At 41.5% G+C, this 72089-nt stretch overlaps 1 protein-coding gene across 2 annotated transcripts; it reads left to right on the forward strand.

The window, feature by feature from the left end:
• The first annotated feature begins 9947 nt into the window (after positions 1-9947).
• On the forward strand, positions 9948-58192 carry hadh (hydroxyacyl-CoA dehydrogenase). Of its 2 annotated transcripts, XR_011353912.1 has the most exons (9): positions 9948-10122; positions 16853-16981; positions 20246-20403; positions 22227-22353; positions 26403-26492; positions 31299-31371; positions 33487-33603; positions 39628-40057; positions 55033-58192. XR_011353912.1 is itself a non-coding variant. In XM_069925769.1 (8 exons), exons 1-8 carry the CDS (start codon positions 10012-10014, stop codon positions 39744-39746), a joined length of 924 nt encoding a protein of 307 aa, XP_069781870.1. In that variant the 5' UTR covers positions 9948-10011; the 3' UTR covers positions 39747-46199. The 2 variants fall into 2 exon arrangements, 1 of the variants encoding a protein (XP_069781870.1); XM_069925769.1 differs by lacking the exon at positions 55033-58192 and having other exon boundaries at positions 39628-46199.
• The last annotated feature ends 13897 nt before the right edge of the window (positions 58193-72089 follow it).

Below are 72089 nucleotides of genomic sequence, written 5' to 3' on the forward strand. Positions count from 1 at the left end.
TGCTTCGTGAGGGATGGTGAACGTCATTGCGGCGAGGGTGGGTTGTACGTTCCCTGCTTGGCATCTGCCCTGTGACATCAGGCACTGCCACGTGGTGGAGCCCTCACTCTCGTTGGATGAAAGCTCTGAGGAAGAAGTGTTTGAATGGGAGGGTGGCGATTGGGCTTCACACGAGGCACTGTGTTTGACGGTGGCCATTTTGGAGCAACAGATTACAGCAAAGTGGCCGTTTTTAAGGCACTTCTGGCACCTGGCTTTTCTTGCCGGGTACTGGGACCTGCTGTGTTTGTTCCTCCCGCAGAAATAACACTTTGGAGTTGCATCGGGCAGCGTAGTGGCAGCCGACAGGCCGTCTGTGTGCCAGAGGGTAGTAGGGTAGAGGGAGGGCATCCTACTCACATCAGAGCGTGGGGTCCAGCCCCGAGAGTACATGTCCATACTTAAGACCACAGCCTCCATTGTCTCTGCGATCCGGATCACATTCTCTAGGTTTTCTCCCCCGTGCTCTAGCAGGCGCTGCCTCACCTCATTCGATCGAACCCCGACCACATAGGCATTCCATATGAGATCATCTGTGGTCTCCACAGCAGTTCTGTCTGTGCAGACATTGTCCCTGCCCATTGCCCTTAGTGCCTGAATATAAGCTTTACAGGACTCACCGGGCTGTTGCCTCCTTGTTACAAGTTTGTACCAAGCATAGACCCTGTTCACCAGTTGCTCGTAGAGACCTTTCAGCACCTTCATGGCTGCGGAGTAAGTAGTCACATCCTGGATGCTCTGGTAGACTTTTGGGGACACCATAGTCATCAATATTAGTAGTCGATGGCTGTCCTCTATCACGGCAGGGTCAGAGAGCTGTAAGTATGTTTCGAAGTATCTCACCCAGTGCTTAAAGTCATTCGAGGCTGTAGCTGATTGTGGGTCGATGTCGAGACTTTCCATCCCTTCAAAACTTTTCAGTTAATAAAATTGTAGAGTGCGTTGAAAGATCCAAACCAAGGCTTTTATTAACTAAAAGACTGGAGCATATCACATGTAGGTTGACCAGTCCAGAATGACCTGGTCTGGCTAGGAGCAATCCTTTAAGACCTGCCAGTAGGTGTGGCTACACTCTCAGCCAATCACAGTCATCCTACACTACAAGCTGTACATATACACATTGGTGATAGAATCTGTACTATCACAGCGTTCAACCATGAACTGTTGGTTCTGTACCTGACGATATGGTATATTCTAGTACTTGATGGAGGGAAGGGTTTTCACCTCGTAAACGGACCACAAACCGTTAACTTATGCACACAAGGTCTCAGACCAGTAATTGACGAGACAACAGTGGCACCTCTCCTACATCTCAGAGTATACCACGGACGTTCACCATGTTGCAGGCAAGTCCAATGTAGTGGCCGATGCACTGTCCAGACCCATGATCGCTGCAACCTCAGGAGGGCTCGACATCACCCAGCTCACCAAGGACCAGATGGAGGACACGAAGATCCAGGCCATCACCAGCCTGAAGGACAGCAATTTCTGCCCCTCACCAGGAGGTCTGTCCCTGCTGTTCGACATATCCACACATTTTCCCAGACCTATCCTACCTGTGACCTGGCAATGGTGGTTTTTCAACGATCCATGGCCTGTTCAACCCCTCCATAAGGTCCACAGTCCACCTGCTTTCCAACAAGTTCGTGTGGTATGGCCTCCACCGAGATGTGACCCTGTGGGCATGAACCTGCTTACAGTGCCATTACTCCAAGATACACCAGCACACGAAAGCCCCACTCCAGACCTTCAAGCCGGCGCAATGCCAGTTCAAGCATGTCCACATAGACATCATCGGCTCACTCCCCATGAGCAAGGAAATGCGGTATTTGTTCATAATGATTAACTGTTTTACCCGCTAGCCAGAGGCAATACCTATGCCTGTGTGCGACACGGAGATGTGTGCCAGGACTTTCCTATTCACCTGGGTTGCACACTTCAGAGTCCCAACCCACACCACCTCGGACTGAGGGGCAGTTCACCTCCTCGCTGTAGTCCAACCTGACTAAATTCTGCGGCAGTCAAGTACACCATACCACGGTCTACCACCCCCAAGCAAATGGCCTTTTCAATAATTTCCACTGCCACCTGAAGGTTGCCTTGAAAGCCCGGCTGCATGGCCTGAACAGGGTGGATGAGCTCCAGTGGGTACTCCTAAGCATTCGCACAGCATCAAAGGAGGACCTGCCAGGCTCTTCCATAGAGTTGGTGCACAGTTTCCCACTCACTATTCCCGGGGACATCCATTTCAACAGCCCCAGCCCACAGGCCAGTGCCTTAGACATCCTATTGAGGTTGAAGCGGGTGAATAGCCACCCCCTCGCCACTGTCTTGGCACAGCTCGCCATCCAGCCACGTCCCCGCAGACCTGCAGTCTACCCACTATGTTTTCATAAGGAGAGGTCAGCAAGGAACACCCCTATGAAGGCCCATTCGAGGCCACACTGGACATTGGTGGCCCACCGGACAGATTTACAGTCAACCACCTCAAAGCAGCGCACCTGGACTCCGATCTGCCGGCCCCAGGTCAGATGCAGAGGCAGGTTGCCCAGAAACTGTAATTTAAACCACTCAGGGGGCAGCGGCAATTCTGGGGGGTGGTGTTGGGGGGGGCCGAGCGACCGCACAAGTGGACGGGCCGAATCACCGCAACAGTCAGCCAATGGCGTAGGCCCTCCTTCGCTACCGAGAATCCCGTGGTTGACGTCACGAGTGAGCTAAGGGAACGCCCTGCTTTGCGTGGCGATCGCCGGCCAAGGAGTGAAGCAGCAACATGCTGATATCACGTCCGGAAATTGGCGCATACATTACCGAAAGTAATTGCCCCATGGGGCAATGCAGTGAATTCAAATAATAAAGTCAGTTTTTGGTTCACCCTCATGCTGTATGGATGTCTCTACATAGTTGCTACAATTGGATGATTTTTGAGGGATGAGAAATTCACATGCTACCCTGGCACAATGATTAACTTTATTTAATCACTGTCTTATACAGCAAATTTCCTGATTCACTGAATGCAGAAGGGATGTTTATAGTGGTAACCCCTGATTCCACTCAAAGCGTTCACTCCGCACACTCTCTCGATAGATGTAGCCTGGCCTGCTGAGTGATTTGTATATTTACATTCAGTATGTGCATTTTTGATTAAGTATAATTCAAAAATAGTTAGTACACAGAAATTAAAAAACCCTAAATTTTTGAATAAAAATAAATAAATTGATATATCTCCCCATTGGTGGATACTCTGCACCATTTTCTTTGTTCTTTATTTATTAATATGTTAGAAATTTCAAATGGATTCTCTATGCCCAAGATAGTTTGCCTGTATATACTTGTAATTTAGGCCAAAAATGGGGTTCGACTTTTGGCCTCATGAAGTACCTGCATTGTCCAAAGCGTCAGGAACTCGGAAGGCCGGGACCAAGTGGTAAAGCTGTAGTCAGGGCGTTGGTAGCTTAGATGGGCAAGCGGCTGGGTGACAGGTATTTGGATGGGTTGGCATGGTGGGGGAGGATCCAAGGTCAGGAGCTTGGATGGGAGAGTGGCTGGGGCGAGGATCCATAGTCGGTTGTGTGATAGTATGGGATCCTATCACCTCTGTATATATTTGTATATAGTATTAATGATTGGCTGAGAGGTGTAGCCACACCTACTGGCCAGGTCATAAAGTGCTGCACCTAACCAGACCCAGGTCAGTCTGGACTGGAAGTCCTCGATGTACTACGCTCCAGTCTTTTGGTAATAAAAGCTTTGGCATGAGTCGATGTCTTTGAGTCATTTGACACGCTACAATTTTATTACCAAAACTTTCAACGGATGGAGTGAATGCTGCGACCAGAATGCCTCAACATCAACCCGCAGTCAGCTACTGCTCAGAGTGATTTCAGGCACTGAATGAGATGTTTTGAGGCATACCTGCAGCACTCAGACCACATCATGGAGGAAGATGCCAATAAACTGTTGGTTCTGATGTCCATGGTGTCCACGAGGGTCTATGAAAACATCCAGGATGTGACCTCCTATACAGCACCCATGAATGTGTTAAAAGGACTCTATGAATGACCTGTGAATAAGATATATGCCAGATACATGCTGGCAACCAGGAGACAGCAGCTGGGTAAGTCCTAAGAGCCTACCTACAAGCACTAAAGTTACTGGCCAGAGCACATGCATGCACCGATAAAACTGCGGCCGGGATCACTGATGACCTCATATGAGATGCTTACGTGGCTGGGATTCGGTCTAACGAAGTGAGGAAACAACTGTTGGAGCATGGGGGAGACAGCCTCGTGGAGACAAAACAGATTGCAAAAACGATGGAGACACAGAGGGCTGGGCCCACCGTTACGATGTGAGTAGAACACCTGCTTTTAATTTGGCCTCCCCATGCCCCGTCAACAGCCTTGCCACTGCCACACTACTCAAAGTGGCCCTGAAGTGTTACTTCTGCGGGAAGGAGAAACACAGTCGATCCCTGTGCCCTGCAAGGAAGGCCCAGTGTCAAAGTGTAAAAAGAACAGTGCCTCTTGTGAAGCCCAACCGCCTTCCCCAGATTCAAACTGCTCGACCTTGAAACTCTCATCCAATGAGAGCGAGGAACCGATCACGCAGCAATGCTTGACGTCATGACTCAAGCACTGCACGCAGAAGGCGCCGGCCTCGCAATGCTGCACCCTCGCTGTTGTGACGCTGCTCTCTGACAGACCGCCTACACCACACACACCGCTGCCACCGACCTCTATGCCGGCCGTCCCGCAATGCGACTTCTGCGCCGGCAGGCCCCAATGGACTGTCTGCTCCACGCGTGCCGCCGCCTCCGCAGCTCGCAACTGACTTACCATCACCATGGTTCTCCACGTCGGCCCCCTCCAACCAGGTCTCTGCGTCGGCAGACCCGACGGCCCACCCACTCCAATGACATCACCGCGTAACTGTAGCGCGCAAAAGGCTGAGGTACCACGACACTCCGCCCCTGGTCCATCGGACGACCCAACCAGTGATGCATGACGTCATCACGCCAACCTCCAGAGACACCAACACTGGCAGCTCTGCTGGAGACACCAACACTGGCAGCTCTGCTGGAGACACCAACACTGGCAGCTCTGCTGGAGACACCAACACTGGCAGCTCTGCTGGAGACACCAACACTGGCAGCTCTGCTGGAGACACCAACACTGGCAGCTCTGCTGGAGACACCAACACTGGCAGCTCTGCTGGAGACACCAACACTGGCAGCTCTGCTGGAGACACCAACACTGGCAGCTCTGCTGGAGACACCAACACTGGCAGCTCTGCTGGAGACACCAACACTGGCAGCTCTGCTGGAGACACCAACACTGGCAGCTCTGCTGGAGACACCAACACTGGCAGCTCTGCTGGAGACACCAACACTGGCAGCTCTGCTGGAGACACCAACACTGGCAGCTCTGCTGGAGACACCAACACTGGCAGCTCTGCTGGAGACACCAACACTGGCAGCTCTGCTGGAGACACCAACACTGGCAGCTCTGCTGGAGACACCAACACTGGCAGCTCTGCTGGAGACACCAACACTGGCAGCTCTGCTGGAGACACCAACACTGGCAGCTCTGCTGGAGACACCAACACTGGCAGCTCTGCTGGAGACACCAACACTGGCAGCTCTGCTGGAGACACCAACACTGGCAGCTCTGCTGGAGACACCAACACTGGCAGCTCTGCTGGAGACACCAACACTGGCAGCTCTGCTGGAGACACCAACACTGGCAGCTCTGCTGGAGACACCAACACTGGCAGCTCTGCTGGAGACACCAACACTGGCAGCTCTGCTGGAGACACCAACACTGGCAGCTCTGCTGGAGACACCAACACTGGCAGCTCTGCTGGAGACACCAACACTGGCAGCTCTGCTGGAGACACCAACACTGGCAGCTCTGCTGGAGACACCAACACTGGCAGCTCTGCTGGAGACACCAACACTGGCAGCTCTGCTGGAGACACCAACACTGGCAGCTCTGCTGGAGACACCAACACTGGCAGCTCTGCTGGAGACACCAACACTGGCAGCTCTGCTGGAGACACCAACACTGGCAGCTCTGCTGGAGACACCAACACTGGCAGCTCTGCTGGAGACACCAACACTGGCAGCTCTGCTGGAGACACCAACACTGGCAGCTCTGCTGGAGACACCAACACTGGCAGCTCTGCTGGAGACACCAACACTGGCAGCTCTGCTGGAGACACCAACACTGGCAGCTCTATTGGAGACACCAACACTGGCAGCTCTGCTGGAGACACCAACACTGGCAGCTCTGCTCCCTGCATCTGTGACACTGAATCAAAGCCAACCACATCCTTTAGCTCGGGCCATGAAAACCATCAAGGTGAACAATCATTATGCTAACTGTCTTTTTGATTCAGGTTCGACGGAGAGCTTCATTCACCCAGACCTGGTCCAACAATGTGCGCTTGCTCATGGTGGTCGATGAGTTCTCCTGTTTCCTGTTTGCTATTCCCTGCCCAGACATGACCACCTCCACAGTCATAAACACACTGCGCATCTTCACCATTTTCGGGTACCCTAGTAATATCCACAGTGACCGGGGTTCCTCGTTTGAGTGGCGAGTTGAGGCAGTATCTCTGGAGCGCGGTATTGCTTCGAGCAGGACCACTAGCTACAACCCGCGTGGTAATGGGCAGGTCAAAAGGGAGAACGCAACTGTCTGGAAAGAGATCATGCTTTCCCTCCGGTCTAAAGGCCTCCCCACCACTCGCTGGCAGGACATACTCCCAAATGCCCTACACTCCATCAGGTCTCTGTTATGTACTGCCACCAATGCATGTTTTCGTTCCCATGGAAGTTGGAATTGGGGACGACCACACCAGCTTGGCTGATGGTCCCTGGACCTGTCCTGATGAGACATCATGTCCGATATTCAAAAAACAACCCTCTAGTGGGCCGGGTAATGCTGCTACACGCGAACCCGCACTATGCTTATATTGAGAACCCGGAGAGATGGGAGGACATGGTCTCGGTGATCTGGCCCAAGCCAGATCTAACATTGTAACGTTCGTTCCCCAACCTTCCTCCAACTCCAACATGCTGGTACAGCGGGACCAGCAGCAGTACGCAGATGACAACGGCAGTAGACGGGACCAGCAGCAGCACACAGATAATGACGACTGCGAACTAGGGGTACCAGCACCGACCCTCAGAGACTCCAATGGCGATCATACACCACCACCCCCCCCCCCCCAGCTACTCCAATTCCAGCACCACGGTGATCATGTCGGACGATCGGGCCACCCGACCGTTACAGCCCGTAACCCTTGCATGCTATCCTCCCCATGTTTTGGAGTCCAAAGAAAGGGTATACCATTGCCATTCCCCTCCATTCAGACTATGGACTATTAAGAATTCAGAAAAATTACCACTCTGTAACCATCCCTTTTTTTTAAGCCACCCCAGGGTCAGTTCTTAAAGAAGGGTTAAATATTATAGTATGGGAACCTATCACCTCTGTATATATTTGTATATAGTACTAATGATTGGCTGAGAGCTGTAGCCACACCTACTAGCCAGGTCATAAAGTGCTGCACCTAACCAGACCCAGGTCAGTCTGGACTGGTCGACCTTGATGTACTACATTTCAGACTTTTGGTAATAAAAGCCTTGGTATGAGTCAACAAGTCTTTGAGTCATTCAACACACTACAGGGAGTTCAGCTGAGTGCGTAGCCAAAGCATTGGGAGCTCCAGTGGGCAGGCAGCCGGGCAAGGGCCCATTGTTGGGGCATCAGGAGCTCGGATAGGCAGGCGACTGTGGCCAAAAATAGAGGAGAGGAGTCAACTTTTACATGGGTCATATAAAAACATGACTTTTGGTCCAAGAAAGGGGGGGGGGGTGCAATCAACAATTACCCAGTATCGACTATTACATGAATATATATGGTATATTTTTGGAAGTGTTGTGAATTATCAAAGCACTGATTATTGCAATTTCACGAAAATTTGAAATATATTTAAAAGAGGGTATGACACAGAGTCTAGGGAAAGTATGAGTCAGTGAGATTAGTTTTGGACTGCAAGTTCTCTAATAAGCTGGGGGGACTCAGCAGGTCAAGCAGTTTACATGGAGAGAAATGGTCAATCAACATTTCCCAACCTGAAACATTTACTGATGATTTCTCTCCATGGATGCTGTTGGATATTCTGTGCTTCTCTAGATTCACCTTGTTCACTTAAGGTTCTGATCCAGTTTTTCTACCTAGTATCTCCAATAATCCTTTGCTTTCTTGTTTCAGCAGACAAGACATGCAACCTGCATTTTGCAGCTTTGTCAGGTCTCTCTATTTTCATTAATCTATTCACCAGAATATTCCACAATCATTGAGTTCACTGGCAACCTTAGCCTCACCCTTTCAAAAATATTCCTTGACCTATCTATTGCCTCTTAGCAATTTCCAACCAATTTTTTTTTATTTCCATCAGTCTGATAAACAGTTTTTGACTTAAAGCATCTGTTTCCTCAGACTGTGCCTGAAGAGCTGAAAGTTTCCAGCATCTCCTATTCTTAATTTCAGGGCTTTAAGCATCTGGATTTTAAAATATTTTTTGCAGATAGGCTGATTTGTTAATTCCACCCCGTTTTCCCAAAATGACTGACAAGGGGAGTCACTCCACACTGTACAACGGTGCAGAATACATGTAGGTCATCCCTTTAATGAATGACAAGGTGAAATACTCCCCACAGTACAAAGGAATGAAGATCCATCCCTAAAATGGATCGAGAAGATGAAGCTACTCCATCTGGTACATGGAATGCATAAACCATTCTTAAGATGACTTACAAGGCACTCTCTGCAAGGGTGAAGCTAAAATGATTGACAAGGCAGCTGGCTCCACACTTAATGAGCCTCCATCTCTAACATGACAGACAAGGCGAGTCTCTCCACCTCCAGTGAAAGCACAGAAATGCTGGCGAACTCAGCAGCGTTCATAGGAGGTAAAGATATATACGGTACCTGATGTTTCGGGCCTGAACTTCAAGGTGTTTGTGAAAACCCCGCCCGCAGCCTGGTCCGCCCTATCTACATTATCAACTCAGTTTTGTCTCCTGGTCCAGTCCCTCCCCGCCGACAGTACCCGTTTACCTCGACTGTTTGTTTCCCAACCCCGTACTGCCTGGTTCTACCTCCTACCCAAGATCTATAAACCTAATCGTCCCAGTAGACCCATCGTTTCCGCGTGCTCCTGCCCCACTGAACTGCTATTCACTTCCCTCAACTCCGCGTCTCCCTCCAAGTCTAGTTCCTCTCCACTTATGTTATTTTTACTCACACCTTAGTTCAGGTCGGATACATTGGTTACATATTTTACCTCCTGTGAATGGTTGGTGCGAGACCAGGTGAGTTCCTCCAGCAGTTCTTGTTTTCACCACAATCAGAGTCAGCAGACCTTGAGTTGCGCTCTCTCCACGCCAGGAGAAGTGATTGACAAGGGGTCGCTCCACCCCTAAAGTGATTGACAATGAGTCACTCCACCCCTAAAGTGATTGACAAAGAGTCTCTCCACCCCTAAAGTGATTGACAAGGAGAGTCATTCCACCCCTAAAGTGATTGACAAAGGGTTACTCCACCCCTAAAGTGATTGACAAGGAGAGTCACTCCACCCCTAAAGTGATTGACAAGGAGAATCACTCCACCCCTAACGTGATTGACAAGGAGTGTCGTCCCACCTTTAGCATGATTGACAGGGAGTCACTCCACCCCTAACCTAAAGTGATTGACAAGGAAAGTCACTCCACCCCTAAAGTGATTGACAAGGAAAAGATAGCCCTCCTCGACTGACAAGTTATGGCTCCCTTGCACAAAAACCAATAGAGTTGGAGAGTCCGTCCTTTGCTCTGCCCCATGGGATGATTGGCACAGCTCTTGCCCAATTGCTGGGGGCCGTGTTCACCGCTAGGTTGGAGTGCAGTCGCGGCCGACCACCATGGCGTTTTTCACCCACCAGTTCCGACGATCCATCTCCTCGACCAACAGACTCGCCATTAAGCACGTGACGGTGATCGGCGGCGGGCTCATGGGCGCTGGCATCGCCCAGGTAATCGACCGATGGCATTCGGGTGCTGGCACCAGTAGCCCACCTCTTTTCGGCCCTGGCAGTTTTAACGAGCGAGTCGGTGCAGTCCCTTCCCCCAAAGATCCCGCCCCGTGGCCGGAGAACCGGCGGACGGCGCATGCGCATCCGGGGCGGCGGGAGGGGATTGAAATGAAAGACTTGGAGCCAAAGTTGGATGGCGAAAGAGTTGTTTCCTATCCCTTTCTCCACGACCTCTGTCCCACGGCCCCGGCAGGGTGCCTCTGTCTCCGTTGATCATCCCGCACTGGCTGTTTCGGCTGCAATCTGTCCGCAGACGCAGCAGCACGTTCAAGGTTCTTGAATTTCTTAAAATCGATTCATTAAGGATTCAACGGCGATTCAAACCAGTTTCGACCAAATGCTGAGCGATCTATTAACTCTGGACAGAGTATAGAACTCTACAACATGGTCCTTCAACCAATCTTGACCATGCTGATCAAACTCACCCTATTTTCCTTTTGTATGCGTGTCCAGACGTCTTTTGAACCTTAACTACTGTCCCCACTTCTGCCAGTTCCTCTGGCAGCTTGTTCCACAAGCTCTGTGTGAAGAAAGTGACCCTCAGGTAACCACCTCGCCCTCATCTTGTTCTGCAATTGCTTGAAGCCTCAGTGGCGACCAGATCTGGAGAATTGTGTGTAATTTTGTTTTTTTTGAGTCTTGCTGTCAAGATTTGCTCGACAGATTGCTAAAAGGAGAGATCGAGTAGAATCAGCTTGCAACTTTGCGAAAGAAGATCATATGGAAACTTACAAAATTCTTACTGAACTTGACATGTATACCCTTGACAAAAACTCTAGAACAAGGGATCAAAGTCTCAAAATAAAGGGCAGGCTCTTTAGGACTGTGATGGGGAAAAATATTATTTATTCTCCGGAGTTCTTTATTCCAGAAGCCAGTGAAAGCTGATTAATAGATGTCTAGATATTGAAGGATATGAAAAGAGTATAGCCGAACGCTACAAAGAAACACCCACACACTGTGGCAGGTTAAGCTCACTCTTTTATTAGGGCTGGAAAGGCTGCTTTTATACTGTTCCTGCCCTGCCCTTTTTTGCTGATTGACTGAGTCCTCCATATGAATAACAATAGCGGACTAGAACGTCAATGCATATGAATGCGCTTCTTCCACAGCCTGTTTCTGCTCAGTTAGTTGGGCAGCTTTCCCAAAGCCATTTTAGAGCTGTTGGACTGATGCTGCTCCAGCTTTTACCCCCGCCGGTTCGTTGTCCCGGGAGTCGCTTTAGCGATCTCTGTCACCGTCTGCTGCCGCGCGATGTGCCGGCCCGATCTCTGCAATTTTGGGCTACCACATGACACCCCCAGAACTGGCATTGCAGTCTATAGTGTCCGTAGGTATAGTCCCCAAAGTCTTTTGTGGTCTGCCTCTGCGTCAACATGTTGGTGTCTCCGTGGGTTCTGCTGAGTCTGTGTGGGCAGGCTTGAGTCGATCTGTAGTGAAGACCTTTCGTTTACCACCGATGTCCAGCTCAAAGGTGGCTCCATTGTTCCAGATGACTTGAAAGAGACCTTCATATGGCTTCTGCAGTGGTGAACGGTGGGGTCCTCTGCATGTAAACACATACTCACAGTCCTTGAACTCTTTGGGGATCTTGGACTTGGCTTGTCCATGTCTGGAGGGTGCGATCGGAGCCAGGTTACCGACCTTTTTGCGCAGTCTGTCCAGGAAGGTGGTTGTCTCCTGCTGCCCTATGGCCTGTGGAACAAAATCCCTGGGAACAGTGAGTGGGGCTCTGTAGACGAGTTCAGCCGAGGATGGATGGAGGTCTTCTTTCAGCGCTGTTTGGATGCCCAGTAGTGTCCATGCTAGCTCATCCACCCACTTGGGGCCCTTGAGTCTGGTCATGAGGGCAGTCTTGAGGTGCCTGTGGAAACACTCCACCATGCCGATGGCTTGCAGGTGGTATGCAGTCGTATGGTGTAGCTGAGCATCCCACAGGTTGGCAATGTCAGTCCATAAACTGGAGGTGAACTGTGTGCCTCGGTCAGAAGTGATGTGCTGTGGCAGTCTGAATCTTGCAATCCAGGATGAGAGGAGTGCTTTGGCACAGGACCTGGTGGATGTGTGGACCAGGGGGATTGCTTCTGGCAACTGGGTGAAGCAGTCGACCACTGTGAACAGATAGTGGAAACCCTGAGAGACTGGCAAGGGTCCCACTATGTCCAACGTGAATGTGGTCAAACTTGCATTCCGTTGGCTCGAAAGGCTGTGGGGGGACCTTGGTGTGTCACTGCACTTTGGCTGTTTGGCACTGCTCACACGCCTTGGCCCACCTCCAGACTTGTTTCTGCAATCCATGCCACACGTACTTGCTGGCCACCCTCCGAACCGTAGTCCTGATGGATGGGTGTGCCAGCCCGTGCCTGGAGTCAAAAACACATCGCCTCCATGCCGTTGGGACAATAGGTCAGGGCTTCTTTGGTTTCCACAAACACACGTGCTGATTCGTCGACCCAGGTCAGGTTCTTTCCTTGCTGTGTATCAGGATAAACAGAGGGCGCATTACTCAAGCAGCTGCTGGGATAAACCTGTGATAAAAGTTTATCATCCCCACAAACTCCTGAAGACCTTTGTTTGTACTGGGCTTCGGGAAACTGCGGATGGCCTCTATGGTGTGGCCCCTTCCTTTGTAATCCTGTGGCCCAGGAAGTCGATGGTGTTCAGGCCAAACTGGCATTTGGCAAGGTTGATGGTGAGGCAGAACTCCTTAGATTTTAGAGGTGCTAAAGGTGTTCCTATCGGGTTCAACTTACTACGAGGATATTGTTGAGGTAGACGAAAATGCTGTCTAGGTCTCGGCCCACTGCGTCCATCAATCGCTGGAATGTCTGCCGCATTTTTGAGCCCGAATGGCATCCTCAGGAACTTGAACAGCCCAAATGGAGTGATGATGGCCGTCTTAGGGATGTCATCAGGATGCACCTCGATCTGGTGATATCCTCTCACTAGGTCCACTTTTGAGAATGTTGTTGCCCCATGCAGGTTTGCCGCAAAATCCTGAATATGTGGCATGGGGTAACGGTCCGGGCTGGTGGCCTCATTGAGCCGGCGATAGTCGCCACATGATCTCCAGCCCCCAGTTGCTTTAGGCACCATGTGCAGGGGCGAGGCCCATGGGCTGTCTGACCGTCAAACAACACCCAAATCCTCAAGCTTGCGGAACTACTCCTTGGCCAGTTGGAGCTTCTCCAGAAGAAGTCGTCTCACCCTTGCCTGGACAGGTGGGCCCTTGGTGAGGATGTGATGTGTGACGCCGTGTCAAGACATCTCTGCTGTGCACTGAGGGGAAAGGATTGCCAGGAATCCCGCTTGCACCTTGGAGAACTCATCCGCCAAGCTCTGGACAGAGTCCAGGTGCATTGCCGGAAACCTAGCGCTCCTCAGTGCGATGGTCTGGTAGGTCTCAGTGTGGACAAGTCGCTTACCCTTAAGGTCCACTAGGAGGCTGCACAGGAAATCCACTCCAAGGAGTGGTTCCTCTGCGGCCAGCATGAACTCCCACGAGAAGTGACTGCCCCCGAACTGCAGCTCGGCCCTACGAGTGCCATAGATCCGTATAGTGCTGTTGTTGGAAGCCCTCAACGTGGATCCCGCTAGCCTGTGCCTAGTGTCCAACCCTGTCGGGGGTATCACACTGACCTCTGCTCCTGTATCCACCAGGAAGCGTCTACTGGACAGGCGGCCCCAGATGTACAGGAAGCTCTCTTGGTGGCCAGTCGTCGTGGCCATCAGTGATGGCTGGCCTTGTCTTTTCCCTGGAGCTCGCAGGGGGACTGGCATCAGCCGGCCTCGGTGCCCCATCTCCCGTGGTAGAAGCACCATTTGTCGCTGGACTCGCTCCTGCCTCTCGTCTGCTGTTCCTTGCTTGGACTGCTCTGGTTTGATTGCAAGACTTCTTTCCGAGCCCCACAGTAGCCGAGCACTTTTGTTTCTGTTTCCACAGAATATCTGCCCGTGCTGCAAATTTCCAGGGGTTGGTGAAATCCGCATCCACCAGGAGCAGTTGGATGTCTTCTGGCATCTATTCTAGGAATGCCTGCTCGAACATGATGACGGGCTGCTCATCTCCCAGGAGGACCAGCATCTTGTTGATGAGTGCTGACGGGGATCTGTCTCCAAGCCCATCCAGGTGGAGCAAATGTGCTCCTCGCTCTCGCCGCGAGAGTCCGAACGTCTTGGTTAATAGCTCTTTGAAGGCAGTGTAAGTGTCTTCCGATGGTGGCCTGTGGATAAAGTTGGCCACTCTGTCTGCAGTCTGCGGATCTAGGGCGCTGACCACATGGTAGTACTGAGTGGTCTCTGCTGTGATGCCCCAAATCTGGAACTGATCCTCTGGCTGGTCGAACCACACGCCGGGTTGAACTGTCCAGAAGGTCGGGAGCTTCAGGCCGACTGTGCTGACTGCTGCTTCGTTCCCCATCGCTAGGTTTAGATTCCTTCTAAACCGTCTGGATTATTAATTGTAGCTGACCACTACAAAGAAACACAGACACATAGGAGTATTGAAGCAGGCTGGAAGGACCTTGAAAATTCATTATCTTTGTCTCATATTGGAACCATTAGGCTTGCTGAGAATAAGCTATCAAGTGATTAAATAGTTCAGAAGGTTAAATAAATTGAGGCTGCCTCATTAAATAATGAAAGACACAGATATATTTTTTGCATTGTAGGAGAATTAAGGGTTACCAGGAACAGGCAGGGTTAGAATACTTTTTTCAGCCATGATCTTGTTGAAAGATGGAACAAATGACTTCTGCTCTGATTTCTTATGTTCATGAAGGCTACAACTTACCTGTTCTTCAAATAATGTCTTGGTTTCCTTTTTATCCCTCTGAATGGACCATGTTTAAAGGATGATCTGCAAGATCGTAGCTCTAATAATTCAACACCTTTTAATTGAAGTGTTGATTTGGATTATATGCTCAAGTTTTCAAGTATTCTGTTGGAACTGGGTTACTATTTGAGCAACTCCTGCACTTTTGAACTCCTCCTTCCTGAAAAATGAAGTGCCTTTCAAATAAAAAAATTCTCCGTCCAAATGTAAAATCTTGTCTTCACATGACAAACAAAATTTTAATTCCAGTGTTTAGTCTTATCCTAAAACTGCTGTATGGATTTACAACTATGCTGAAGTTGAAATAACCATTTTTTATTTTTACAAAATTGATATTTCACTGTTGTCACATTTAAACTGGGAGTTTATTTAACCTTTGGCTTAGGGTAGTTCCTGTTAGCGATGTCTGACTGTATACATATCAAGTGAAATTCAGGAGGGAACGCTATGCCATTAACATGAATGGATTAAGTACCAGCCAAAAGAAATGGATCGGCAATGTGATAGTCTGGGCAAAGGTAATAACAGGACATTATAGAGAAACACTTTGTGGAGCCAGGTCCTTTGGCCCACTGAGTCTCTACTAGAGTACGGACAATTGGAAAGTACAGAGTCACCCTCGTCCATGGGAGGAATGCACAGAGAGATGTTTTGATGTGAAACCTTTCAATAACTTAAGAAATCACTCCAGATAGGTAGATCATGAAATTATGCACCTGTACAAAAACAAAAACAAAAAAATAGCCTTCTGATGTAATATGCTTCAAAGCCAAAAAATTGAAGTGAAGCTGTTGTAATGTAAGGAAATGTGGAATTTTGTTTACGTGATATTGGATCGAAGAAATAGCAATAAGAGAGTCTCTCTCTTAGTTCTTTTGATTGAGAGATAATATTATCTGAGTAAATTCCAATAAATATCTGATGACAAGGTATAAAAGTTTTATTCTTCATTACTTACGTCATCTGTTCTCCCTGTCACTCCAACTCAGCCTCGTAAAAAGGATTGTTTCAAGATGACCAAATTCATCAAATTCTTATTTTTTAATTCATTACATAGAGGAATTTTATTGGGATTTTGAAATTTATAGATAGGTGGATGTTTTCTACATGCCCAACTTTTTGTTTGCACACTCTCCTACAATAATTTCCTTTCCAGTCTTATCAATTTGCCTTTCACCTACTTTACTTTTCCATTCACATTGTAAAACTAATGTCAAATGTTACCATACTGTTTTCTGTATCCAACATAAAAGCAGCGAATATACTTGAAAATATTTACCATGTAAGGGGTTGCTCTGAAACTGTGAAGAAAAATAGTAAAATTCTGTAACCATTGGCAACTCTTGCAAAGTCCTATAGTGCGGTGCTCCAAGATTATGTTTTTGTTTTCATTGTGCCATTTACATTTGGTAAATTAAGGGCAAGCATATAATATCTTCCTGTGTTTGATTATTAAGTTCTTAGTTCTGTTCTGGTTTGACAACTAGCTGACACTGAGTTACGGGATCTTGTATTCCACTGAATGATATTAGTTTTTGCTTGTTGACCAGATGGCCAGGTTTCACAATAGTCATTAAGTCTCTAGTCAGATGACTTTGCATGGAGAAAGGCCATTCAACTCAATGTTCATGCCGACCAAGTTGTCTTCTCAAATTAATCCCATTTGCTTATGTTTGCTGATAACCCTCTAAATCTTTCCTATCCAAGCATCTGTCTAAATGTCTTTTAAATGTTGTAATTGTACCTCTCTTTGCTTCCACTGGCAGCAGGTGCTTTTGAGGGTTATTAAGTAGGATCAAATTATTATTGATGGACTGGTGTTTCTGCTTTTACCAGGTAGCTGCCGCAACAGGACACTCTGTGATTCTGGTGGATCAGGCTGAAGATATCCTAAAGAAATCATTGAAGAGAATTGGAGACAGTGTTGGACGTATAAGCAAGAAGAAGTTTATCGATAAACCTGAGGTGATGCTTTAATTGTTAGGTGTTTTTTTTTTAATTGTTAGAGTTATGCGGACTGGAAGGGCCAAATTGGCCTGTTTCCATGCTGTAATGTTATATGGTTATGCTAATTAAAAACTTAAAAAAATTTTAAAAAAAAGAAAATCCCCCCCCACCACCAAAAAAAACTACCAAAAGGTAGTAATGCCCTAAACAAAAACTGGGTGTGGGTCACCCACCAGTGGCTGATGACTAGTAAAGAACTTAGTGTGAATCTCTCCCTCCCCTGCCATACGGTCAATAACATTAAAAAAAAATAATAGCACGGTAATAGGCTCTTCCAGCTCATGATCCCGTACCGTACAAATAGGCTCATGTGATCAAAACAGCTTGTTGTAAGTGTGTATACTATTCATTACTTTTCAATATCTCATGGCTGTGGCTATTTTCTATGCAAATTTGCATATTAAATCATATATATTCTTTAACATTAATTATCATGCAGATTATTTAATCTAATTCTATTCATTCCACCTTTTTTATTGAATGCTGATTATCAGAAGCCATTGATATAAAGTTTTTAATTTTAATTTTCTGTTGGGTGCCTTTTCTCTCAGAAACCCACAGGTGCACGATTGAAATTTCCCCTCGGTTTTAATTCTATTCTCCAAATTTCTTTAAGATTTACCATAACTTCAAAGTTACTTCCTATGTGCAGTTTGTGGTTGTGGTGTCATGGGTTGGTGTGTAATTGGCTGCTGTTACAGAATTTAAAACAAATTATTGTATTCCACCTCCATTCCAGGCAAAGGCTATCAATTCCACCTCTTTCGGGGGATGGACTCTGTCACTGTTATGGTTCTCAAGGCTGTGTAGTCAGGGTGGTATACCACAATAATTCATAAACAGTAAAGCTTATTTTTTCTGATTCTGAAGTATAATTTCTCTGTGTTCTCACCAACTAATATTAGGATTTTGTTTCCAGTGTTTTACACTGATTAGCAAATTTCTGAGCCTATTAATATGGCAAAATATTGGTCCAATATGTCAACATTGGAAAGTATTTTATACACCCACTGTACTAAATATGTATTGGCAGGCTCTCTCAATTCAACAATAGAAATCCAAAAAACAACCCTCAGAGTGCGTTTTATGGAATTGATCAGTGTCAAGAAAAGCTTGTATGTTTTATACCACCTCTTTTTTAGATAAGTGTTTCGAGCATTTCACAGATTTGAAAAAAGACTAATGCCAAGTCAAGAGTTCATAGGACTCATAGTTCATAAAGCTTAAATCAAAAATATTGTTTTACAGAGTGCTTTAGTGCAGGAGAACGAGGTGCTGAAATAAGGAGAATTCCAGGGAATTTGATCTAGGTTGCTGGAGGCTAAATGATTGTGTGGCGGGAGGGCATGGACAGGAGTGTCGGGAGAGAGGGATGGTTCAGAGTGGTATAGCTGTGGAACAAGTTTCAAAGGATTTGAAAGGGGGCTCATTTTAAATTTGTGGTGCAAGTTAGCAGAGATGAGAGTAACACATGATTGGGACTTTCAATCCAAAACCAGATATTTCATTATTTAGAGCCAGCAGATGATTTAGGGATATAGGGAAGGGAATGATAGAACAGGTTATTTTCAGCTTCTGAGTGAATGCTAATCCTTTCTCTGAAGGACAGCATGCAGAAATTTAAGGTGGAGGAGCTCAGGATTCCAAAAGTGACAGAAAAGAGTTGGACAGAGAAGGTGTTGGCAATCAGTTTACCAGTTTCATCAATGAGATGTCAATAAAGTGAAAAGCACCCTTGGATGATAATAGAGGTGAGGTGTGAAAAGTGCTTGTGAGAATCACACTAAGGACGGTGTAAAAGAGATGATTCATGCTGAATTTGTGAGAGGCAGTAACAGTGAAAAGGGAAAGATAAGTTCAAGACGTGGGTAGTAAATGAGCTCTTGCCCGCCTCCCTCGCAACACAGAAACAAATGGCTAAACAGCTTGATCTATTTCCTTTTGCTTATCTGCCCTTCAATGTAGGAGTAAAATTAGGATCTTGCTGTGTGGAAAATTATGGACGTGAATTTACGTCCAACTGTGGCACAATTTTGGGAATACAAATGTATTAAGCTAATCATAAATCAGATTCCATTTTATGAAGGTCTGTTTGGACTCCTTATTATAGTGCGCTCCATGTGTGGAATTGAGTGGTAATGGCTGTGACTGTCTCGCCTACATATTGGACCATATTTTTTTCTTTTGATCTAAAACTTCAAAGCTTGAAGTTTAGACAAATCAGGCCTTTTGGAGCAGACATAATTAAAGTTTAAATTTTTGCTGTAGATTGCAGTTTAACCCCAGGTTTTTAACAACAGCAGCTAAACTAGAACTGAAGCTATTTGCAGATATTCAGGTATATCCCTGTAGACAAACAAAGTACACTCTGTTCAATGTAATGTTTAACACTGTAAGTTTCTTTTTGTTTCTGTTAAAAGCTGTTACAGGAGAAGACAAAAGATTTTGATAAGAATTTTCAAAATTGACTTGGCTTGTCTCTATTTTTATTTAAATGGGAAAGCAGGCCTTGAGTCCCTAAACACAGTGCTTGCTTTTATGAATTGATTTTGCTAGTTAAACCCAACACTTTGCTGGCCTTAACTTTTATCTGAAGCTGCTCAGATAATGTGACTATGGGTATGATCAGGAATATATTTTTTTTTACTTTAAAATTCAAATCTTCTATCTTTAATTAAAATATAAATGTTTGCCTTCAGTGTTTCATGCTGCAACCTGGCCATGTAATGTAATCATGTGGCTGGAGAATTGGCACAGGGATAATACTATTGCAGAATTATTCAGGTGCTTCTGAACAGCTGCTTCAATGCTGATGAATTGCATTAATTCAGCTTGCGCTGCCCTACTAGCATGTGATTACAGTACCTTCTGATCAAATAACTAAATGAGAAAATGTTCACAAATTGAGAAATTATGCATTGAGTGTAAAATATCAAATTCTTCACAACTTCTTTGATTTTAGAAACATTTATGGCAATATGTGATTAAATATAAATAAACCATGGTATGGATGCAGGCATTTTATTTTAAAAGAATCATTGCATGTCAAGGTGCTTTTGCACACTGCTTATCAGAAAGTTGTAATGAGTAACCTACTTTATTACTCATTCATTTGCAGAACTCCATCACAGGCTTGCAGATTACTAAGCATGGGATCGGGAGGGGGGAGGGTGGGAGAAAAAATAGGTTTTGCTGTTCATTACTGCTATCTTTCAACAATAGGCAGGTGCAGAATTTGTTCAGCAGACTCTTCAGAAAATCAGTACAAGTACAGATCCTGCTTCTGCAGTCCAAAGCACAGACCTGGTTGTGGAAGCTATTGTGGAAAATGTTAATGTTAAACAAGAACTTTTCAAAAAACTGGATGAATGTGCTTCAGAGTAAGTATGTGAGCTATGTTTTGTTCTCTGAGAGAAATAAAGAATGAAACATTGACATTTAAATGGTGCATTTGGCAAATTAAATACTTATGTAAAACTCAGCAGTCATAGGCTCCTATAATAAAATAATTATCAGATAACCCTTTATTATCATGACTGGGAGATAAATATTTTCCAGGAACTGGGATAATTCTCCTTTACTTAGTAATGTAGAGTCTTTTACAGACAGCTGAGAGGCCTTGGTTTAAGATGACAGCTGAATGGAGTATCTCCATTGGATGTTTCCTACCAGATGACATTAATATTGACTTCTCTGGCTTTCATTAAACACACCCCCCACCCCGTCACCTTTCCCCAGCTTGGTCTCTCCCTGTCTCCTTTCTCACAGACTTGATAAATTCTCACCTCTCCCCTTATCCAATTAACAACTTTTGTTGGTCTGGATTCCTCCTCTAGCCAGCATTGTCTGAATGCTGAGATTTCCTGCTTCTAGCTCATTCTGGTTATTCCTTGAAGAAGGGCTCAGGCCCGAAAAGCCAGCAGTATATTGTACTGACAATAACCACACCAGCGGTGCGAGACAGCTTTAATAAACTAATATGTACACTAAGAGGTCTTGTCTCTCTGCAAGACGAACATAGACTGTAGCTCTGGACTGCTTTATATACAAGGTCACCGGGGTAACCCCTGATGACCTAATGGTGTAATTACATATCACCACAGTTTATCTTTGCTTTCTGTGGATGCTGAAAGACCGGCTGAGTTCCCCCAGCATTTCGTTATGTTTTTACTATCTCTATTGGTGTGTCAGTCACTTAGTACCGCACAGGGATATTGTTGAAGTCTTTAATTTAACAGTACAGTATTTATTGCATTTTTTATTTCCTGGTATACTTTCTGAAATGAGCACTAAATGAAACCATAGCAGATAATCAAAAATTATCATCTATGTCTGCCACTTTGTGGTTGTCAGTGAACTGATCATATCTTCATTCAGACAAGAAACACAACCTTAGTTTTTGTGTTGTAGTTTTCAAAATTGAATGATATTGAAGTTAATTAATATCAATGAAATCAAACTTCAGAAATGAAGTCCACATGTAGCCATTATTGTGTTGCATATTTAAAGCAAGTGATCTAGAGCACTTTATATTATTGACTTAATTTTTATGATGCTGTGGAAATAATAGCACACCTTTTAATATGAACCAACAAAAGCTAAACACAATCTGCTGGAGGTACTCAATAGGTCAAGCAGCATCAGTGGGGGGAAAATAATAGTCATTATGGCACCCTTCATTTGGACTCTGGCCCACAGCATTGACCATTCTTTTTCTCCCATTGATTCTGTTTGACTTACCGAGTTTCTCCAACAGTTTGTGTTCAGCTTCAGATTTCAGCATCTGCAGTGTCCTGTGTGAATTCAGGAACCAAGTGAAACTTGGAAAGATCCTGGAAATGATTAAATCTGCAATCATAATTGTGTTTACCCTTGTTTGTAACTAAGTTGCACTAAAATCTGATTTTAATAGAAAATACAATGTAGTAAGCTTTGTTGCAAGGATTTGGGAATTGTGAGATTCTGTGGGTTATTGGAAGCAGCAGGGGATCTCTGTTACAACATAATTGTAACCATATGCCCACTGGATTCACTGCTCTGTCACTGGAAATTTTTCCTCCATTTACGCTGCATTATTCACCTGAAACTCCCTGCTTAACAACATTGTATAAAAGGTGATATAGATTGGACAAGAAATTCTGTCCTCCTACAAATGGATAAAATAGTTGAATAACTAATTTTGTCTTCTTTGTTTTCCTTCTAGGACTACTATTTTTGCTAGCAACACTTCCTCACTGTCAATCACAGAAATAGCAAGAGCTACAACTCGACAGGACAGATTTGGTGGGCTCCATTTTTTCAACCCTGTACCCATGATGAAGCTGGTGGAGGTTTGTTGATATTGTTTGCAAAGTATTTGTGAGACAAATAGAGATAACTAAAACGAAGTAAATAAAGAACTTGTTAAGCTATTTCCAGATGTATTCTATTAAATTGAAATAGCCAGTGATTGGTCATATCTTTTCATATGAATATCATAGTTAATGATTTACTGTTGTCACATTCTACAGGGTAACAGTATAAAACAAGGTTCAGACCTAACAATGTCCTCTGTTCTTTCTCTCCCACTAATGCTGCTCGACTTGCTGAGTTGCTCCAGCAGATTGTGTTCATCCTCTTCATTTTTTTAACCAATGTTATCAGCCTAACTCTTCATTGGTTTCTCTGTTAAGAGGAAATGCTGCTCCCTTCATGCTGCCTCAACTTCTGCTTCTGGAAATATCTTCTAAATTCTAACCACATTCTGACTAAACTTCTAAATGTGCTGTAGAATTTATTAGTAATGATCTTGTGTTTAGGACTTTCCCCAGAAGTCGAAATTAACTCGCTATCTTTATTAAACCTACCCAACATTTTCGTAATTCTGAGGGCTTTGGCAGTTCCCTTCATCCTTTCCCGTTCAATCTTTTCCAAGTGAATAATTTATTAACCCTCTTTTTTTCTTGTGCTTTGATATCAATTGCCCTGCTCTCCTTAATTTGATGGTCTCTAATCCTTACATTCTGGGTTTTTTTTCTAATTAGCCTCCGGAAAGTTGGAATATTAATAGAATCCTACTTTGGAATAGGTATAGAGCCAAAATAGTAATACTAATTCAAGATAAGATTATTTTCTGTTTTTATTATTTTGATAAGTTAATTTAATTTTTTTACATTAAATAACCTCAAATTTAATTACTTTTGTTTACAAAAATTCTTTGCATCAATAGAATGGAGAAAAAAATTGATTGTACAAGTGCAACCCAATGTAACAGTGTTCTCCAGTCTTCGGTGCAAAACCATGCAGACACACAACCAGACACAACACACATACAGACAAGTAAATATATGCAGGACATATATACAAATAAATAAGTAAATATTGCTTTGTAAAAATGAGAGTCTCAGATGGTGAGTGTGAGCAGTTCCTTTGGTCGTTAAGTTACAAGATCAAACCAGCATCCACAAAGAAGGCATATCACACAGGGGTAAAGATGAACAATTAATTTATTAACAAAAATTCACCTTCAAACTTTAATTCAAAAATCCCCCCCTTTTATAACAATGCCCACTGGTTACTATGCAAATCTCTATAACAGTGTAAAACTAATAAATTCCCCAGCCTAAATATAACATATGTAATCAAAGTCTAAGCTACACTTCCAACCAGCCCACAGAAAAACTTAGACACAAAATAAACACAAAACACACAAGACTCACAAAACTTCGATCTCAACCGAAGCAAAGATCATAAACAAAATTCAGTTTGTTTGGTAAACTGAAGCCAAAAGATCTTTGAGAGAGAGAGAAAGCACAAAATTTAACATTGTCTTCTTGTGTTGCTTGCAGGGAGAGGAACAGTGGCTTGGTCCAGATCCTTCTGGCTGCCTTTGGAATGTTCATCCAGTTTTGAAATCCCAACATTCTAATCTGTCCTCCAGACCATGACTCATGCTCTGGGCCTTCTTCCACTCCACATCAGCCCCCAGTCATGGTTTGTCTTCCAAGACCAGAAATTTTTAGATCATTTTCTGCACATGCTCAGTCCGTCTCCCACTCTCTCAGCAGTCCATCTTCACCTTGGCTCTCTAAGGCAAACTGTCACTTTTTAACATAAAACCACACAACACATAGGCCAATACACAACACAGAACTCTGTAACAGTTAGAATTCTCACTGCCAATGTGAAGAAGCTGTTCCTCAGCCTGGTGGTGTTAGCTCTGATACTTGTCGGACTCTGGCTTTACCTTACCCTCAATTTAGTTTATGTGTCGTCTGAGTCCAGCGTGCTCATTGAATGAAGTGATAGGAGAAGGTATTCAGTTCAACAATCAGTTTATTAGACAGCACAAGAATAAAACTTAACAGAGCTCTGGGTCAGTCGTTAGTTCATAGGTCACCTGCACAGTGAGCTATTCCCCAAGACTGACCCCTATTGTCCAGTCTGCTCAGTTTATATAGCTACAATTTACCATACAGAACAAAAGTTGGCTTCCTTTGCTAGATTTTTACATAAAGTATATCACTAGCAATTTCCTTATTCTACAGTTTATCTCGGGTGTAGACCTCTTATCTTAAGTCTTCCAGATCAGACCATCCTATTGTTTTGACCAGAAATCAATTCCTGCCCTAGATATTTCCAATCATCGTTCTGTTCCTGTCTGGCCAATGTCTTCTGTTCTCCTTAACACCTCCTCATGCCTTAATCTTCTTCCTAGTCTGGCTTTCCATTCCCTTTGTTTCTTACAGGATATTCTTTGTTCTGGTCTGCCCTGTGTCTCCTGCGCTACTCAACACCTCCTTCAGTTGAACATTCCAGCTAAATCGTTTCATCCATTTCCTCTCCCTTGTTTTTTGGAAGCAGACAATTCTGCCCCTACTGTACTCAGCCAACTTTGTTCTATGGCTGTGATTGCGACTTAATTACCTTATACTTTTCCCTTAACCATGAAGTAAATATAAAAATTGTTATATAGTCCTCTATACCGTGATATTTTAGCCCCTAGATTCCAACATACTCCTGCATCTCTTCCCCTAGGGGAGCTGCTGAAATATGCTGTGTGCAGGGTGGAAGGAGTTCTCAATGATTTTGCGCACCCTCTTCAGACAACGGTCCCTGTAGATCATGTTGATGGGGAGGGAGGAAGACTTCTGTGATCCTCTCTGCCACTCATATGGTCCTGTGAATTGACCTCTGATCCATTCCAAGCTCTTAATAGAGCTTCTATAGAAGGTTGACTTAATGGTGGCCGGTAGCCTTGCCTGCTTCAATCCTCTCTGGAAGTGCAGTCGCTGTTCCACCTTCCTGACAAGTGAGGAGATGTTGAGTGTCCATGATAGGTCACTATACAAGTGAACTGCAAGTTCTACACTTGTTGATGTGTAGAGGAGGGTGGTCGTTTGTGGTCCTCCTGAAGTTCATGATCATCTCCTTTGTCTTGTCCACATTGAGACTCAGGTTGTTATTCTCGCACCATTTCATGAGATTTTCCACCTCTTCTCTGTAGTGGGACTCATCGTTGTTGCTGATGAGGCAAACGACTGTTGTGTCATCTGCAAACTTTTTATTTATTTTTATTTTTTTATTTTTCACACTATGAACCGTACTGACCAAAATACACACAAACATTTCCACAGTGTCATTTTTTCCCCTTTTCCCCTTCCCTTCCTTCCCTCCTTCATCCCCCCTCCCTACCCACTCACTCAACGTTCAGCATATATGATACATTAAACCCATTAAACAATGTCATCACACAATGAAAATAAACAAGAAATTTGTGTCTTCTATTACATACTGGGTCAGTTCATTTCGTTTTCTTCTCCTTCTGTCATTTTAGGCGGTGGAGGTCTGCGCTAGGACTTCTCTATTGTGTTCCATGTACGGTTCCCAAATTTGTTCAAATACTGTAATGTTATTTCTTAAATTATATGTTATTTTTTTCAATGGAATACATTTATTCATTTCTATGTACCATTGCTGTATTCTCAGGCTATCTTCTAATTTCCAGGTTGACATAATACATTTTTTTGCTACAGCTAAGGCTATCATAATAAATCTTCTTTGTGCTCCATCCAAATCGAGTCCAAGTTCTTTACTTCTTATATTACTTAGAAGAAAGATCTCTGGATTTTTTTGGTATGTTGCTTTTTGTGATTTTATTTAATATCTGATTTAGATCTTCCCAAAACTTTTCCACTTTCTCACATGCCCAAATTGCATGTACTGTTGTTCCCATTTCCTTCTTACAGCGAAAACATCTGTCTGATACTGTTGGAATCTGCAAACTTGATGACACTGTTGGAGCTGGATCTGGTGATGCAGTCGTGGGTCAGTAGCGAGAACAGGAGCAGGTTGAGTGCATTATTAACTGTGAGTCTTTTCTTATAATCCTTTTGATTAGGTGATTCGGACTCCAGTGACCAGCCAGCAGACATTTGAAGCACTAATGAATTTCAGTAAAGCATTGGCGAAAAAACCTGTGGCTTGTAAGGTAAGTTTGTGTCATATCCATTAACCTTTTATTCCACAATCAACGTTCTTGATAATGCAGTGGTAAAGAGATTAAGATTTGCACTTCTGAGATAAAAGCAGCTTCCCCTTTTCAGTATTTTGAAAGGACTGATTCCAATTTGACCTCCTTGTCTCCTCTTTCATCTCTACTAACCATTGCCCTCTTATGGCAGTTTCCCACAGAACCCCATGGGATCCAACTTGTCTCCTGCTACCTCTTTGCTTTCTGATTATTTAAGGATCTTTCTGGTGAAACAGTGATTCATTGACACTTCTTCTATTCCTGTGTACTGCATGTTGTGTTCAGTATGTGGTTTCCTCTTCATTAAGTAGATTGGCGATCTCTTTGTGGAGCTTCTGCCTTCAGTACACAGGAATGTTCCTGAATTTCCCACTGCCTGTCTCTATAATTCTCAATGCCACTCCAACATTGACCTATCTATTTGTGGCTTCATTGTTATCTTGAGAAATAACACCTCATCTTACATCTGTTATATCACAGCCTCTAGGCTCACTATTGAATCTTGCAACTTCATGTACCTTGTTTTCTATATAACAATTGGCCAGTGAAAAGTAGACACAAAAGACTGCGTCTGAAGGAACCTGGAGCAAAAAAAAACAAACTGCTGCAGAAATAGTGGATCAGGCAGCATCTGCGGATGCCTGAAACAGAATCTCAGCTTGAAACCCCAACTACTTTTTTAACTCCATAAATGCTACGTGACCTGCTGAGTTTCTCCAGCAGTTTGTTTTTTGCTCCAGTCTATGTGATGATTGGTTCAACTTTTCTCTCTCAATTAGCATAGATTGATCCCAGCATGACCTAAAGCTCCGTATTTTGCATCTTTTCCATTCCTTACTCTCTAACTGCCCTCATTTCTTGGGAGGCAATGCAGGTGACTGCAAATGCTGGAATGAGCAGCCTACAATTTTTGCAATTTCAGGTAATGAGCCCCTCTCTCTTCCTCCAAGTTATTTCTGTTCTTCCCCTTTCTCCCCCATTTTTGTCCCATTCCCATCCATACCCCCCCCCCACCCATTCTTATACCCTCCCTCTCTGGTTCAACCCTCTTCCACTTACATTTCCCCAACAATTGCTCCCCTCCACTTTTCTCCTCATCAAGGTCCATCTAGTCCTGTCAGTACTTTGCTAGCAATTCTTCCCTAAAATCTCTTGTTATACTTTGAGTAATACCTTCTCATCAAATTCCAGCACTTTGCTCCACCTATCATTCCATCCCATCCTTGTGACTTATCTTCCACACCTGAGCCATTTTTTTTCCTCTTGCCTCTCTCTCTTCCTTTGTCTGCCAACTACAAAACCATTGCCTCTATCAGTAATTCACCCCCCCCCCCCCCCAACAATGGCCCTGTCAAACCTTCCCACCCTGTCTACATTATTCTGGCTAACTTCCCTCTGAACTCTCAGTCTTGATCAAAAATTCTGGCCCAAAATGTTGACAATTGCTCTCCCATTGATGCTGCTCAACCCACTGAGTTCCTCCAGAACCTTGTTTGCTTCCCTCATTTCTTAGCTTTTATGTCCTGGGTTTGTATTCTTGTTCCTTAGCTGCCCTTGTTGACCATAATGCTTTGTTTAGAGCTTATCCTCATGACAATACTGACCCCACCCTTCCAGGAGATATTCTCTTTGTCCTAACCATTTCTCTCCAAGCCTCTCTGCAAATTAAATCCAAGTATTTCTTTCTTTTTCCAAGTTCTGACAAAAGATCCTTGACTTGAACATTTAACTGTTTTTCATTCCATGGGTGCTTTCAGCATTTTCTCTTCCTATTTCAAATTTTCATTATCAGCAGTTTTTTTTTAATTTTCTTTTTTTTATATATATATAGATGGGAGCTGGTTTTAAATCCAGGTCACTCGAATGATCTGATGGTTTCCAATGTTCATTGTGAGGCAGTAATATGCAAGATCAGTTAAATCCTAAGGCGCATGAATGCACAAAATAAAACTCCCTTTAATCCTGCCTCAAGGCCATCATTAATTAGTTTTTAGTACTGACAACCTGGAGAAAATGATAATACTGTGACAATTGTGCAGTTACATGAGTATAATGATTACAATTAAACTGGATATCTGTGTGCTGCTCTGACAATTAGAAATGAGGAGGGATTTATCTGGAAGAAATGTAGCTTTGTAAAATAGTGGTTTCTTTATAAAACTTGCTATGATCATAGGCTGAAGTGAATATTATTCTTTTAATCCCATGTAAATCAATCTTAAATAAGAAGAGAATTCCCTTTACACCATTGAGTAGAATGGAAATGATATGTTACCTGAGTTGGATCAGCAAAGTAAACGGCTATGTCAATGTAACCAACCCATAATGTTTTGGAATTAAATTAATATGTAGCAGTACCATTTAGAACATCTCCCAAGCTAACAGTACACCCTAACTCAACGGCATGATCTTTGAATTTCCCCTTTTCAGCAAACCTCTAAAAAAATATGCAAGGGGGTTGTTGGATGAGAAACCAATACTGAAGGTCATGAACATGAGATGGTCATTCATAAATTCAACAGGAAATTCAGAGTAGGTCATTATTCGTAGAGTTTGTTAAGGCAAGCATTGCAGATGAATTTTAGAGAGAAACTGGGTAATCACATGGGGAAAAAAAGAGATGGACAATTATACATTGATATAATATGGCAAGTCACAGACAGGTTGGAGATTACTGTGTACGGGTCTTATGATGATAAAAATGATCCTGAGTTTATTGTCATATACATTGTGCAATGTACATATGCACCAAAGTTCTAACTTGCTGCAGCCAATCAGGTACCTTGCAAAAGAAAGCACAGAAGAATTTAAAGAACAACTAGAGGTTGGAATACGACAGGGTTGCATTCCAACAAACCCAGTTTGTCAAAAAAATCGTAAGTTGAAAAAGAATACCACACCTACCGAACAGCTTCGGCGCAAGGACCACAAAAGGCTCTATTCAGAGCCACTATCCCAACAGAGGAAAGAGCTGTTCCCTCCCGTTCATTATCCTGTGGCAGCATCCGGCTTTTGCTGGGACAACGGAGCTTCATTTAAAACAGTGCATTTGTCTCTGTGGCTCAGCTCGTGTTCAGTCTGGGGCTGATGTATCCAAATCCCAATGCTAATCAAATATGTGAACACTGTGGGTGTGTTGAATGAGACCTTCCCTGTTTGTTCTTGGTTGTGATTTATAAACAAGGTACAACACAAACTGTCCCTCAGTTAACGCCATGGAATCGACTTCTCTGACCCATCTGACAAGGGTGTCCTGAACTTTATACTTTACCTCCTGTCAGATTGTTCCCTGATCAGACAGTTCCCCACACCTGTGTCCGTGTCGTGGTGCTTGTTTTTGGTAAGAATTTCACGTGTTTGCAGTTCTGGCTAGTTGAATTGTCCTTGAGAATGTGGTTTAATGGAGTAGGCATAATCTTGTATTGGATCTGCATCTTAATTCTGCTCCGCACCGAATCAGCCCAAATAGTTTCCGTTCTGTTAGGCCCAAAAACTCATCTATAATGTATTTATTGTGAAATTTTCCTGCAGCCCAGTTAGCCCTTCCACTGGCATTGTGAGTAGCTCTGAAAAGAGCCTTTGTCTCACTCAATTCATTTTCTGCTGCTTCTCTTGTTGGCTCCACCAGTTTTCTTGGGCAACAACACAGCATGGATATTTGGCAGCACCCCATTGTAACTTAGAAAAATCATAAGTCGAACCATCATAAGTAGAGGAGCACTTGTAGATGCTAAATACTTGATAATAAATATTCACAGTTTTCAAAGTATAAAAAGTGACTAAGCAATAGTGCATAACAGTCCTTTTAACAGTCCTATTGAGCATTCAGCTGAATGGACCATTTCTGTCATTTAGCTGGTAATAGAAAATAATTGTAATTGTTCTTACAAATGGTAGTACAGGTGAAAATGTAGGTTTGCTAATAGATGAAATGTAGGAATTCTGCCTGGAAAAAGAATCTCAAGGTTATATTTGATGTCAAATACAGTATATACTCTGACAATACATTTGAACTTGACCTTGTGTGTGAAAGCATTAATGGAACCCTGAGCCTCAATGACAAATCTGCTTGACTGTTGAAAACAGAGAAAGACTGAAACTTTTCCTGCACATTCCCATTTCTTTCTCAAATTTTAAATGATACAGTGTTTTTCTGTGGCCTTTTTCCAATGGTGAGTTTGCTTTTTTAATCTCTAGATTTGTTGCAACATTGGGTTATGTCTTTGCCCTGTGGTTCTTGGCACAGATATGGAGGATGAACTGCAGACATGTTAGTTTGATATCTGGTGGTTGGATACTGATAGATAAAATCAATCAAGATGCGTTTCACAAACATTTCTCAGACTAGTTGACCCTGTATTGATAGTTATATGGTTATAGCTTGGGACCATTGAGTTGCAGTGTAGCACATCTTTTCTGAGAATAAAATAAACTGATAAACATATTTATTTTTGGTATTGAAAAGCCAAAATTTTCCTACGTCTTTTGATTGTCTATGAGATACCTTTATAGTATAAATGTATCTTTAATCTCAAAAAAAAACTTGAGTGTTCTGTGCACTTTTACTTTTCTTGACTTTATTATATATTTTGTTCCATGCAATTCTAAATGCAGATGCAGAATTTTAACTTGCTTGTGGAATAAAATGTATTTGGTAGTCTGTGTTTGGTGCAATACATAATAAAAATCTATCATTGTAATAAAACCCTTGTGAGCATGATGAATCTTAAATACTCAATTATGCCATTTCATTTGTTATTGTAGGATACTCCTGGATTTATTGTGAACCGCCTTCTTGTACCATACCTGATGGAAGCTGTCCGACTGCATGAAAGAGGTAGTTATAGTTTAAGTTGTACAGGGCTTTTAAAATATGTCATGGAAGGCTAAATTTCAAATTCACCCCTATTTCACAAAGAGTTCTCTTTTCTTCCTCCTCCTCTGTAAGAGGACTGTTGTTTTAACATAGTACAGGTGCTGAAATATTACCTGCTGTGTATCTAATCAGTTGAAGCTTGCCGCTTGCCAAGCTGGTGGGTATAACTTAAAAACAAATTACGAGTAGAGTCTTAAAGCAAAGGTTCCCACTGGATTCTTAATATTTGTGAGACCACAGGCTTCTATTCTAGGTGTTTAATTGTCTCCCAATTTTATAACCTGGCAATGTTGCATTCACCAATTAACCTTTGCCTCCAACACATCCCATTACCCTTGTATAGTTTTGCCATTAAGACAACATTTCTATGGTGTTGTTGAATAAAGCAATAAAAGATTTCCACTATTTTTAGATGTTTTATTGGACTGGCTCAACAAAACATTAGCGTAGGTTTTTCTTTGTACAGAGACTTTGATATCAACCCCCAGTATTGGCAGAAAGGAAAATGAAAATTGCTGCCATTGTAGCAAGAAAAATGTGGCTTTGTTGATCTTGGCTAGATGGTTTTCCTTTGGTAAGTTATCAGTTATTTAACTTAAAAGGCACTACTCTGGATTGAGTTTATTCTTTTAGCCCTCTTGAGCCTGACAAGGATTAACATACATAAGGGCTGCCTGTAGGCAGGGACTCAACGTATAACAAATAACATAACATAACTGACGGGAAGCTATTTGGAAGAATAGGTTTTAGCCTAATATTTGTAAAGAAGAGATTTGAGATCAATTAAAATATGGTTGGAGGAAGTTTGCAAGAAATATCCCTAGTTTAGATATTTGTTGATTTGTAATATCTGTAATGATAGCAAACTTACAACATAGTAACTCACTGGCTGGAAAAGCATCTTCCCACAGGCTGTCAGATTGATGAACAATATCCTATACCTTTGGACCTCTCATTAATGAAATTAAGTAAATTATTCCAGATTATTTCTAAACATTCCTTGTATGTTATATTTCTAGATATGTATATGATTATGATGTGTGTGCACTATGGTCCAGAGAAATGATATTTCAGATGAAAAAATGAACTGTGCAAATTGTGGAATAGAGGAGTGGGAAAAAAACACAAAAAAAATGCCTCCTTTCCAAAGGCATTGAAAAATTCTGGAATCCCCATTCAGTTTTGTACACAAAAATTAGAGTTGGGTTGTTCAGGGAAGACTTCCTCACATAAAGGATGTAGGAAATCTGGAATCCAAACCTAAAAACAGTTGAGACCAGATTGACTGAAAATTATAGTCCAAAGCAAGAACTGATAAGCCATAATCTGATTCAGAAGATCCCAAACTGCGGTATACATGTCTCTGGGAGGCTGTCCAGTGACAAATTTCTAAGGGGCTTGTCAGACAGAATTGAAGGAGATAGTCAGGCAAATGGATAGAGATCAAATATTTGTTGAGTGGAGAAGTTTAGACTCCTGGTCAGGGATTGGATGATGCAGCTCAGGACTTCTTTAGTGGGAAGTAACCCAATCATATAGCTGCATCCACATCAGCCACCATATTGTCTCATTGTCGATTGGTGAAACAGAGTGCCCATTCCCATATCCTTCTCACCACTCATGGTCAAGTCAGTAGATTCAACCTGCTTCTTGAAGTGGTTCCGAATAAGAACCACCACTATAAAAGCTAAAGCAACAATGGAAATTGCACAAGTAAAATTCACCTCTCAACAAACTGACACATAATTGATGTGTGGAACTACGTAAAAGATCAAGGTATCTACCATGTACAAAAATGCAAGTCTTTGCAGGTTGGTCAGGAAGCAAAGTCCTTTTCTGTGGTTTGGCAGAGAGAATGATGCGATTCCACTGCTTGGTATTACATTAAATTTAAGTTTATTGTCATGTAGACTAAGGTACAGTAAGAAAGTTCACTTTGTGAGCAGTCCAGTCAGCTGCTCATCTCTAAATGCTGTACAATTTCTTTTTTCCATGCCATACAATAGGGTAATTAATATCCTTCTTTGCTGTCCAGCCACATTAGTAGTTTAATTAATGAATTGATGTTTCTCTAAGGTCATGGATCAAAGGAAGACATTGATGTGGCAATGAAACTTGGTGCTGGATATCCTATGGGTCCTTTTGAATTATTAGATTATGTTGGACTTGACACCAGCAAGTTTATTATTGAAGGTATGTGGAGTGAGTTGTTTCTCTAAATTATTGGGAGAGCCAGTGAAATGAGGACAGGGTCAAATTATATAAGGCTGTTCTAGCACAAGGCATAGTTCACTTGTATAACTGCCCCTCAACTACTTGAACAAGGTGCTTGACATACTAAATCGGAATAGGCTAATATTGTTTGATTAAGGTAATTGAAAGCAAGTTGCTGTGTGATCCTGTGCTTTATAGATACAGTGATTATCACCATAACTAGTCTGACGTCAACATTTGCCTCACAATCCTTGAGATAGCTTCGCTCTCTATCTGCCAGTCATAATACATAATTATTCTATTGTCTTCAAACTTGTGTTGAAACATTGTCTGAAAGGAAGCAAAGGAGGAGAGGGCATTTTTTCATCTTGATTTCTAATTTAGTTACTCTGATTCTTAATGTGAAAAATTATATGCCATGTGTAAAAGAATAGAAGCATTGTTCTGTATTAAATTTTGTTTAATAATACATTGGTCACATTTAGTATTAATAAAGTGTTATAGAACATAAAACATTACAGTGTAGTACAAGCCATTTGGCCTTCGCTATGGTGCTGACCTTTATAAATATATTCAACAAACTAAACCTTCCCTACCTCACATCCATCACTCTCTATTTCTCCTGCATTCATGTGCCTGTCTGAGTCTTTTAAAAGTCCCTATTGCACCAACCTCCACCACCGCCCCTTTCAATACATTCCAGACACCCATTACTTACTGTGTAAAAAAAAAAACACATTACCCCTGATGTCTCCCTAAACTTTCCACCCTTCACCTTGTACTGATGTCCTCTAGTGTTTGGTACTCTCACCCCATCCATGCATCTCATAATCTTGTCGATCTCTATCATGTCCTGTCTCATCCTTATCCACTCCAAAAATAATAGCCTTATAAGATACATTCTCCAATCCAGGTAACATCCAGATAAATCTGTCTGAAGTAGATCTTCAAGGATATGCTCAAATGACAAGTACAATATTTAATGATTCTTGAAAATGACCAAAAACCCTGAAATAACAAAAATGTGATTTAACATAAAACAGTAAAACACAGGAACTGGCCCTTCCACCCACCATTCTCACGCTGATAATGTTTATTGGCATATGCATTGTACAAAGTACATATGTGCCAAAATTCTTACTTGCTGCAGCAAGTATTTGCTGAACAAATACTTATTTCAATATTTTTTTTTAAAAACTGCAATAGTTAAATAGGTTAAATTAAATTGAAAAGGTAATAAATACAAAAGAAAAATAATAAATATTCACAGTTATCCTAGTTCAAGAAAAAAATGTGACATTAGACTTATGATGATAGGCTGTTGGAGCAGTCCATGATTAGTGTAACAAGGGGAGATTCAAGAGTTGATAGCTGTTGGAAAGAAAATTTAAATTTAGACATACAGCATGGTAACAGGCCATTTCAGCCCACGAATTCATGTTTTCTAATTACACCTGATTGACCTACACACCCGGTATGTTTTTACCAGCGAGAGGAAATCGGAGCCCTCGGGGAAAACCCACACAGACACAGGGAGAACATATGAACTCATTACAGATGGTATGGGATTTGAACCCCAGTCCCAATCGCTGGTGCTGTAAAGGCATTGTGCTAACCACTATGTCAACCTTACCAATTGTTCTTGAACCTGGAGATGCTGGTCTTCAGGTTTCTGTACCTTCTCCCTGAAGGTCGCAGTGTGAAGAGGCTGTGACTAGGCTAATGGGGATCCTTTCTGATGTTGGCTGCCTTCTTGAAGCAGTGCCTCATAGATACATTCAGTGGATGGGAGGTCGTTGCCTGTGATGGACCCAGCTATTTCATACCTTCTGGGTTCCTGGGCAGACAAATTTCCAAAAGGGCCTATGAAGAAACCAGTCAATATGCTTTCCTCAGTGAACCTATAGAAGTTTGATAGAGTATTTAGTGACATGCCAAATCCCCACAGACTCCTTAGAAAGTAGAAAAGTTGCTGTGCCTTCTTCATGGCTCCAGGAAAGGTCTTCTAAAATATGAACTCCCAGGAATTTAAAGGTCTCATCCCCTTCCATCTCCTTCACATCAATGCAGACACATGTGTGGGCCCTTCCTAAAACCAACAATAAGCTGAATCTGAAATTTCTTCCTTCTTCTGCAACCATGGCTTTGCATCAAAAATAATGGCAGAGCGCTTGTTCACATCTCATACATTTCCCACTGCTCTGCTCCACCTCTTTGTCAGAGCAAGAAGAGTTTCCCCAGCCCTCACTTTCCAGCTCACTGAACATTATATTCACTGCCAAACAGCACAGAAACCGGTCCTTTTGGCTTACCTTGTCCATGCCACCCATGATGCCCTATAATTTGCCTTCAATAGGCCTGGATCACTCTGCATCTTTCCTATTTAAGTATCTATCCAAATATCTTTACATGAGGTAATTATATCTACCACTATCACTTCCTCTGGCAGTTCATTCCAGATAGCCACTGCCCTCTGTGGGGGGAAAACATAACCCTCAAGTCACCCTTAAATCTTTTCTCTCTTATATTAAACCCGTGCCCTCCACTTGTGGACTCCCCTGTCCTGGGAAAAATGTTTCTAACCCTCTGACCTTTCTGTGCCTTTTATATTTTTATAATTATCTGTATGTTCATCCCTCATCTTCCTTTGTGAGAATAAAACCAGCCTCTCCAATCTCTACTTATAATTACAGCTCTTCATTCTTGGCAACATCCTGATGAATCTCTTTTGCACCCTCTCTATTGTTACCACATCCTGCCTGTAGTATGGGAAACAGAACATTACACAGTACTGTAAGTGTGGTTTATATAGCTGTGGCATGAGCATTCCAACTCATATACACAATGTCTTGGCCTACAAAGGAAAGCATATCCCTTCTCTGTCCTATTCAATTTCCACCAGCTCCAACAAAATTCTGCTGCCAATACTTATTTCTACCCATTAAAGGGATCACTCCTTTCACATATCTCTGGTCTGTTCTTCCATCCTCACCTTCACTACTGTTTTAAGGCACTTTCCCTTTCACGTATTCCCTTACACCATGCCAGAATCCAGTCTTTCCAGGTGAAGCAGCAATTTGTGTGAGCATCTTCTAATATTTACTCCTTTAGTCTCACTCTCTCTGAAATATTCCATCTCCTCACTCCTCCTCACTTTCTCTGATATTGGAAAAATAACTTACTTTCTCTTTCCCAATTTTGAAATATCAACTCTCCCAGAGATACTGCTCTCATGATCAGGAATCCACACCACCCAGGATAGGCTCTGTTCTCACTGCTGCCATCAGGAAGGAGGTACATGTGCCACAGAACTCGTACCTTCAGTTTCAGGAAGAGTTACTACCTCTTGACTATCAGACTCTTGAACAATAGGGGATAACTATACTCATTTAGAGACTCATTTAAGGACTCCTATGCTTGTTACTTATTACTGCATGTTTATATTTACATCAATATTTGGATAGTTTGTTTACAGTTACAATTACCAGTATAGAAAATGCTAACCCCAGCAGAAAAAAATAATCTCAGGGTTGTATCTGAAGTCATGTGTGTACACTGACACTAAACCCGAACTTTGAACTTTTGCTACTGCCTGATCTACTGAGTGTGTCCAGCATTTTCTGTTATTTCATATTTTTTCTATTTTATGATCATACATTTCCATCAATTAATAACAAACATTATTAAACTGCTTTCAGTAGAGATGCAGTTACAGCTTTTAAAGAAACTGAAATCTTGCAAATGCTATTTCTCTCCCTATTTAATTGCATTGAAAAGTACAGTGGTGAAGCAGTGAGCAGTAGGTGGCGCCATGGTGAAGCTTGAAACCGAGTGATAAATAAAGCCACGTAGGGACATTTTTTTTATATACATAAAACCAATCTATCATTTTCTGGGAAGTTTTAGGTTTGAAGATTGTGAATACTCATTCATAAGCGAGCTTATTTGTAGCTTTTAGCTACAAACTGACACGAGTGCTTCAAATTTATTTTTCATTTGAACTCAATAAGATTCCAGTTTAGGATGTGTCCTCTTCAGTGTCTGTGGGTTTATTGTCCTTGCATTTCTACATTGTTATCATTTCCATTCCCCTCCATCCCCCTGACTCTTAGTGAATTTTGGTTTCACTCATTCTATGTTGGGTTTGACATTCTGGTGCCCCAGCCCATCTAGTCATCTATGTACCTTTTCCTAGATGCTCACACCGCATCTGTGGATAACATTGTTCATGTGAAGCAGCTGAGGATTCCCATTAAGTTATCACTTTCAGATCAAAATGGAAGAGAGAGAAACACTTAGGACAAAAGTGGTCTCCCTAGACTTTTCTAATCCCATTGGAACATTGTCGTGGCATGAAGCAGGTGGAATGTGAAATTAAGATAACGATTTCCACAAAACCTCTCTGTTCCATGGCGAGTAAATGATTGAGAAATCATGTAAAAGGTAACAAAATATTGATTGCAATTATGCAGCCTCTGGACTTAGAAAAATAAGCACAAATAACATAGGGCATTGAAATAAAAGAGAATGCCTGAGAAACACAAAAGCTGCCAATTCTGTCATTTTGGGCATGTAATGAGCTACTGGAGGAACTCAGCAGGTCAGGCAGCATCCACAGGCAAAAATTGTCAGTCAGTTGTTTCAGATCGGGATCCCTTTTATCAAGACAAAAAAGATTGAGAACTGGTAGGTTGGGTGCCACGTACACAGGCTTTAGGAGCCCTTTTTGCCTATGAGGGCAAGAAGAGCTTCCAAAGTGCTCTAGCCGCTGAAGGCTTTCAGATCATGTCAGAGGTTATCGGATCGAACCAGGGTCTGTGCAGCTGCGGAGGCTGTGGGAGTGCTGGAGGGAAATTCAGTGACTCTGAAGGGACTCTCTTGCTCTCTTACTCTAAGCTGAGCGACACTAATGGCGACTCCATTAAGTTTTTCACATAGCCGCTGCGCTCCAGGAAATTATTGCCGTTTTCCCAGGACACATACTGTGTAAAAAAAGGTCAGAACGGGAATGATGGCACCATTCCCGTTCAAATATTTTACCTCCTTAGACCCATAGTAAATTTCCCAGGATGCCTGCAATCTAGTTAACTGCAGGCATTCCGTGAACGATGGGCTAATGAACAGCACATATTGATGATTCACACTCCAAGTCCCGTCTCTCCAATTACTGCACTTTTGGTATGCTGTCTAAACTCGCAAAAGGAAATTGAGATTTTGAGTTTTGGTCGTTCGTGTGTGAACGATCAATGCCGAGACATTCTTCAGACTCGATCTAAAGACATAATTGTCCCCCTTCCGACAGACTAAAGAGAATTTCATATGTTAGTACATTTTCTATTTCATTTTATAACAATAAAAGAATCTTTATAGTTGCATATGCCATTGTGGTTTAAATTTGGTAACCATTAAAGCAAAATTCTGACCAAACAGTTGGAATCTTATAAATGTTGGAATGTTAATTTATGTCACATTCTCTCATTGGTCATTAATTGTAGCATTGTTTCAACTGACAACTGTGGAACAAATGCTGGTTCAGTTTCACACTCTATGGCAGAGTAGACTCCTTGGCCTTTTATACCTTAATTCAATGATATCCTACTTTGGAGGAATGTGATATTTATTTACTACATAGTCGTGTCATTGAATTGGAACTGGATAAATGTTTGTTGACCACTATGATCGCTAATGAGAATTTTGTCCTCACAAGATTAGAACCACCAACACCCACCAAGAAATACACATTAGATGAAACTTTAAGTAAAATACCATAATGGGTTACAATTAAATTGTACCTTGGTGTTGTTTAACAAGATCAGAGTATAGCATAGGAGTAGGCTGTTGACCCACACATCTACACTGGACATACTGCCAAATTAAACTAACCATTCATTATTTAATCTTTTTGTGTGATTTGAACAGAGCAGATAAACTTGCCTGATTTGTGGTATTTTGGTTTGTATTCCCAACTATCCCTCCATTAATCACAAGTATTTTCCTTATCAGGATGGCACAAGATGGATCAAGACAACCCCCTGTTTGCTCCCAGCGCTCTATTAAATAAGCTAGTGGATGAAGGGAAACTGGGTAAAAAGACTGGTGAGGGTTTCTACAAATATTCCTAGACAGGCAAGGAGTTTTGCTGCAGCAATTTTTGTACTCTGAATCATCAAGCTGCCAGTGGAAATTACATAAAGTTTACATTTTACAAAAATTGCAATGTATTATTTTTTTAAATATTAAAGAACTGAAAAATGGATAATCTTGTTCCTAGCTGGTGCAACAATGGAGGAATGTAATAAGTCAATGAAAAGGGATTTAAATTGTTATATTAATTGCTTATATTTTGTTATGTTGATTCCTTTGATTTTGCATTAAAATTAACAGATATCCAAAGAGAACAATGTTTACCAGTGTTACACTGGGCTTCAAATTTGTAAGTTCTTTCTCAAACTGTTTTGTGACTTGCCTAATTTCAAAACCAATTCTATTTATTTTATTTATTATTATTTGCCTGGAATGCGGCATTGTTCTTGTGCATTATTTAATTCCTAATCGTCTCTAAAAAGTTAGGATGCATAACCTCAACATTTCCCCACTGCCATCTCTTTTAACCCAGTTCCATTCAACGTTTTGATGTCAAAGCCTTGAGCAAACCAGATGTCTTCACAATAGACACTGGCAGTGATACCTTTAATGTGATTACTGGCCTTGAATCTAATGACACATATCAAGGCCTGAGTTCAGTCCCAATGTTGCTTGGGTGGTGAATCCTCATAATATCAGAGCCTCAAAATCAGATGGGAGATAAGCCACCAGAAGGAGCAGTTTACTGTGTATGAGTGAAAACACAATACTGAAGAAACACCATTGTGTAGCAAAGATAAAGATACATAACCAACCTTTTGGGCTTGAGCCCTTCATCAAAATGTAGATAGGTACCCAAACAAAATGGTGGGAGGGAGGGGGAATGGAGGAGCATGATCCTACAGGCAGAAGGTAATATCACAGCACAGAAACAGGCCCCTTTGGCGCTTCTAGACTGTGCCAAACCATTTTTTATTGCCTAGTCCATAGACCTCCACATCCTCCCACCATCTACCTGTCCAAACTCTACTTAAATTTTAAAATTGAGCCCATATTCACCACTTCAGCTGGCAGCTTGTTCTACACTCCCACCACTTTGTGTGAAAAAGTTCTCCTAATGTTCCCCCTCAACTTTCCTCTTTTCACTCTTAACCCATGTCCTCTGGTTTGTATTTCACTACCCTCAGTGGAAAAAGCCTATCTACATTTAGTCTTTCTATCCCCCTCAATTTTAAATATCTCTATCAAACCACCCCTCATTCTTCTACACTCCAGGGAATAGAGTCCTAATCTGTTTAACCTTTCCCTGTAATTCAGTTCTTGAAGTCTGGGCAACATTCTGGTAAGTCTTCTCTGCACTCTCTCTATCTTATTGATATCTTTCCTGTAGATAGGTGGGCCAAACTACACACAATACTCCAAATTTGGCCTCACCAGTCTTGTACAATTTACCATAACTCCAAACTCCTATACTCTAATATGCCAAAAGTGCTTTTTACAACCCTATTAACACCACTTTCAGGAAATTATGTATCTGTATTGCCAGGTCCCTGTTCTACCACACTTTTCAGTACCCTACCATTTACCATATATGTCCTTTCTTGGTTTAACCTTCCAAAATACAACACCTCACACTTGTCCGCATGAATTCCACCTGCCATTTTTCAGCCAATTTTCCAGTTGGTCCACATCCCTCCGCAAACTTTGAAAACCTTTGCTGTCCACAACACCTCCACTTTTAGTGTCATCTGCAAACTTGCTGATCCAATTTACTATATTATCACCCAGATCATTGATATAGATGACAAATAACAATGGTCCCAGCACCAATCCCTGAGGCACATCACTAGTCAAAGGCCTCCAGACTGAGAACCAATTGTCCACCACTACTCTAAGCTTTTCCTGTCCAGCCATTGTCGAATCCAGTTCACTACTTCATGAATACCCAGTGTCTGAGCCTCCCTGACTAACTTCCTATGTGGATCCTTGTCAAAAGGTTTTCTAAAGTCCATGTAGACAACACCAACAGCCTTTTCTTCATCAATTTTCCTGGTTACCTCCTCAAAAATCTCTAAAAGATTGGTTAAACAGGACCTACCACACACAAAGCCATGTTGACTATCTCTAATCAGTTTCTGCTATCCAAATACTTGTATATCTGATCTCTTAGAACACCATCCAATAACTTACCAACTACTGACATCAGGATCTCCAGCCTATAATTTCCAGACTAACATTCAGAGGCTTTTATAAACAACAGAACAACACAAGTTACCCTCCAATTCTCCGGCACCATACCTGTAGCAAAGGACATTTCTGCCAGAGCCCCTGCATTTTCTACACTAGCCTCCCTCAAGGTCTGAGGGAATATCTTGTCAGGCCCCTAGGGATTTATCCACCCTTATTTGGTTTAAGATGGCAAGCACTTCCTCCTCTTTAATCTGTATAGGTTCCATGACCTCACTGCTTAATTTCTTTACTTCCCATGACTGTGCCCGTTTCCTGAGTAAATACTTGTGAAAAAAAATAAGATCTCCCCATCTCATTTACCTCCATACAAAGCCGACCACTCTGATCTCCAAGATGGGTAGGGATGAGTGGATGAGAGAGTCATGGAGGGAGCAGTCTCTACAGAATGTGAAGATGGGAGGAGTGCAGAAGGTGTGTCTTATGGTGGGATCATGTTATAGACCTCCTTAGGACCTACTGAGGCCACAGGAAGTGTCACACTTGCTCCCACACCTTCTGCACCACCCCTTGGGGGCCTAAACTGTCTTTCCAAGTGAAGCAACACTTCACTTGTGTATCTGAGGGAGATTGGAAGATCACTTTGCTAAGTGCCTCTGTCCAGATTAGTGATAGAGATCTCCCAGTAGCCAACTATTTAAATTCTGCACCCCATTCCCACAATGACATGTCTATCCATGGCCTCATGTACTGTCAAATCTAGTTCACTCAGAAATTGGGAGAGGAACACCTAATTTTCCATCTGGACACTCTCCAACTGGATAGCATTAACATAGACTTCTCTGGATTCTGCTCACCTACTCACTGCTCTCCCTCTCTTCCCTCCAGCTCTCCAACCCCTCTCCATTCACAGAGCCATTTCCCCCCCCCTCCCCTTATTTGCTGCTGTTCCCTCCCTCCCTTGTCCAACTATTACTTTCTGCATGTGGAACTGTACTCCTCCCCCTGCCCTCCCTCCTCACCAATTTGTTCAGAAGTCTGCATATATTTTGCTCATACCTTGATGAAAGGTTCAAGCCCAAAATATTGGTTATGCATCTGTATCTTTGCTACTTAAAGTACACTGTTTGACCTGCTAAGTTTCTCCAGCATTGTATTTTTACTTCAATCACAGTGTCTGCAGATTTTGTTTTACTCTTACTGTATGAGACTGGAACTTGGAAAGGACAGATATTGGAATATCAAATGCTTAATCAAATAGGATGCCTTGGTTTCTTTGTGACTTCCTCCACCTTGAATCCAACATCAAAGCAATCTGTCAATAGCTTACTAACAAAAAAAAATTCAAGTTAGCCATCTAAGTAAAGCCCCACCATTTTATTCACATTGACTAATGTGCTCTTTTAACTACAGTATTACATGCAGGAATTTAAAATTATGAGGGGGATATGCAAAGTAAATCTAGATGGGGTTTTTTTCCACTGAGGATGGGTGAGATACAAACCAGAGGACATGGTTTGAAAGAGTGAAAGGGAAGAAGTTTAAGGAGAACATGAGGGGGAACTTCTTCACACAGACAATGGAACAAGCTGCCAGCTGAAGTGGTGAATACGGGGTCAATTTTAACATTTAAGAAGAATTTTAACAGGAGAGGTATGGAGGACGATGTACTGGCTGAAGGTCAATGGAACTAGACAAAAAGGTTCACACATGGACCAGAAGTGGCCTGTTTCTGTGCTGTAATGTTCTATGGTTCTAAGCAATGAGGATAAAGCAACTAGCATTTTCATTCTGAGGGCAGTGGCAGGGAGGGCGAAGTATACATTGGAATTTTATTCTTTGGACAGAATGTATTGCCGTTGGCTTGTAGTGAGTACATTCTTTGACTGCAGCACTGATCATTGCAAGTATATCATAAACCAGATGCTACAGAAATAGTGACAGCCATTAAATGATTTTTTTTGCCAATGATCTTGACTAAGAAATTTTAGGCCCCAACTTGACACTGTGGAGGCAACACAAGACAAACAAAACAGCTTGGCTTCATCTTTCCACAAAGAAACACAAGTCTTGTTAGATTGTTTGGTGATCAGCGGGGAGGAACTTCTATACAGATAAATAAACCAGAGAGCCCTATTTTTAGTTTGAGACATTGGATAGTGAGAAAGCAGAAGAGGTCTGTGAACATACTAAAGCTTCAATATCTGAGGCAAAAATGAGGAATTGCTCTGCGTCTGTAGGATTCTACAGAAGAAACTATCACGCAATTCAAGGGAGCTGTAAACAGTTGAAATGGCCCAGTGGGGTGAGGTTGGAGGAATAGAAGATGAAACAACCTATCATTTGAAAGTCAGAGCTGCCACTGTGCTTGGTTGAGATGTATGTTGAAAAATGTCACCCAGATGCTACCTCAGAAGGAGGTAGAGATGAGTGAACTCTGTTTTGGTTAGGTTCAAGTGAAAACACACATCCCACAATGTATTGTGGGTGGAGAGAACCACATTCAGCAATTGTGTTGAAGACACTGAATGAGCTTCAGAGATCAGCCTAAGCTTTGAATTTAATAATTTCTTCTTGACAATTCTTGACATTAGAATTCAGTTTCCCTTTTTGCAGCTGTGCTGTCTTTGCTAGATGTTGCAGAGGACATTGCAGCAATGCTTCAAGATCTCTTCTCTGATAGGACTCACCTACATTAATTTGACCCAGCATACAAAGCAACCACAATTACAGTCCCAAGATAAATCACAAATTATAAATTCCTGCATTCAGATAAAATACTGTAATACCCAAATATAATTTTGCATTTACAAAGAAGCCTATGTAGTTCTACAATTTAATTCCATTACAGAACTATTTTGGAAGCTGAGATGGTTCACCCCATCATGTGAGGGTTTATATCTTCCCCAAGCAATCCAAAATTGAAATATATAGATAGGGTGGACAGTCAGGACCCTTTTTTCCTGGGGCAATAGTAGCAAATACCAGAGAACAAGGTTAGGGGAAACATCAGGGATAGGTTTTCTTAAAAACAAAACAGAGCAGTAGGTGCCTGGAATCACAAGGGTGGTGGTGGAGGCTGAGGGACATTTGAAAGTTCCTTAGACAGGGACATAGCTGCAAGAAAAGTGGAGGGGTATGGGTGTAAAGTATCGAAGTTTTGGATTGTTGTTTAGACATAGTTTGAGAATATGGGCGTAATTTAGGAGTTTCTTTTTATTTCAGTTCTTTCTCTTGTCAGCCCTATTATATTTAATCATCTTTTTCAACCTTCTTTGTAAGATAATGTTTTTTATGACTGGCACAGATTGGGTATTAAATGTTTTAAAGATTTTTTTATTTGAAATAATTTTGCTTCCTTTGAACAATTGGTGGTAAAAATTTAACTTACCAAACACTTTTTTTTAGCTATTTACAAGTTAGATTTTGTTCAGTCTCACATCCCTGACTTTCCACAAATCCCCACGGCAAACATCCTTGCTACACTTTTTGATTTACAATTTTCTCATAAAGGTTCAATATCTTTTATTTGTAATAATTTGCTTGATTTAGGAATAGCCTCATTAGTTAAAGTCAAGAATGATGGGTAACCTGATGAACACAACCTCCTTTTCTGCATGACACTGTTGCAATTTAAAGTAGTCAATAGAGTACATATGTCTAAAATTAAATTGTCTCATTTTTATTCAGATATAAATCCTCTATGTGACAAATGTAAAACTGGTGAAGCTTCTTTGGTTCTCATGTTCTGGACTTGCCTTGGTTTAGAAAAATTTGGAAAGCTATCTTTCAAACCTTGTCGGTGATTCTCAAGTTTAAATTAGAGCTTTGGTCTTTAATTGATTTATTTGGTTCATTTCAAGATGATGTTTTACTGACTCCAAATCAAAACCAGATTTAATCCTTTACTTCATTGTTAGCCAGACATGCAATTTTGATTTAAATGGAAAGACAATACTCCACCTACACATAAACAACACAACATCACTTAATAATTGTGTAAGTTTAGAGAAAATTAAATATGCCATTAAAGAGTCAAATATTAACCCAAAAGACGTGGGGCTCATTTATGGACTATTGTCATAAACTTAAGAATTAGGGTTGTTCTGAAGCTTTGGTGCTGTGCATCTCCAGGTTGTCACTTGATTCTTGTATCAGCTTTTAACTTTGCTTAGTGGTAGGAGTTCTGAATTACAAGGTCTTTTTGGGTTTTTTCTCTTCTTCTCTTGAATTATACAATATATAACTACTGTTTAATTGTGCATAATGTAAACATCAATAAATATATTTTAAAAAGGAAAAAATGTTGAGGCTGAAGGGTCTGTACTGTGCTGTAATGTTTTTATTCTACAATTAGCAGTTTCTCTTCAAAATATTCTCTACCTTGATTATCCTTTATTCCAAATTCTGAATAACAGCAGTCATCTAAGTAAGGACATATTTTCATAAATCCTCTCTTCCTAATTAAGATAAGTTGTTGAACAGTGTTCAGAACAGAGGAAAGAAAAGCACCCATTTGTATAATTCAGATCAAGAATACAGAATATCTCAAAATAGTGACTAACAGTTTATTCCTTCTGAAGTTATAATATAGGATATGTCTCAACCAGTTTGTGCACACCAAGGACCCAAACAGTATCAAAGTTATCAGTGGTGAGGTTTAAGAGTTAATGTTGACCCTCACATTTGGAGTACTCTTTTCATAAATATTGCCAATTGAAAATGAGAGTTCATTATCATTTACATAAGGTCCAATGTACAAATGCACTGAAATTCTTACTTGTTACTGCCACACAGGTATGTAAGATGCACCAACAAGTTTAAAATACTTTTTGACAGAAAAAGAGGTAATAAATATAAAAGGATAGACAATATTCACAGAACCATTAGAGCAAAAAAAGCGATGTTTTTGGTGGTCTTGGAGTAGTTTATGGTTAGGGTAGTATGGGATGTTCAAGAGCCTGAAAACTGTTCTTGAACCTAAAGATGCTGGACTTCCCACTACCTTCAGGCAGAAGGTAGTGGGATGACCATAGTGATGGGGGTCTTTTATCATGCTGGCTGCCTTCTTGAGGCAGTGCCTCACATAGATGTCTGCAATGAAAGTATGGTGGATTCTTTATGGTATGACAGTTAGTTATATTTTATATTGTATATAGATATGTTTTATAGGAGCTAAATTGTGGCAGGTTTTTTTTTAGTTTAGGTCACACACAGACTTCAAAACAGATCTCATTTAAAATGCCAGAGCTCTGTTCAAGCCAGAGAGTTCAGGCTCTCAAGTGCCTTTGCAAAAAAATATAAGTACTTCACAAGTAGGTGTTAATTGGACATGCTGTGGAGTAATGGATTATTGTTTTGGAAAGCAACAGATGTATGAACTCAGAAGATTAGATCATGTGGTTTTCTCAGAAAGAGAGAGAGAGAGACAAAATTCAGTTCTACAGTACAGCAGCAGCAGCTGGGACTGGAACAGGACAAGCTGGCAAGCTTGTGGAAAACCCCATTTGGAAGACGGGTTGTGAGTTCTTAGTTCAGCCTGGTCAAATCCCTTGCGGTCCATACAAGAGGAAAGGACTGGCTGTATAATGTTTCACTTGAAATAAGAGAAACAGAAAAGGAACTCTGTGGTGACCTAAAAGAAAAAGGTTATCATCTGGAAAACCCTGATGGGGCAAGTTTCTTCGGCAAGACACTGAAGTAGCTGATTGGAAGGGTTCAGTTGTGGATGTCCAACGAGCAACAAATTTCTTTCTGCAAACCGACAAGAATCTTCCTGAGAGGTAACCATTTACCTTTCAAGCACCAAAGCCTGGTGAAATACATAAATTTTAAATTCTGTGCACAGTATAAGAATTGCCTGCAACCAGTGAACTTGGAGGAGTGAGAAGTGAGATTGGACTATAAATTAAAGAGCTTTTCTGAACTTACATACACATTATATACATGTGCGCTTAGAATTAGAAGGGGGTTAAGTTAGGTTAAGTTAATAGTAATAAGTTAAAGTTTGATCCTGTTTTCATGTTTAAAAATAATTAAAAGTAACTTTTGTTTAAGTAACCATTTGTCTTGGTGAATATCTATTGCTGCTGGGTTTTGGGGTCCTCTGGGCTCATAACAATGGTAACTGGGGAAAGAGAATTCTAGTTTTTTTTAAATGAGAATTGTCAGAAAAACAAATGTTATTTATGTGGGTGAGTTCCGGGAACAATGGGCCTCCCAAGGGATCGAGTGCATCATAAATAGTAACAACAGGATTTTAATTTGAAATTGTAAAGAGTGCATAGTTTATTGCATGTGTGCAATAACTCAGTATGTAACAGATGGGCGGCATTGATTACCACTTCACATGAATTTCCAGCAATGTAAATAATAATTTTGTAGTATTATTGTAGTTTGAATAAACCCTTGTAAAATATATGAATGTCTTATCCAAGAATAGTATCTGACAATCTAGTATTCCCTCAGTTTGAATCATTGAACAAAACTGAGAACTGGAATTCTCTGGTATTATTAGTTTGGCCTTATGTATTGTACTGCAATAACTACAAAACTGGACAAAACTGTCCAGCTTCCAGATGTTGAAGTCTATAAGGACACACTGCCTATTGGATAGTAATAGAGTACCGAACATCTTAATGTAGTAGTTAAGGTGTGTTCTTACCAGAAGACCGTATTGTTTGATCAAGCAGTACAATGGTACAAGAGGTACAAGGACTGCCTAAAGAAATCTCTTGGTGCCTGCCACATTGACCACTGCCAGTGGGCTGATATCGCCTCAAACCATGCATCTTGGCGCCTCACAGTTCGGCGGGCAGCAACCTCCTTTGAAGAAGACCGCAGAGCCCACCTCACTGACAAAAGACAAAGGAGGAAAAATCCAGCACCCAACCCCAACCCACCAATTTTCCCTTGCAACCGCTGCCACCGTGTCTGCCTGTCCCGCATCGGACTTGTCAGCCACAAACGAACCTGCAGCTGACGTGGACATTACCCCTCCATAAATCTTCGTCCGCGAAGCCAAGCCAAAGAAGAACAATGGTACACCTTGGAGAGATTCTGCCTCATAGTTTAGTGACCTCCACTTCAATCATGACCTCAGATCTGTATGTGTGGAGTTTGCATGTTTTCCCTGTGACCGTATGGCTTACTTTCAGGTGCTTTGGTTTCCTCCCATTATCACGAATCTAAATAGATCAGAAGATGAAATGGCCACCATATATTGCTCTGGTGTGCAGGTGAGTGGCAGAGTCCAAATGAATTGATGAGAGAATGGGGAGAATAATGTAGCATTACTTTAGGATTAATGTAACTGAGTACAATAGATGGTACAGGCTTGAATGGGCCAAAAGGCCTGTTTCTATGTTGTATGATTATCACTTTATGATGCTTGTATTCTGCTAATTCGTCAAAAGTTCAGCTTGCTTTTTTTACTTTCTTGATTGCTGGACTGTATAAATCAAACAGTATTATTAGTGTTAAATAATAGATTTTTCAATAATCATGCTGAAGTGTTAAATCTATTATTGTTCCAGAATCTCTCAACTTTGTCTTCAGTAGTAATTTTTCTTTGTACAGAAATAATATCTGTTTTTCTGGCACTAAAGGCCTGCAATTCTAACAAAAAATAGAATCACAAGAAAAGTCAATAGCAATAAGGTGTGCTCTAAAAGAGTCATACAGGACAGAACAGTCCCTTCAGCCCAACTTGCCCATGCTGACCTGGGCTAATTTCATTTGCCTGCATTTCCTTCAAAACCATCCCAACCCATATATCTGTCCAAATTTTGAACATCAAAATTATATCCACTGCTGTGGCTTCCTCTGGCAGCTCATTCCAGGTATGGTCTACCCTGAGTGGAAAGTCGCCCTTCAGGTTCTTCTTAAACCTCACCCCTCTTAAACCTATGCCCTTGAGCTCTATAATCATTTACCATGGGGAAAGAAGACTGAGATCAATCACTTTATCCATACCTCTCATGATTTTTTTTAAACCTCTGTATCTTCCCTTCCCTCCCCAGCTTCCTACACTCCAGGCAATAAAGGCCCAGCCTATCTAGCCTCTTTCTCTAACTCAAGCTCTCTGAATCTTGGTAAATGATTGATGAGTTGATTCAGAAGGAGAAAACAGGTGTGGTGCAGATTTAATTTTATTATTTGTTCAACATTGTGAGGATTGGCTAAAGTGAAAAGTTTGATCAAAACCATACCTAGCTTCTGACAGTTGAATTCTTTGTTAGTTCAGCTGATTGTGGCCACACATTTTCCCAGTAAACCATGAGAAAAGGCTTCACTTCTATAGGTTGAGTGGGCAGAGAAAACTGGTTGAACATTCCATCCTGTCTGTGGTTTGAGCAACCTGGTTGCACCTCAGACTTGAGCTGACAATCTTGCACTTGCCTTTCAAAACAAAATTGTTTGTTTGATTAGACAAAAAAATCTTTGATAAGTTGGTCGAATGTGCACCATGCGCACAATCTCTTTCAGTGCTATGTGAAAGTAATTAACAAATAGGTTTTTTTTGCCATTTTGGCAAACGTTTTATCTTTGTTTTCACAATATGAACTGTTAAGGTAAAAATTACACAAGTAAAAGTCAATGTAAATTGCAATTATTAAAGCCTTTTCAAATTTTGATAACAATTGCAAATACAATGTCAATCTTTGCGATATGCCAATTTATTAAAGGACTGCAGTGAACTGCTTCATTGAGATTGTATATTTCTCCCAAAAGCACAAAAGTTTGGAGAAACTCAGCAGGTCATGCAGCAACCTTAAAAACCTTAAGAAGTAAAGGGCAATCAATGTTTTAAGACTGAGCCCTTTGTCAGTGATCTATAAAACAGGTGGAACGCTTCCACCAGCGTTGTCTCCATTGGAGACATCCATTGGAGCGCTTTCATCCCTAACGTCGAAGTACTCGAGATGGCAGAGGTCGACAGCATCGAGTCCACGCTGCTGAAGATCCAGCTGCGCTGGATGGGTCACGTCTCCAGAATGGAGGACCATTGCCTTCCCAAGATCGTGTTATATGGCGAGCTCTCCACTGGCCACCGTGACAGAGGTGCACCAAAGAAAAGGTACAAGGACTGCCTAAAGAAATCTCTTGGTGCCTGCCACATTGACCACCGCCAGTGGGCTGATAACGCCTCAAACCGTGCATCTTGGCGCCTCACAGTTTGGCGGGCAGCAACCTCCTTTGAAGAAGACCGCAGAGCCCACCTCACTGACAAAAGGCAAAGGAGGAAAAACCCAACACCCAACCCCAACCAACCAATTTTCCCCTGCAACCGCTGCAATCGTGTCTGCCTGTCCCGCATCGGACTTGTCAGCCACAAACGAGCCTGCAGCTGACGTGGACTTTTTACCCCCTCCATAAATCTTCGTCCGCGAAGCCAAGCCAAAGATAAAACAGGTACTTCCTATGGATGCTGTGTGACCTGCTGAGTTTCTCCGGCACTTTTGTGTGTTAAGCTAGAATCACAGTGTCTGCAGACTTTCGTGTTTAACACCTTTTTCTGGGGCAACAATAGGAAATACCAGATGGCATCAGTTTAAGGTGAGTGGAGAAAAGTTTAAGGGACATGTCAGAGATAAGATTTTAACACAGACAATGGTGCATGTCTGGAATGCCTTACCAGCAATTGTGGTGGAGCTTAGTACAATAGGGACATTCAAAAAACTCTTAGGTTCATAAATGTAAGAAAAATAGAGGGTATGGATGCGAGTGGGGAAAAATTAATATGTTGTGGGGTAGGTTTCCATAGGTTGGCTGAAGGGCCTGTACTCTGCTATATTATTCTATGTTTTATCTGTAGATTTTCTTGTTCAACTGTGATCAATGGACTGGATTAGGAATTCAGTGATCCTAAGTTCAAATCCTAGTGGCACATCACTCAATGCCCTACCTAAAAAATATTTGGGTAGTAAATGAAGAAGGTGGAGAGTCTGGCACCTCTTTCAAGAACAGTGTTTTTCCCAAAAGCTATCATGCTCTTGAACCTCCCAATATCACAAAACCATAACACTGCTGTACAAGACAATCAAAGAATCGCCTGTACTGCTAACAATACACTTTTTGCACTATTGGTTTCCTGTGATTATTTATTATTTTGTTTTATCTTCCTTTTATATTTATTATTGTTATGGCATCATAATTATACTAATTAGAATGTTTTATTTAACTACGAGATGAGGAGGAATTTCTTCACCCAGAGGGTGGTGAATCTGTGGAATTCATGAGAGTGGCGGCAGAATGGAATGATCTTCCGAATGAGATAGTTGCAGCAGGGTCCCTTCTATCATTTAAGAGAAGGTTGGATGTGTACATGGAGGTGAGGGGGTTGGAGGGATATTGGTGGAGAGCGGGAGGATTGAGCTAGTGGAGTTGTTCTAGTGAACCAGTGCAGACTCAAAAGGCTGACATGGCCTGTTTCCACTCTGTAAATGGTTATATGGTTATAGAAGGCTACAGCAAGTAAGACTTTCATTGCATCTGTATATTGTAATTATCCACATGGGAATAAAATCCCATTAATTCATTTTACAGCATGGAAACAGGATTTTCAGCCAATGTGCTCATGTCATCTGTATGGTGACAGTGAAAGTTGCCAGGATGTGTAAGATTCAAAGAGCATGAAGTTGAATTGAATAGTGCAGTGGCCCACAATAAAACTAGTGGTATTTAATTATGTGAGTACAGTTTAGTAAAGGCAGGAGTTTCACACACCAGGAAGGTGCAAAGATGAGGAATATAATCAATTACCAACTTCCAGGACACAATTACCATTCTGAAAGGCCTCAGTGAATTGGATGTCATGCTGACCTCATTCAGCAGAGCCTAAAGTTGGATGATATCACAGATGTTATCTGAACTCACTGGTGTTATTTAATAGGGTATTATGCAATTTACACAAGTTGATATGAGTGAGTTGTTGTATCACATATTTATATAATCTGCACATAGAGAGATTTCATTGCTTTTGCTCCAATGTGTGTTCCTTTGTAAGTTTTCTGTCTCCAGACTTGAGTGGCTATCTAATTGGGATACTTCTTTGGATACTGCAGCTGTTGAAATCTGGAGGAACAATCAATTTGCTGGAGGAACCGGCTAGCTATCTCTCTTCTGCACTTTCAATCTCGATGAAAGGTTGCAGCTGAAATGTTGTCCCTTTTTCTCCCACTAATGTTGCTCGAACCCTCAGAGTTCCTCCGATACATTATTAATTCTAGGAATTGCTGGGAGCATGAAGGACAAGCTTCTTGAATACTGGAAGAGGGTGGGATTGGTATAGAGGGCTCTGCAGAATAAAAGGGGCAGAACACTCAGTAGGGTCCCATATTGATGAAGTATCTTAAGATATTCCACCTCAGCTGCCAAAGTTATCAATGTTTGAAGTGCCTTTGCTTTACTGAGGTTGATATTACACTTTATCAATTTACACCAGGATATAGACACCATTTTTTGTACATATCACAGGTGGGAAACATCTCAAAATGTACCTGTTCTTCCTCAAAACTGTAGCAGGTTATAATAGCAATTTTATGCTTCACTAAGCTCTGTATTGGGTGGTCACCAAATCAGTTGGTAATGATGAGAAACAGTTAAATCTCCTTCCCCACTCTCACCGAATAGGTGGAGGGGGATGCAATGTCACCCCAAAGAGATGTTTCCTCATGTTACATTTTGCCAATGACTCCACGCATTATGTATTGAGTGTTCCCTGTTAGAACCATGTAATATTTTTCAATTGAAAGAAATTCCACACATCCAATGAGCAACTGGTTTTCAATTTCATCTAGTAGCTCATTCAGCCTGGCAGTGACCTCAGCTCTTCCATTTGTCCAGTCTAAAACTGCAAAGGGGAAAACTTCATAGTCAAAGAAAGATTTTTTAAAATACACACAGGTGTGTAAATAGCATTGGGTTACAGCAATGGTGTAAGATACTGGACCAATGGAGGTTGGGACTAATCCAGTGATACTGAGTTGAAGTCCTAACAAGACTGCACTATAAATTATTGGTAATCTGAGAGTTGAAAAGCAACAATAGACTTAATGTTGACCACAAGAATTACCAGGTCATGATTAAAATCCCACCTGATTACCAATATTCTTCAGTGGAGAAAATCTACCATATCATGTATGTCTCTGATGTTCACTGACAATAAATCTGAACTTTGGTCTGGATTATATATGATCTACTCCATATAGTTGATTTTTAAATGTCCTCTGAAATGGTTCAGCAATGAGCAATTAGGGATGGACAATAAATCCTGTCTTGCCAGTTCTATCCAGATCCCAGAAAATGAATAATAAAAAGTTATTACCACATCTGTCCTATGGGACATTTTTCCAATAAAACCTCTGATATTAAAAAATCAATGGGGACAAATATTATTCCCTTCCAGGTGAGGTTTTCAAACCCAGACACAGCTACAGAGTTGAGGATTTGATTAGATAGGTTGTCAAGGAATATTGAGTAACCCATTGACATCTTGAGTAAAACACTGACACTAATTGCATGCTTAACATAACAGTTACCCCAATGGTATTACAGAGCCAGTGACCTGGTTTTGAATCCAGCACAAAGTTTGTACATTCTTATGTGAATTTTCTCCGATAGATCTGGATTCCTCCTATCCTCCAAAAATATACGTTAATTGGTATATTTGGGTAACAAGAGTTCGTGGGATGAAAGGGCCTGTGGCTGGCACTATCTCCAAATTAAAATTAAATTAAATCCTAAAGGAATGCTTCTGTTGTCAGATTCATGAGGCAGTCTGCAGCGTAGGAATGGACTAGTGCCTGTTCATTGCTCCATATCTCTTCCACCAACGGGGCACCAGTAACTAGAGGAAGAGAAGCTGCAGAGCCCTTTCCATCCAATCTCCTAAAATTTAAACTGAGCTATGATTGGTGGAACTCTCACAGGCAGTTTCAGGCTCTGTACCAAGCCTACAATGAGAATTGCATCATTTCTGTGAAACATCATTATGTCCTTTGTCACACTTGACTGCAAATGTACAAACTAACACCAATCCAAACCAAATCTACATTATCAGTGATCATGATCTTTTCACAAGAAAAAAAAATCACTCTTGAGCATTTCTTTAATGCCTGTTTTGTCTTTCCTCAGGGACTGAATGTGCAGGTTGAAGACATCCAGGGTTTTACTGGAGCACCTTCAGATGAATAGAGGATGACCTGGATTTTATGGCCCTGGGGACCCCAGCTCCGGGCTCCTCTCCCTCAGCTGGTCAGTTTCAGATTGAGATACCTAGCAGACCCAAGTGTGTAGATGCAATAGAAGGGGTGGGAGCAGGTATACTTTCATTTTTTAAGTATTCAGGTTTCTCTTCCCAGGATCCAGTGCCACTCTTAGGTCACTATTCAGCTGGGTAGCCATGACATCCTGGAAACTGCTCTCTGCATCAACACTCAAAGCCAAGGTGGCAAGCACCTGATATGTTCCACAAGCTGGGTTCCATATGGTGCTGATGAAGCTGATCACTTGTTCCCCATTGGAAAGGAAAAGCTCGATGCTCTGTGGCACTGACATGATCAGTTTTGAAAGAACTCTTGGATTTAGTAAACAGAAAAAATACAACTTATGCCAATATTGGAATAGAGAACTAAATATTTGAGTAAAGCATAAATTTAGACAGCTTAAATATATAGCAGAAAATAGAATGGGTGAGAATAAGATTTAACCCCCTCTTCAAAACTGGGAATTCAAGTGTCTGTGCTTCCAATTTATACCTGCAAGAAGTTAAATGAGAATCAAGTTATAATCAGCCTCCGGATGTACAATGTTTCTTCCTCTTCTCACACATGGGATTCCAAAGCCTGGTAGAATGTGGGCGAGGCTGCAGGAAGGAGGCAGGCATTCACATTTTCTGGTCAGGGATCCAACCTTATTGGCAGAAGAAAATTTACTGAATAGAATCCAAGGCCAGCGAACATATCAACAAACCACCAGTGGCCCTCTCAATAGCAATATGTGTGGCCCTGGCATCGAGCTCACTGCAATCCCAGGTGTTAGGCCCACTGCAGTGACAGTGGTGTTTCTAAAACCAATGTTAAGCCCAAAATAAATTAATTTATACACTGAAGCGAAAATGGAAGATATTCTCCAGAATCTATTTTTAATTTTGCTTCCCACTGGCAAATGTCAATCCACATTAGTGGTCCTTGAAAAGTTGCAAACTGTGGTACTAGAGTCTAAATTACCAGATGGGCGTCATTATCAGCAGTATTACGGGCAAATGAGAGGTGAAATACTACGTCACATTTCAGAGAACATGCATTTAAGCTGAAGGGTGGGGGAAGTTTAAAGGAGATGCGTGGGGTAGTTTTTTTTTAAACCCAGAGTGTTAGTTGCCTGGAATAGGCAGTAGAAACGATATGCAAATTTAAGCTGTTTCTAGATAGACATATCTAGGAAATGGAAGGATCATGTGCAGGAAGAGATTTAGTTCAGGTTGGCATTATATTCAGTACAGACATTGTAGGCTTGTTCCAGTGCTGTACTGTTCTATATTCTAAAGCCAGGATCACATTTGGACAGCAAGCAGTAGGGTGAAAATGCTTAAATATAATCCATGAACAGCTCTCAGCAGGCCCACCTCTGTTGTCTAGATTGTGTCACAAAGTGGCTTTTTATATACACAGCTATTTTTAATGTACACTGAACAGTCTCAACTAACAACTAAACAAAATGTTGATACTTTTTTAAGTGAACATTAAAACATTTCCTGGAATACTCATGGAGTGCAATTTATAAATATGCTGCCTGGATTTGATTTTATAAGTTCAGCACTTGCTGAGGAATTATATTTGTTTAGAAAATGTAGCAATTTTAATTTCAATGGTTGATATCTGTGAGACACTAAAATTTCACATGCGAGATCTACATCAGAAATCCAGAAGAAGAGAGATAAGTAACTTTTAAATAAAGAATAAAAACAAAGGGAAAGGAATTGATCGTAATAAATCACCTTACATGCCCACGTTTAAACCACTTACAGAGAGGAACATACTGTATGTTCACACTGTTAAGCATAATGGCACATTCATAGAAGCTCCCACATTCAGACCCAAAATGTGCATAGGAACAGATACACACACACACACACAAAGTAAAATGGCCTTGGAAGAGCTTGAATGCAATCTAGGAGATTGTAAAATGAAGCAGTAGTATTAATACAGCAGTTAAAGGAGTAAACAGAAAAATCAAATTCATCAAAGTTGTGAAAATGTGTGACTGGGGAAGGTGTGTAGGAATGAAGTAGCTAAAAATGGGAGCAGGAGATTGATATTGAAGAGCAGGCTCCATTGCCCATTGAGCCTGGAGTAAAGTAGGTTAGCATTAGCTGGGAGACTATTGCAGAGGCTGACTGCCTTCACCAGCTCCTACTCCATCACAAGCAATTTCTACTAATCAGCAAAGTCAATGATATGGTTAAGCCCTAGCGGCATGAAGGACAAACAAGAAAGTCTGCATATGCTTGGGTCGAGTGCAACACGTGCTGGAGAAACTGAGCAGGTCACACAGCATCCTTAGGAAGTAAAAGGCAGACAAAGTTTTAGACCGGAGACCTTTGACAGGTATAAGTAAAGTCATTCCAGTTTGCTGTGGTATTGTACATCAAACTCCTAGCTTTTCCACAGAACAGTCTAACCATGCAAATAAAAGATCCCAGGTTTGATGCTAATTTATAATATTAACCCAGAGTGTTTGTATAGGCAATGCAGTTAACAATGCATTTCATTTAGGGAAGGGGAAATCAGCCTATATTTTTTATGGCTGTCTAACTATCAGTAAATTGTATGTTATTTCACAAATTTTTTTTTTAAGAAAGACTACTTTCCCTGTTCAACCATGCAAAGGTCAGCACAGTAGGTATAGCGGTTAGCACAACGCCATTACAGCACCAATGATCATGACTGGGGTTCAAATCCCACGCTGTCTGTAAGGAGTTTGTATGTACTCCGTGTGTCTGTGTGGGGTTTCCCCAGGGGGTCTGGTTTCCTCCCACCATTCAAAACGTACCAGGGTTTGTAGGCTAATTGGGTGTGATTGAGTGGCACGGACTCCTGGGCTGAAATTACCTGTTACTATGCAGTATGCCTGAAATAATTTAAAAAATAATTTTGTCAAAGGGAAAAGGTCAACATTGAATAAAACCAAATGAATGGCACCTGATAGAGTTAAGCAAGACCTGCTGAGTTTCTCCAGCATTTTGTGTATTGTAATAGTGTCCTAATAAACAGGTCATATCTTGTGTATTTTAAAACTGTTCACTCAGTGCATCAGACTGATCTGCCGCTCAGTGTTGTGTGATAACCTACATTTTTGTGCTTGTTTCATCTCCCAAGTGCACAAAGCCTCCTGAAACACCACTGCAGAGATTACTTCCTTTAAGTGACCAGAATCAGAATCAATATTTATTGTCATAAGCATGTGTCATAAAATTTGCAGTTTTGCAACAGCATTATGCATGCAAAAATTGCAATAAATTACATTAAAAAATAATTTAGTGCAAAAGAAGAGAAAAGGTGAGATATTGTCTGGTTCATTGTCTATTCAGAAGTCTGATGACAGAGGGGAAGAAACTGTTTTTGTACAGTTGGGTGTCCGTCTTCAGGCTCTTGTACGTCCTTCCTGATGGCAGCAGTGAGAAGAGGGCATGGCCTGGGTGGTGTGGATCCTTGATGATAGTGGCCGTATTCTTGAGACACTGCCTCTTGTATACGTCCTTAATGGAGTGAAAACTAATGCCCATGATGGCGCTGGCCAAGTTCATAACTCTCTGTAGCCTTTTCCTGTCTGGTGCATTGGCACCTCCATACCAGACAGTGATGCAACTAGTCAGAATGTTCTCCACCATACACCTGTAGAATTTTGCAAATGCCTTTGGTGGCATACCAAATTTCCTTAAACTCCTAACTAGGCATAGCTGCTGGCAAGCCTTCTTCGATAATTGTGGTGTCGTCGGCAAGCTCGCAGATGGCATTGGAATTGTGCCTGGCCACACAGTCGTGGGTGTATAATGAGTAGAGCAGTGGGCTGAGCAAGCATCTTTGGGGTACACCTGTGTTGATGATCAGTGAGGAGGAGATGTTGTTTCCAATTCGTACTGACTGTGGTCTTCCAATGAGAAAGTCAAGGATCCAGTTGCAAAGTGGGGTACAGAGGCCTAGAGTTTGTAGCTTCTCGACCAGCACTGAGGGATTAATGGTATTGAAGGCCGAGCTGTAGTCAATGAAGAGCAACCGCATATATGAATTATTGTTTTCGAGGTGGTCCAGAGCTGTGTGGAGGGCCAGCGATATTGCACCTGCTGTGGAGTGATTATGATGTTAGGCGAACTGCAATAGATCAAGATCTTTGCTTGGGTATGTGTTAATTCTGAAAAGGTACAGGAGCCCAAAGACGAGCACTCGATGGCACAAGGACAAATTCTTCCCTGCTTCCATCAGATTCCTGAATAATCAATGAACCAAAGACACTGCCTCACTTCTCATGCACTATTAATTTTTTTTATAGTAATGTTGTGAGATGGTTATAAAATGAATGTTTGCTCTATGATGCTGCCACAAAACACTGACTTGTTCATGACTTGTTTATGATGACAGATTCTGATTGCATTGACCCAAAGACCCCTTGAAAGATCTTTGGAGATCTTGACACCCAAGAATTTGAAGTTCTTTACCGTCTCCACTACTCATCCCTTGATGTGTTCTGGTTTGTGTTCTCCTGGTTTCCCCTTCCTGAAATCCACTATCAATTTCTTAGTTTTTCTAACATTGAGTGCAAGGTTGTTATTGTGACACCACTCAGCAAGCTGATCTATCTCCCTCCTGCATGCTTCCTCTTTGTCAACTGATTCTACCGACCAGTAATCACATGTAAAGTCAGAAAATCTATCTAGCAAGCCCCAAGTTGAAGGAGGCACATCAGAAATTACAAAAAAAGCCAGTTTTTGGAGGATTGATTAGACCAGAAGAAAAATAATGAAGTGAAATTGGTAATTTCCTTCTTGACATTTAAAATGACTTGAAAGTCATTTTCAAATGAAAGTAGTCAAAATCTAGTAGCAATTTATTCATTGTTGTCTGATAGTGAATAGCAAGACATTAACTTGGTCAGGTTGGCAGACCTCTTGGATGGAGGGTGAGCATTTTAGTGAGATTGACCACAACTCCCTGAGCTTTAGCATAGCTATAGATAAGGATAAAAACAGACAAAAGGAGAATTTTTTTAAATGGGGAAGGGCTATTGTATATTTCTATATATAAGACAACCTTTAGATAAGACAGGTCCCCATTTCCAGCCTTAATTTCATGGTTTTATCCGATATTGGGCATATAAGATGACCTGCCAATTTTCTGCAAGGAACGTGCTGGAGACTAGTGTCTAGGCCTTCCAGTAACAACCCAAACTTTGTTAAAACAACATAATTGCCAAGTAACAAATCTGTAAATTAAACAAACATGTTAAAAAAAACTTTCTTCTGGCTGGGAAGATGCCAAATGATGCTGGGTCCAAGCCTCCAGCATTGGCTGCATTTTCAACTTCATTTTCAACATCGGGTGCAGTGCTTTCTGCATTAAAGAAGTCGGCTTGCTGCCCAAGTGTGCTCGGTGCAGGGACCATGGCTATGTGTCGGCTTGGGGGGGACCAGTTCCCAGGCAGGAGCGGGGACCTCAAGCTATCGGGCAGGAGCGGGGACCTTGGGCTCTACAATTGTAAAATATCTGGGTGGGTTATGGCGGCAGTGGGGAGGTGTCAGGGAATGGCAGTGCTTCAAGGGTTGTCCTATATGCCGAATCTATGTTGAGCTATTTTTTTTAAGTTGAATTTAATGTTTCATTTTTGTATCTGGTGTATAAGACGACCACTGATTTTTTTAGGGTTTCAAGGGTTGTCTTGTATGCCAAAATGTATGGTAATTATGATGGCATGAGGCAGGAATGAGTAAGACTAAATTGGAAACAGATGTCCAAAGGTAAAAGTACAGAACTAATGTGGAGAAAGTTTAGGGACCACTTGTGCTGGTTCAGGATGTTCGTCCCACTGGGTTAGGGAAAAATGTTAGAAAAAGGGGGAAAAGGGAACTATGGCTGACGAAACAGGTGAGGCAGCTGGTCAAAAGGAAGAAGGAAGCATACATTAGATATAGGAGCAGGAAACAGGAATAGTTCATTAGAAATATATGTTAGACAGGAAGGAGTTTAAGAAAGGACTTAGAGCTCGACGGGGGCCTGAAAAGCCCTTGGCATGTAGGATTAAAGAGAACCCCAAGGCATTCAATGTATATGTGAAGAGCAAAAGGATGACAAGAATGAAAGTGAGGCTGCTAAAGAATAAAGGAAGCAACTTGTGCCTGGAGATGGAGGAGGTTGGTGGGGGGGTGGGGGGGGGGTGGTCCTTAATGAATACTTTGCTTCTGTATTCACAATAAAAAAGGACCTGGATCAGGCTGAGGTCAGAATAGAACAGGCTTGAGTGCTAGACAGTATTGAGATTAAGGAAGAGGACATGTTGGATCTTCTTAAAAACAGTAAGATTAATACATCCATGAGACGAGGTTGCTGTGGTAAGTGAGGGAGTAGATAGCTGGGGCAGTGGCTATGATCTTTGAAACCTCTTAGACTATAGGTGAGGTGCCAGAGGATTGAAGAATGGCAAATGTAGTCCCCTTGTTTAAAAAAGCTTATAGGGAGAATCCTGAGAATTAAAGGCCAGTGAGTCTTATGTCAGTGTTGTGAAAACTATTGGAGAGAATTCATAAGGATAGCATTTGGAATGAGCATTTGGAAAATTACAGTCTACTCAAGAATAGTCAGCTTGGCTTTGTGAAGGGGACAGTCATGCCTCACAAGCCTAATTGACTTGTTTGAGGAGATAATAACGGAAATTGATGAGGGTAAGGCAGTAGATGTGGTCGACATAGATTTTAGTAAGGTCTTTGATAAGGTCCATGAGAGACTTGTTCAGAAAGTCATGAGGCATGGTGTGTGATCCACCTTGGCTGTGTGGATAAAAAATTGGCTTGCATGTAGAAACCAGAGAGTAGAAGTGGAAGGAAAGTATTCTTCTTGGTGATCAGTGGTGATTAGAGTACTGCAAGGATCTGTTCTGGGATTCCTGCTCTTTGTGATCTTTATAAATTACCTAGATGAAGATCAGGAAGGAAAGTTTAGTAAGTTTGTGGATGATATGAAGATTGGAGGAATTGTGGGTGGTGCTGAAGTTGGTCAAACAAAAGGGTATAGACAGGATGCAGAGTTGGGCAGAAAAGTGGCAGATGAAGTTCAATCCAGATAAATATGAGGTTAGGCAGTTTGAAAGGACAAACCAGAAGGCTGAGCATAGGGTTAATGGTAGGTTATTTAGCAGTGTGGATGAATGGAGGGACCTTGGGGCCCAAATCCATACATACCTCAAAGTCATCACACAGGTTGATAGGATAGTTAAGAAGGCCTATGGGGTGCTGGACTTCATTAATAGTGGGGTTGAGTTCAGGAGTAGAGAGGTCATGTTGAAACTCTACAAATCTCTGGTGACACCGCACAGAGTATTGTGTTTAGTTCTGGGAACTAAATGGGAACATTATGGGAAAGATGTGGAAGCTATGGAGAGGGTACAGAGGAGATTTAACAGGTTGTTTCCTGAATTGGAAAATAAGTCTTATGATGCAAGTTTAGCAGAGCTGGAACTTTTCTCTTTGGAGTGTAGAAGGATGAGCGGAGACTTAATAGTGGTCCACAAGATTATGAGAGGCGTAGATAGGATGGACAGCTGGTGCCTTTTTTCAGGGCAGGAATAGAAAATGCTAGAGGACATATGTGCAAAGTGAAGGAAGAGAAATTTAGGGGAGACATCAAGGGTACTTTTTTAAAAAAAAACAGAGTTGTGGGGATGCCCAGAATGCCTTGCAAGGGATAGTGGTGGAGGTTGAAACATTAGGGGCCCTTAAGAGATTCCTGGACAGACTCATTCTTGGAAGAAAAATAGAGAGATAGAGGGTAGGGAGGATTTATTTTTTTAAGGAATATATGGGTCAGCACAACATAAAGGGCTAAAGGGCCTGAACTGTGCTCTATTTTTCTATTATGTTCTATTTGTCCAAAATTGTTATTCCACAAGAACATTTCATTCTCACATTATAAACCAACATCAAACATAATTAGTGAAGCACCAAAGTCTGAAGATGCTGTGATTGCAGTAAAAACACAAAAATGCTGGAGGAACTCAGCAGGTCACTCAGAGTGCATTGGAAATAAAGACATATAGTTAGCATTTCAGGCCTGAGTCCTTCTTCAAGGAATAATATCTTCTGTCAGTTGTCATTAATGATCCATTCCACAGACCTCCAACCACACTGATGTCACCTTTCGCGTCAGACCAGAATGACATAAGATCGAAGTACTGTCTAACTAAACACAAAATTGTATTTTTTCCCCCCTTAATTTGCTAAAAGTGCCTCATATTCAGGGTGTCCCATCACCTTGATCACAACCTTTCTGCTGCTACCTTCAGGCAGAACATACAGAAGCATCAAATCTGGCACCTCTAGGCTAAGTACACTACAGGTTTTGTTCCAATAGCTATTGAGCTCTTGAACCTATCTTTTCTAACATCACCATAAACTAATCAGGGATCGTAAAAAAAAGTCCGTCTGCATCACACATCTTTTTTCCCACTAACTGCAATTGTGAATATTTATCCATTTTTAAAATATATTTTATAGTTTTCTCGGTAATTCAATTTATCCTATTGTCTACCTTACATATGGATGCAGCAAGTAAGAATTTTCTGTGCATGTATACATTACTTACGTCTGTGATCCTTCTGACCTTTTGGATTTCAAGGATGGTCAGAAAAGATTCAACAAGTATAACTGACTTGTGGAGGCCAAGCATTCATTGCGACATCAGTTTTAGATTCTTTGATGTCGATCTTCCGGTCATTGTAAGGCAGAATTAATCATGTAAGCCCAAACCAAAAATTACTCTGGAGATCTTTCTGCAGCAATGAAACACCTTTTTGTTCCGCACTGTGTATATTTATTTATCTATCTATAATTATGATTTCTTTTTCTAATTCATTGTGCACTGTGGTAATTGAATTCATACTATTGTTGCTGTACTTACACACCTGAGTGGCATTAGGAAGAATTTTGGTACATCTGTACATCTTAGGTATATGACAAAAAATTCTCACATATACATTTGCATCTGCAATCTCATGTCTAACAATCAGTTATTCTGCAATAAATTTTGAAGTGGCACGAGGAAAGTTCCATTATCAATGATGTTCAGAATCATTAATTTATCCCCCAAAAGCTGGACATCATATATGGACAACAAATTATTCAGAGGCTAAAATATTATCCATCAAATTTACATTTGAAGTAAGACAATTCTTCTGTCAACTTAGCCTGTCCCTGACTCAGTTTCTATCAACGAAAACAAATTAATCGCTCAGAGAGTGCATGTTTCATTGCTGGTTATGACTTTTGTAGAGGAACCAGTGGATGAACATCTATCAGTCACTGATTTTGCTCACTTCATACAAGATAAGTCAAATTGTGGATTGTTGGTGAGTCCTGGGTACACCTGACCGCTAACATGCAACATCTGAGTAGCTTCCCTCAGCCCTAATGAAGAATTGCAGCTCAAAATTCCTTTTCTGCTACTAATGCTGCTTGACCTGCTGAATTCTTCCAGCAGATGGGGAATGGCTTTGGATTCTAGCATCTGCAGTGTTCTGCATTTCTGAGCAACCTCTTGTGATAGACATTAGAACTTGCCCTGAGTAATTGAAGTTATGCAACAGCCACACGATGGCAGTATGATACAAATATCTCCATTTATTTCTTAAAACAATAAGGTGATACTTTATCTCCTGCTTTTACAAATATCCTAAATTTCTCATTGATGGTCTGTTCTAAGAATCTTGACCTATTGCATGGTTGTCCTTTTCTTTAGTTATGGATTGTGGAAACAACATGGAAGCAGTAATTCATTTGCCACCTTGTGCCAACTCTGATATTCAGCACTGTAGTAATATTAGAGTGCTAGTGACACTCCTGACCACTAGAGGGAGTCAGAGATATGTTGGTTGCAGCTTGGGTTGGATTCAAGATGAATGCCTCCGCATGGTCATGAGTTAGTTCCATAGCTAATAAAGTATAGTTGTTTTAAAAGAACCCCAGATGTTTTATTACAATAAAAGAAACATCACATGGTACCAGGAGTATGCATGGTACCAGCAGAAGAAGAAACACCAAGAGTGTGCAAGGTAAGAATCAGTAAATTATATTGGAAATGTCGATCACAAGTGGAGGATGTTCAAACAAAGATTCATGCTGTATCTGCAAGCCATTGGACTCTATAGAAAACCTGATACATGGAAGATTGGTGGGACTAGAGGTTTTCAACACATTTGTTTTTTTTTCTGAGGCAGCAGGCCAGAGCAAGTTCGACAAGGTCATTGAGATGTTTGATGAACATTGTTCAAAGAAAAATGAATCATTTGAAAGGTATGTGTTTCACTCAGACACACACCTGCAAGGAGAGAGATTTGATACTTTTTTTAATGGACTTGAAATTAAAAGCAAGAACATGCAAATTTGGATCAATGCAAGATTCGATGATCCGTGAAAGAGAGGTTGCTGTGAGAGACAGAGCTTACCTTACCTGGAGCTGTGCAAATATGCCACACCAGTGAAATAGCTGTTCATTGGCATAGTCACAGTGTGTCCACACAAACAAAAGAATAGGTAACAACAGAAAAATGGAGAAACATTCAATTGCAAATGATGTGCAAATAAACATGCACCAAAACAATGCCAAGCCTATGGAAAAGTCTGTAATAAGTGCAATGGGCAGAATCGCTATGCAAAGCAATGTTTTTCCAAAGAGAAATAAAACAAGTAAAAGTGTGCACATTATACACACTCTAGAAGAAACTGCTTTCAGTGATGCACTTTGTTGGCATGATAGTGCAGAACGATTATAAACCAACAAACACTGAAGAGCCAAGTGTGAACAGAGTCAATCAGGATAAGTGGACTGTGTCACTGCATACAAATGGAACAAATATTCCTTTCAAGCTGGACACAGGGGCAAAGGTCAATTTGATCTGTAAGTGCAACATCAGGGCAATGATGATAAAGCCATTCATCCATGCAAATCCTGTACTGCTCAAAGCCTACAATGGACAGAACATCAACACAAAAGGTACATGTAAACTCAAGGTGAAAGTTAAAGATAAAGAGCACTAGATCAGGTTCACAGTAGTCCCAGATGGACATGAATCACTGCTTGGTGACAAAGCATGTGAAAACTTAGGCCTAGGCAAGAGGGTGTACCACATTTACAGCGCCGATGCATGGAACAGCGTAGAGGAAATACTGGATCAATTTCCAGACATCTTCAAATAGTTTGGGGTTCTACCATTCACCTATAAAGAGTTAAAGGAGGACACACAGCCAGTAGTCCATGCCCCAAGGTAGGTTCCAGCATCTCTAAAAGAAAAGGTCAAGCAGAAACTCAACCAAATGGCATCACCAGGGGTCATAAAGTAAGTGAAGGAGTCCACAGAATGGGTGAAGTCAATGGTGTATGTCAAAAAGAAGAATGGTGACCTACGCATGTGCATGGATCCAAAAGACTTGAATGCCAATATAAAGAGGGAACTTTGTCAGATTCCAACAAGTGATGAAATTACAAGCGAGATGGCCGATGCATCCCAGGGCTTCTGGTAAACAAAACAGCATGAAAATAGCACAAAATACTGTACATTTAATACATCATTTGGCCGATACTCCTGTCTGAGGATGCCTTTTGGAATTTCCTCAGTTCTCAAAGTGTTCCACAGGACAATGGAACACATATTAGAAGGCATAAATGGGGTATGTGTATACATAGATGACATGATCCTATGGGGATCTACACAAGAACAACACAACAAAAGGCTCATCAAAGAGCTATAACACATCCAGAATTATGGGTTAAAGTTAAACAGTTGAAAATATCAATTTGGTGTGAATGAAATCATCTTTCTAGGAGATAAACTGTCAGAAGCAGGTGAGGAGCCAGACAAGAACAAATTAAAAGCAATTTTAGAGATGCCCAGACCCACTGAAACATCACACAACGCAGACAAAGGAACCCATGATAATAACTGATTACCAGCAGAACCATGGCAGAAAATTGGGACTGATCTGTTCCACATGGATGAAAATAATTACCTGCTGGTGATTGATTACGCGCTGCTTCCTAACATGTCTATTGCTTGCGTGATTAAATATATGAAATTGATCTTTGCAAGGCATGGAATTCCTCAAATTGTCTACAATGACAATGGACCATGCTACAGCTGTAGAGAATTCCAGAACTTTGCAGAAGAGTACAATTTTTGACATGTGACTTCAAGTCCTCTGCATCCACGGACAAATGGTAAAGCAGAGAAAGGAGTTTACAAAGTTAAACAGTTGCTCAAGACAACTCTAGACTCAGATCCATATCTAGCTCTATTGAGATATAGCTTCAACACTTGAACTTGGTATGTCACCTGCTGAGCTACTGATGGGACGTAGACCATGGCCAGTGCCAAGGGGGAAGCATTCATGGGCATTGCCCCCCCCCAATGACTTATTGTGCCCCCCTCCACTACTTGAACTTGATGTTAAATTTATTTTATTCCCTGCAGCCATCAGCTCCTGAATGTACCCCATAACAATATTGCCTTTAGGTAGAAAATAGAGAAGCCTGAAAATTACCTCCTCCGGGTTCAAGAACAGTTCCTTTCCAAGAGCTACAAGGTTCTGGAACTTCCCTTTGTTATACTAATCATGGACTGCTCTAACACCACAAAAGGATTGTCTGTACTATTGCAAAGTCACTTTTTTGCACTGATAGGTGTGCATATTTATTATCTATCTATTTTTGCAGTTATAGCCTCTTTTTAATTAAATCAAGTTTACATTGTAGTTAATAACAATGATTGTTAATTTGTTGGATCTAAGGATATTTTCATGGAGGGGAATTAAGAATGAATGGGAACAAGATTTGATATATCAATTCCAGATTGTTATATAGTCAGGATATTTTGTAAGTGCAAAAAATACACCATTCTCACTGCAGTAACTGTAGTGCACCACTGTGGGGCGTATGCATATGAGTGTGTGAATAGTTTCTTGAGATGGTGAAAGGCATCAGTAAGTCAAGTCTCTTTTGTTATTTTGCACTCTCAATTATTTAAGAAGCCTCCCAAGTAATGCAAGAGACATAACTTGTTGGCAGTGGTATAAGAGAACAAGAATAAATTGATTGTAAGTCACTGAAATATGAAGGGGAAGAAGAAAAAAACATTACTGAAAAATATGGCTGGGGCGACAGCAGTTCACCCAGTGATGGACGGGGAGGCTGAAGACATTGTTGTATCATTTAAAAAGTTTCAGTAGAAGTGCAATTTAGCATTCAAAAGCCATTTTAAAAGTGCAACAGCAAAGGAGAAGGTAAATTACATAATTATCTGGACAGAGGAGCGAGGCCTTGACTTATTTAATAGCTGGGAGCTTACAGAGGTAGAGAAAATGGTCCAGAACAGATATTTGCAAAGTTGTTTCTCACCTTGAACCCAGGTTTAATCAGAATTAATGCAAGAGACTGATAAAACTGTTGATAACTTCCTGACTAGACTAAAAATTATTGCTGCAAAACGCAGAGTTAAGGATAAGAGTAAAGATTAGTTGATCAACTAATATGGGGGTGTGCCCATCCCAAAGTGCAAAAGTCTCTTATAGGGAAGGATAGCTTGAAGCTGGCCAAAGTGAGAGACACGGCCAGAGCCTTCGAAGCCACGAGGATGCAAATGAAATACCTATCTACACAGACCCACCCACAGCAAAAAGAAGGAAGGTTCGATGCTATAAAGAACACAATTAGAAAAGTGCAAATCCCCCAAAGACCTGCAGGAAGTGCGGCAGACAACACCCTTTTGATGACCAAAATAAATATCCAGCAAACGGTTCTGAATGTAGAGCCTGTGGTAAAGCAAACCACTGGAGGAAGATGTGCAGGTCTGGTATGAAGAAAACAGTAATACTAGTGAAGAAAAAAGACAAGAAGATCCACCACATAAAAAGAAGCAACAATGAGGACTCTACTGGACATAGAATCCATACACCTTCACGAGATGTCGGGTGAGATAAAAGGAAGTGAGTTGCATACAAGGATGCAAATAGAGAGGAAAATCCAGAACAAGCCTACGATATTTAACCTAAAAGTGAAGTTGGATTCGAGATCACAAAGCAATGTCCTTCCAATCAGACTCTTCTGCCAGATGTTCCCAGAGAACATAATAAAAGGGTATCCAAAAGACGGTGCAATAGAAACAGCAAATATCATATTACTGTCCTATGGTGGACCCATGATCAAGCATCTAGGGAGAGCTAAGATCAATAGCTGCCATAAGGGAAAAAAAACATCCTCTGTAAGTTCTGCATGGTAGATGCAGACAGACCAGCAGTTCTAGGTCTGGATAGTTGCCGGGAGTTATAATTGATCTCTGTCACTTATGAGATCCAGATGATATCCAAAAGGATCAACAGAGACACTCCAATGGAGAACCAACCTCCAGTCACAAACAAGGATGAGCTCATGAGCATGTATCCAGAATGCTTTGATGATTCAGTTGGATGCTTTACAGGCTTTGAATATCACATCACCATAGATCCAAACTGCAAACCAGTAGTTTTTGCTCCAAGGAAAGTACCACTAGAGCTTAAGAAGGCTTATGATGCAAGTCATACCCAAAGTCACTGAGCCGACTGACTGGGTAAATTCCATAGTGTTCAAAGAAAAACCAAATGGCCACCTAAAAATATGTCTGGATCCTAAAGACAAATCAAGAAATAAAAAGGGGTCACCACCCAACACCGACACTAGAATACATCACAGCGGAACTAACAGAATTCAAAAAGCTAGATGCTAAGAATGGATACTGGGAATGTGAAACTACATGAGGAATCAACACTACTAACAACTCCATTTGGTTGTTACAAGTTCCTGTGACTACCTTTCGGCCTAAAGATGAGCCGGGACGTGTTCCAACAAAAGATCAATGAGACCTACAGAGGATGTAAAGGTGCTGTTGGCATCGCAGACAACATGCAGGTTTTTGGCAGAGATGGAAAAGCTCATGATCTTCATCTACACGAGGCCATGGAGAGAATGAGGAGCTGGAATTAAACTTAATGGAGACAAATGCATTATAAAAGAGAAGGAATGCCAATTTTTCAAAATGGTGTACACTCCTGCTGGAGTAAAGCCAAGCACAGAATAAGGTTAAAGCCATTGCTGAGATGGAGCACCCAAAGGACAAAAAGGAATTCAGAAGCTTCCTTGGGTTGGTAGATGCATCTAAGAGAGGCCTTGGTGCAGTATTGGTACAAGAATGAAAACCAATAGCTTTTGCCTCAAAAGCACAAACAACAGATATGCCAATATTGGGAGAGAGCTGTTGGCAGTCGTATACGGATGTGAGAAGTTTAATAAGTTTCTGTATGGAATAAAGTTTATAGTGGAAAGTGATCATCGCCCACTGGAACACAATTAGAGGAAGAACCTAAACAAGGCACCAGCTAGACTGCAGAGATTAGTTCTACGACTTCGACTTAAAATACATACCAGACAAAGAGATGGTGCTTGCTGATACCTCTCATTACGACTTTCCCCGAATGAAAAATATGAAATGGAAGACATGGGGAATCAAGATATATCATCTCGTCAGTGTAAACAGTAATAAATTAAGCCAGATCAGAGAAGAAACCCATAAGGATGATGTGTTTCAAATGCTTTCTCAACAAGTAATACAAGGTTAGCCAGAGAGGATAAAGCAGATACAGCCTTCAATACATCAATTTTGGTCTATCAGAGATGACATATTGTTGGACAATGGTGTTCTGCTGGCTGGATCAAGACAGATTATACCTGAAACAATGCAGAAAGAGATTCTCCAGAAAATACATGAAGGTCACATGGGAATGGAGAAACGAAAACTCAGAGCAAAGTCAGCCATGTACTGAACTGGTATATACAAAGACATAGAAAATATGGTGGCTACATGTCAAATATGCCAAAAGTACAGAAATACACAGCAAAGAGATGAAAGGATTTCCACAGAAGTACCTGCCAGGCCATGGCACACAGTGGGAGCAGACCTGTTCACTGAGAATCAAGAGTGGTATTTAATAGAAGCCTGTTACCACTCTTAAGTTTCCATTTGTCAAAAGTGTGAAAGTCCCAAGAGCATCACCTATCACCTCAGAAATGAGAACACTCTTTGCTGAACAAAGAATACCCGAGCAAGTAATATGTGACAATGGAACCCAGTTCACATCACAAGAATTCAGAGAGCTGGCTGCAGAATATGGGTTTATTTTCACTACATCATCCCCATACTACCCCAAAGGTCATGGGTTCATTGAAAGACAAGTGCAAACTGTAAAACACCCACTAATTAAGTGTCATGGAACAAAAGAAGACCCAGACTATCATTATGAGCAACACCTTTAAGGGCTGACAGCCAAATCCACGAGATGCTGAAGGAACATACTGCCGCCAGTGCAATATCGATAAGAACTATTTAAAAAGTTGTGTAAATAAACTAGTGTACAAGTTCAGTTACTTAAGTTGCACTGGAAAGAAAGTGATGAAGAACACTTTTTTTCTCTTGAGAAGGAGGGATTATGTGAACTATTTTGTAACACCCTTCTCACTGTAGTATCTGTAATGCACCACTCTGGGGTCTATGTATATGTGTGTGTGTGTGAACAGTTTCCTGAGATTTGAATCTTGCATCTCTAAGTTATTTAAGAAGCATCTCAACTAATGCAAGAGACATACAGATGAATACTGGGATACCATGCTTGATCTGATTAATAATACTTTATTACCATTTAAAGTGGTGCAGAGAATACAGTTCTAAAATTAAACTATATCGTTTTCATTCTGATGTTGATATACTATGTGATAAATGTAAAATCTTTGAGGCCTCTGATTCATACATCTTGGGAATATCCAAAACTATTGGGAGCAATTCTTCCAAAATTTATCAGATTCTTTGGATTAAATTGGAACGGTTCCATTTTATTTCTTTGTTTGGCTATTCTC

This window comes from Narcine bancroftii, chromosome 3 (genome assembly GCF_036971445.1).
Source record: "Narcine bancroftii isolate sNarBan1 chromosome 3, sNarBan1.hap1, whole genome shotgun sequence".
Classification (NCBI taxonomy): domain Eukaryota; kingdom Metazoa; phylum Chordata; class Chondrichthyes; order Torpediniformes; family Narcinidae; genus Narcine; species Narcine bancroftii.

Bases quoted from the DNA above. Each gene is read 5' to 3' on its own strand.
- hadh (XM_069925769.1), top strand. From the start codon at position 10,012: ATGGCGTTTTTCACCCACCAGTTCCGACGATCCATCTCCTCGACCAAC. The intron at 26,493-31,298 runs GTAAGTTTGTGT...TTGTTATTGTAG, and splicing joins AAAAACCTGTGGCTTGTAAG to GATACTCCTGGATTTATTGT. The intron at 31,372-33,486 runs GTAGTTATAGTT...TGTTTCTCTAAG, and splicing joins TGTCCGACTGCATGAAAGAG to GTCATGGATCAAAGGAAGAC.